The sequence below is a fragment of the Leopardus geoffroyi genome, chromosome A2, assembly GCF_018350155.1.
Source record: "Leopardus geoffroyi isolate Oge1 chromosome A2, O.geoffroyi_Oge1_pat1.0, whole genome shotgun sequence".
In the NCBI taxonomy this organism is placed as follows: domain Eukaryota; kingdom Metazoa; phylum Chordata; class Mammalia; order Carnivora; family Felidae; genus Leopardus; species Leopardus geoffroyi.
Window position 1 is genome coordinate 2,168,526 of NC_059331.1, and position 64,420 is coordinate 2,232,945.

Sequence of the window (64,420 nt, forward strand, 5' to 3'; positions counted from 1 at the left end):
CAATGCCTTTCTTACCCTCTTCCTTTCAGCTTCATTACTTTCCATAATTTTGTCTTCTATATCACTGATTCATTCCTCTGCTTCATCCATCCTCATTGTCATGGCTTCCATTCAGTTTGCATCTCAGATACAGCAACTTTAATTTCAGCCTGACTTGTTTTTAGTTCTTTCTTCTCTGGTGTAAGGGATTCTCTAGTGCCTTCCATGGTTTTTTAAAGCCCAGCTAATATCCTTACAATTTTTGTTTTAAATTCTAGTTCAGACATCTTACTTGTACCTGTACTGAATAAATCCCTGGCCATGACTTCTTCCTGTTCTTTCTTTTGAGTTGAATTCCTCTGTCTTGTCATTTTGGAGGTCAAAAAAAAAAAAAAAAAAAAAAGATAGATCCTTGCTATATTTTGGTCTAACTGGAACAACTGGCATTAACACACAGACAGACAAAAACCCTGATGGATAACAGGGAATGCATGCAGAGGCTCCCTGATTTTCAGAAGTGGATGTCCACCCAACAGGTGCCATGGGGCAGCAGCAGAGATGGGGACATGTGGACACACGGTCCAGAGAAGACTGGTTAACTAAGAGAAAAAAATGAATCATTTCCCTCATCAACTTCATGGACACTAACAAAGTAATGTGGATTTAACTGTCATGGAATCAAACAGAACACAGAGAGGAACTTAACACATGTGTGATTATGACCTGAGCGATGGAAGAGTTTTCTCACAGAACAACAACCAAAAAAAAGGTAATCTAGGGGTGCATGGGTAGCTCTGTCAATTAAGTGTCCAACATAGCCTCAGGTAATTGTCTCAGGGTTCATGAGTTTGAGCCCCGCATCAGACTCTCTACTGTCAGCACAGAGCCTTCTTTGGATTCTCTGTCTTCACCCCCTCTGTGTCCATCTCTGGTGTTGGCATGCACAAAGGCATGCACACATTCTCTCTCTCCCTCTAAAATAAATAAATATTTTTTAAAAGAAGGTAATCTACACAGGTCAAGTCTACTAACAGAGTGAAGGGCCATTCCACATGGACAATAGAGAGAAATCATACACCCTGACCTGGAGAAAATACTTACAACACATAGAAATGAAACAGCATGAATATCCATAGAATGTGAAGAAGACCGATGACACCAGAAGCACACATTTGAGTTACAGGTGACAATATGCTGGAAACGCTTCCACAGAAGAGGGAACCCCACATGTGAGAAATGCTCAGCCCTAGGGGAATAAGAAAAATCAATGTGTGCTCTCAAGGAGACCCCACGTCACACACCTGAGCTGGAAAAAATGAAGCCATTTAACATCCAGTGCCACAAGTGAAAGGAATCAGCACTGATGAGTGATTCTCACACTGCATCCACATTTCTTGCTTTATTTTAACTTAATCTTAATCTGCAATATGCCATTTTCCCCAATGTGTAAAAATTACCTGCATTTACATTTGGAGACATGAAACCACTGAGCAGGACTGCCGACAAAAGCAGAAGATGAACTTGAGGTCTGCTTTGAGCACCTTGTGTCATTTCAATGACACAAAGACCCCATCTCAGCATATGAAGAAAAATCACAGCTTCTACACTGTGCTCAAGATAAAAGAAAGAAGGGAAATTATCAGGCACTTTATGGTTTAAAAAAAAGGAAACCATGCTTTTCAGAAAACAGGTACCTCTTAAATTTACCCACGTGATAGCAATTTGAAAGTCAGAATTGACTACATCCCAGTTTGCAGAATTTGCATGTATCTCTGACCACCAGGAATTAACCAGAAGGATCACAGGTTTTTAACTGTACCCTGCATGGAACAGTCACTAGCCTTCGGTTGAATCCTTTTAATACATGACTACACCCACCTGGCATGAAGGTGTGAGAATCCATGCATTTTACCCCACCCTAATAGAAAAAGACATTTTCTGTTCTGAGACACTTTTCCCTAAGTGAACATTCTCTGCATATGTCAGAGAAACACAAGTCAGTAGGAACAGGAATGACCTAACACACTTACTACCCACTGACCTAATGGGGAAGAAAGGGGCAGAAATAATTCAGTAACTTTACACATGCTAAACGTGAGGCTGGCATAAAAGAAAACAATCAGTGCTGAGCTACCTAAGTACAGCACTGCTCACAGGTGACAGGTGACCTGCAGACATCAACCTGAGCTCTTTGCTCCTGGGAAAACCTCACTGGAAGGGGAAACGCACGCTCTCCCCATCCTGTTGGAGTCTGGAAAACAGCAAGCTGCAGAGAGGGCTCCTCTTCCCCATCAGACCAGGAGAAAACTCACAGAGAAGTCCCCCTTGTTCATGCATGACAGGGCTACGTGCAGACCCTCCCTCAAATCTATACTTTGTGCCTCACCCATGATTAGCTCAGCTGCTTGTCCCCCTGACCAAAGGGCACAAAATGCTTGCTGGTCCCACGTTTTTTGGCTTTCTCCTTCCTCCAGACCCCTGAACATGGGCTTTCTCTCAGCTTGAGCCACACACAGCTCCTCCTGGGGACAGGGGAACAGGTTGGCCTCAAGGAACCATCACGTCAGCATCACACCTGCTCATGCCTCCTTTCCTTCCTCCTCTCCTCCCTTCAGACACTTGCAGGTCTTATGCTCACCATGTTCTCCCCATTGATGCAGCCACTGCCCCTAATACAACAGCAACTCTGCTCCCACTCACACTACTGGGGGCCCCTGCCCCCAGTGCAACAGTTCCTATCCCCCCACCCAGGCTATGCAATCATTCCTCTCAATACAGGACTCTCCTTACTCAATTCAGATTCTTAATTTCACTCTGTCCAACAACACCCCTTTCCTACCAAAACTTTACCCAGGCCACTGTCCTCCCCACAGGCCCCTGAACTGTGGATGTCCCACACTCTGAGCCAACAAAGCCTTCCTACACCACAGGGGCCCGATCCTGACAATGGGCTTTCTTGATCATCTCTGCCACACAGAAAAGCAAAACCTGGTCCCATTTCACTGAAGATGCTGGAGGATCCCTGAGACTGCACTTGGTTCTTGTTAGCACTTTGCACTAGTGTCCTCAGCCTAGTTCGATCTGAGTTTCTCTCCCGGGACCACTGTGAGTCCCCTGATCCTCATTCCAAGCTTTACTACCCCTGGAGGTGGTGGTCCTGACTCCTTTCACCAGGTAGGACTCAGCTGATCACAGGGAAACCGTCAGATAGGGATTTGACGGGACTATGGACACCCGCCCCCCACCCACAGCAGAGTCTTGAGATGGGACCCTGGGACCCACAGGTGGAGAAGGGACAGGACACCAGGAACCCACACGCAATGTAGAGCAGAGACTCAGGATGGAAAATCCCGGGAACACATATGGGCATGTGATGAGACACTGAACACCCACACGATCCCTGGCCCAAGGCAAAGAGTTGGGACAGGACCCTGGGGATCTCCTCAAGGGGAGAGGCCAGGATGCCAGGACTGCACCCAGTGGCCCACTGCAGAACATCTGGACACATTCTGTCAGACATCAAGGAGGAGAGGGGACACGGGCTAGGACCACACCCTGCGGCATAACATCTGGATGCAACGCGGAGACTCAAGGAGGAGAGGGGACAGCAGGCCAGGATGGCATCCCGCGGCCCATGGCAGAGAATTGGATGGGGATCCGCAGGACATGCACCAGGAAAGGGACAGGACTAGGGAACCGCACCCCACGGCCTAGAGAGGAGACTCGGGTCAGGAATCCGGGACACTCAAGGAGACGAGACAGACGCTGGAACACCACTGCACGACCAAAAGTGGAGACTCGGAATGGGAGCCACAGGGTCTGGGAGACCCGGGCCCGCGGCCCCTTCCAGGGGTTCCAGCCGGTGGGAACGAGCCCCTCCGGGTCTCACTTGGGCTGGACTCATCATCTCGAGGCTCTGCTCCGGGGTCTCCAGGCGTCCTCCACTCGACACTGTGGCCCCGGGCTTGTGCGAGCTCCGCAAAGGGGAGCCTGAGCCCACGGGGAACGCGGATTCACGTCCATGAGGTGGGATTGCGCCCGCCCCCGGGCCTGATTGGACGGTTCCCGGGCCCTCCTGCCTGGATTGGGCAATACTTCAGGTCCTGCGACCTCATTGGATGGTGTTCCAAACGGGCCTTTGTGTTCTGATTGGACGGTAATTCCAGGCCCCTGGGGCCCCACATTGAGCAGATGCCCAATCCCCATCCCCAGTCCTGCCTCCTGCTCCCTGAGTGGCAGGCTGGCAATACACACGGTCGGATCCCTGTGCCCCTGGGTTGCAGAATGCGCTCCTGGCCCGCTCACCCACCTGCATCCTCCTGTCCCGGGAGTCTGACTCAGTTTCTCCGCGAAGACTCCCTTGTCCAGCGCCAGATGGGCACGTGCCTAAACAGAAGGGCTGGTTGATGCTTGTGTTCGAGGTGCAGGGGGGAGGGTGATGGTGCCCTTGTCCCCTGTGTTTAAGAACAATTCAGTGAATGGTGACGTCACCACCTGGAAGGCAAGGTCTCCCTGGGTTTTGACCTGACCCTTTGACATGCCCCCCTCCATGGGACGTGGAACCCTGTGGTCCCAGCCAGGAACAGCCACAGGTGTGACACCAGGTGTGTGTTATATTCTGCAAGGAAAGACCCGGCAGATGGGAGTTTGTAGTCAGTCCCTGTGAATGTGGAACCAACCAGGCTCTATTTCCTTCCTCAGATGGTGTATTCATGTAGGACAGCTCTGCGAACATACAAAATAAAAGAACACCTGAATTTTACTTTTAAAAGTGTGAGCACAGGAGCACCGGGGCAGCTCGGTTGGTTGAGCTTCCCACATCAGCTCAGGCCATGATCTCAGTTTGTGATTTTGAAACCCCCATCTGGCTTGCTGCTGTCAGCACAGAACCTGCTTCAGATCTTCTATTCACCTGCCTCTCTGTCCCTCCCCGACTTGGGCACTCTCCCTCAAAAGTAAATAAAACATTTTTAAAAATGTTTAATGTAAAACTTTCAAAAAAACATTTTAATTAAAAGTGTGCGTTCATTTTTCAAAACAAATTTAAAGGCCAAAATAACCATGAAACCATGCTCCCAGCCACCACTGAAATATTTTTTTTAAATTTTTTTTTAACGTTTATTTATTTTTGAGACAGAGAGAGACAGAGCATGAACGGGGGAGGAGCAGAGAGAGAGGGAGACACAGAATCGGAAGCAGGCTCCAGGCTCTGGGCCATCAGCCCAGAGCCCGACGCGGGGCTCGAACCCACGGACCGTGAGATCGTGACCTGAGCTGAAGTCGGACACTCAACCGACTGAGCCACCCAGGCGCCCCACCACTGAAATATTTTATGTCTCTACAGATTTGCCTATTCTGCATATTTTATATGAATAGACTCATACTATGGGGCCTGGTGTGTCTGGTGTCTTTCATGCAGCATAATTGTTTCAAGACTCACTCATATTGCAGAACGTGTCTGTCCTTCATTCCTTTCTGGGGGTGAATCACCATCCGTCCTGTGTCTATGCTGCACCCTGTTCATCCATCCACGCACTGGGGGACACTTGGGACGTTTCCCTCTTTTGTGGGGCCTGCACAGTTTTGCACCTGGCATTCCTGTACACACATCTGAGTGTCTGTTTCCGTTTACGTAGGCCTGGAGCACTTGGGTCACACTGCAATTCTGTGTTTCACTTTTTGAGAAACCACCAAACTTTTTCCATGTCAGCTGCCCTAATTGACACTCCCACCAGCCAAGCACAGGGTTCCGCTTTCTCCACATCCTGGCTGCCGCTTCTTTTCTGGATTCTGGCTCCTAGCCGTCCTCGTGAGTGGGAAGTGGCATCTCACCGTGGTTCTGACTCGCATCATCCTGATGGGACGATCGTTTCATGTGTCTATTAGACATTCGTGCGTCATCTTAAGAAATGTCTATTGAAGGTTTTCCTCCTTCTCTAATTGGGTCAAGTTTTTGTTATTCAGATATAGGGGTTCTTTGTGTATTCTGCAGGATAAAATCTTATACGTGCCACTTACAAGGATGTTCTCCCATTTTATGGGTGTCCTTTCAATCTCTCGATAATGACCTTTGATGCACAAAAGATTTTCCTCCTGCTGAAGTCTCATTTACCTACTCTTTCTTGTGATCCCTGTGGTTATCCTGTCACTGTTAAGAAACCTTACTGAATGCAAGTTGATGAAGTTTCTTCCTGTGTTTCTATCGCTCTTGGGTTACCCAGGGGAGGCCCCCAGGGCTGGGGATTCTCAGCAGAGATGTTTCCAAGGCCTGGAACTGAGATGCTCTGAGAACACATATGTCCCTAGACAGTTTAATGTGCAAGGGCATGGGGTTTAAGGTAATGGAGTTTCTGATTTAAGTGATGACCTTTGATTCCCATGTGAATGTACTTCTATATATCCATACCTTCATCATTATTTTCCAACATACAAGTTCTTGATGATTGATCATTCTAGGCTAAGTCCTTGCAGCGCATTGTATAGAAAAGGATGGCTATTATTGAACATTTGTTCCTATTTATAAAACTTAAAAGTATCATTTGTGAAGTGTGAAGAAAAGCTTGGTTATAGTACTGATGGAATTGTCATGACTCAGCTCCTCTTTCCGTATTGATATGGTGGCAACACTGCTTCTCATTCCTTAGAACATGCTCCACATTTGCATTTGTTTTGGTCTCTTGACCTCAAAGACTAATACGTGTACACTTTTTACAAAAGGTTCTCTCCTCTTCATGAGAGTTGTTTTGATTTGTGAGTAGTAACTTCATTTCTCACTTGTACTGGTTGTCATTTTTCAAACTTGCTTTTTCATAGTGAATAGAAGTAGAAATGTAAGGTCATCCTGAATACCTTCTAATTATTTTTTCTCTGGTTACCCTGATATGTTGGTGATGTTCTATATACACATTCCTTTGGCTAGGAAACAAGACACGTTCCTTCTTTTTGACTGTAATCCTTACACCCGCCTGTCCTGGCGCTGGCTGGGAGATCTACGATGCTGTTCAAGGGGACTGCAGTGCTGGGAATTCGTGAGGTGTATATAATTCTACTCAACAAGTGACTCGTAACACATACATATGTATTCCTTCATAAACCGTATTTGGAGATGTCCTTCAGAATGACTTGAAAGTTCTTATGTATTCCTAAATGACTAAGAATATTTGTCATGCATGAATATTGAATACTATAAAATGCTTTTTCTCTGCCTACTGAGATCATTTTACATAGTGTTTTTTTTTTTTTTAATGTGGCACTGGGGTGAGTAGCGGTCATTGATTTTGAGCATTCTACTGGAGATTATACATGAACAAAAATGCACAAAACATGCACTTAACATAAAATTTAAACAACGAGCATTAATGACATCACAACATGAACAAGAAAGGTGGCCACCGCATCCCACATCCTACTTGAGTTGGTGTTCTGACCAAAAATGCACCCTGCCTCCCTGTGGGCTCCAACAACTCAGCATTGAACACTTCATTTCCTTTTGCTTCCTTACTTTCATCACCTGTGTGCACAATTTCCCTGGCTTCATATTGCATGTAAGCAGAATCAAAAGGCTTGTACCATTTTAAATCAAATCTCCTTTGTTTCAATGTTTGGACTTCTTTCTTTTTAATGTTTATTTATTTTGAGAGACAGAGAGACAGCAGCAACAGGGGTGGGTCAAAATGAGAGGGAGGGAGAGAATCCCAAGCAGGCTCCATGCTGTCAATGCAGAGCCCAATGCGGAGCTCGATCTCGTGAGATCACCAGTGGAATCAAAATCAAGAGTTGGACTTGATAGGAACTGACTGGCCCAGGCACCCCAAAATTCTTGGACGTCTGTACTTTACACTTCACTCATTTGTATTAAACTGTGTCACCCTTGTAGGCTCAGCAATTTTCCTGACTTGATTCAACAACTTGCAGCTGTTTCAGTGGTCCCCAGTTTATCCACATGAAACCAAAGATCCCAATAACTTCCTATGCAAATTTGTTTTGAATTACAGAAAAATGATTTAACATTTTTTCAATGTTTTATTTTTTTAATCCATTAACATTTTGAAGAATTATCCTCTCCATTTAAAAAAAAATTTTTTTGGGGCGCCTGGGTGGCGCAGTCGGTTAAGCGTCCGACTTCAGCCAGGTCACGATCTCGCGGTCCGGGAGTTCGAGCCCCGCGTCAGGCTCTGGGCTGATGGCTCAGAGCCTGGAGCCTGTTTCCGATTCTGTGTCTCCCTCTCTCTCTGCCCCTCCCCCGTTCATGCTCTGTCTCTCTCTGTCCCAAAAATAAATAAACGTTGAAAAAAAAAATTAAAAAAAAAAAAATTTTTTTAATGTTTACTCATTTATGAGAGACAGAGACAAACAGAGCATGAGTCGGGGGGGGGGGGCGGGCAGAGAGAGAGGGAGACACAGCATCCAAACCAGGCTCCAGGCTCCGAGCTGTCAGCGCAGAGCCCGACGCGGGAGGCTCGAACCCACAAACCACGAGATCGTGACCTGAGCCGAAGTCGGACACCCAACCCACAGAGCCCCCACGCACCTGTCCTCTCCTTTCACTTGCACTATTTCAACTCCATCTCGACGGCCCCAGAGTGATCTCCCCCTGCTCCACCAAGACCTTGTCCACGTGAGGACCCGCATCTCAGTGGATGCATCGCCATCATACCAGTTGTTCCTGAACAAAACAATGGAGTCTCCTTTGACTCTCTCTCAGCCCACCTCTAAGCCCGACAACTCTGATGGCTCCAACTTCAAATTCTCTTTGCGCACCAACTTCCACATCATTGCCACTGCTACCAACCCAGTGTGACCCACCAGCTTTTGCGACGTCACCGTCCTGCTCTGTTGTCATGGTAAGGGTGGGGTCCTGTGAGGGTGGCCCAACAGCTCTTCATGAAGGTCCACACCACCCACCACCAAAGTCAGTATTCCTGGTCAGCCAGTGCATGCGACCCACCCTATCCTGCCCCCTCACTCTGCTGTGGGCACAGTGGCTTCCAGCTGTCCCTCGGATATCCAAGGTCCCCTCCCTGCTTCAGAATGCATTCCTCTCTGGGGCTGCTGTAACAGCGCCACACACTGGGTGGCTGAGAGGACAGACATTTGTGGTGTCACAACTGAGGTGGCTGGAAGTTTGAGATCAAGTTGTCTGCAAGACTGGTTCCTTCTGGAGGCTCTGAGGGACAATCTGACCCACTTCTGGTGGTTGCCAACAACCCTATGCATTCCTTGGCCGGTAGACACACCGTGCCAATCCCTGCTTCTGTCTCACATGGTCAAGCCCTGCCTTCAGCGCAGGCCTCTGTGTCCCAATTTCCCAGTTTTATAAGGACACCCATCACTGGGTCAAGACCTACCCTAATCCAGTGTGGCTCATCTTCCTTATGTGTGCAAACAGCTTATTTCTAGATAAGGCTGTATTCTGAGGTTCCACGTGGATATGAAACGTGGGGGGTACAATACTGAACCGACTATGTGTGTGTTTGTACTGCATATACCTTGTCATGAATTTAGGTATTGACTTCCAGTGTTACCTGAAATCATTATTTTACTGTTTTGTTTTCCTAGATCTTTTGGCCATATATACAGCTATCTCTCTAAAATATACCCATCTCAGACTATACGTATTTGTAAGAAATACATAATCTCCATATACCTTTTCCTTTTGTCCCTTCACTGTACTCCATTTTTCCATGCGACTGTGAGAGGTCAATAAAATTACGTAGATAATTATGGTTCTGCTGAATTATTTCATTGTGGGTAAGGCTAACAGCCACTTTTCCCAGAATCCCCATATTCGTGGTTCTAGGTGACAACTCACCGATGGCCTGAGTATTGAAAGTAGAGGTGAAGATGCCCTAGTCTAGTGTTGGGGTCACCATACAGATGGACAAATGCATAGGGGCTTATTTGCCAACAGCCTGCAGCCCAAATTTCTAACTAGCAGCCTATCAATCAAGCATGTACCAAACCAAACACTAACCTTTTCCCCTCCTATTTTCTTAGCGGTCTTGCCTTCCACTCATGTCTCTATGACCCCCCCGAATATGGATCAGATGCCATGGTCAGAAAGCCACAGCTTTGAGTTTTCCACCCAGCCCCACTGTGTCCCCCGAGCCACTGATTTAAACTGTCATGCTTCTTGAATTTCTCTGGTGCTTTGACTCCCCTTTTCTTAATGACAGTCTTGAGTATGTGTAACATATCATTTGTATAGCAAATGATTTGTGTAACATATCATTTGTAGAGCAAGCACCCATTCTCTCAGTGATTGTGGAAGACCAGACATCTTGATTCCAGGACAACAGATATAATGGCACAGCTAAAAACCCCATGGGACTCTGACCCTCTACTGCCCTGTTGAGTGTCTGCGCTGTTGTATCCTTCCGTGTGAGAAACGAGCACCTTCCTCATATCTCAGGCGGGATGTGAAGGATTTCTCTTACTTGAAGCCAAGAATTCAGTAAGTGTTCACTTTTTATATTGTGATTAAAAACGGTGTGCATTTGTTTAGTCAAACACAAGTTTGTATGCATGTTGCCCAGAAGAAAACTCGTTAATCAATTTTAAACCACCTGTATACTAATGAATGTAATTCTCTTTACTTTTCGTTGGCTGAGAGATTTTATCAAAATATGCGTTTCCACTTATGGGGTGTTAAATCTGTCTGGCTAGTTCCCATGAGACAATTCTTAGTTGAAAGTCTCAGGCATTCTTGGTCATAATACCAGGTACATTATGATTGTATGGTTGTTTCCCTTCAGGTCAATTTTTAAAATCCTTGCATACGCAAGACTGTCATTAACATGACTGTAGTACATTAATAACTCTAAGATAATGACTTTGTTAAAGACCTCCAAAGAACACCAGGACCATACCTATAGCCAGAGAGGATCATATTACCTTGGGCATACTTTTGCAAATCCTTTTTTTTTTTTTTTCCAATTAAGATTCCATTTTATTATTTTCTTTTTTTTTTTTTTTCATTTTTTCACATTTTATTTTTGAGAGACAGAGACAGAGTCCTAGTGGGACAGAAACAAAGAGAGAGGGAGACACAGAACCCAAAGCAGGCTCCAGGCTCTGAGCTGTTCAGCACAGAGCACAATGCGGGGCTCAAACTCACGAGCTGTGAGATCATGACCTAAGCTGAAATCAGACGCTTAAAACGACTGATCCACCCAGTTGCCCATTAAGATTCCATTTTATTATTTGCTTACGTCACCTCTACACACAATGTGGGGCTCAAACCCACAATCCAAGACCAAGAATACCGTGCTCTATTGACCTAGTCAATCACATACCCTGCAAATCCTTTTAAAGGCACCGAAGCAGCAATACTTTTCCCTTCGACGTCCCGCCCAACAGGATGTTATGCACCATTGCATGACCAAATACATAGCCAAGGGTACCACCAAAAACATTTCGTCCCATAGCTGGAATGTCTTTGGGGCACCTCAGAACTGCAGAATGTTATGGAAACAATGAAGTGTTTTTATAAGGATAAAAATGAAGAGGCTCCTATGTCCAGAATTTATCAGATGGCATACTTTGGCTGGCTGATGTGGCTGATATTAAGGGTACTGGTCATTCCACACTTTACCTCCTCAGGGCCAGAGGAAAGCACCCCAGTGGTATTTCCACCACAATCACTGCTCGTGGAAAAAAAAAAAAGGGATGTTTTTCTAAGTCATAATTTAGAAGAAAATCAACCAAAGACACTAATAATGACTCCCAGAAACACAAAACCAGCATCAACTTTAAAAATTGAAGAAGAATGGGCACCCGGTTGACTCAGTCGGTTAAGCATATGACTTCAGCTCAGGTCACAATCTCACAGCTCATGGCTTCGGGCCCCACACTGGGCTCTGCATTTACAGCTCAGAACCTGGCTCCTGCTTGTATATCTCCCTCTCTCTCTCTCTGCCCCTCCCCCATGCGTGTACTCTCTTGCTCTCAAAAATAAACATTTCTTAAATTTTTCAAAAGACTGAATAAAAAGACAGAATTGATATGAAAATATATCACCCAATAGTAAGGACAGAAAAGTAGAGTAGACACAAGATGAGAATATTCCAGTTTCACAACAGAGGACAGAAAAGAACTTTCGAAAATACAAGTCTCATATCACGATAATGTAACAAGAACATTTTGGAATGTATAACTCAATAAATTTTCTTTGTAAAAGTATATAAAGTTATATGTACACACCAGCAACGTACACATTTTTATCACCTATGGGTCCAAAAGACATTGTAATGGGAAAGAGACATGTACATAACCGTGTGATTACTTCAAGTCTGAGGTAACAACATCTAGGTCACACAGATGTAGAGGACAAAGAAGGCCACTTAAAACCATCCGTGTTAACATCAGTGACACGAACTAGGAATTCATACACTTGGGATCCCAATCAAGGAAGAGGCACCTGGAAACTCAAAACCATACTCACAACAATGAAAAGATTTCTCTCACGCCTGAATTTTCATGAACAAAACACGTGAAGTTCTATACCTGAAGTTTTCCCAAAATTGTGTCCATTCAGGATCATCTCCATTGTACTGGCTCGCAGTTTCAGTAAGAATTTAAGGGAGAATAAATGCTATGCCACGGTGTGTCTGTGCTCACAGACTCCTGGGATACCTGAAGGCTTTTCCATGGTGCTTGAGTTCACATGGGTCCTCGAAGGGAAGAGGGACGACTGAAGGCTTTCCCACACAGCAGCCATTCATAAGGTTCTGGCCAGGACTTTGGGACACTGGAAGGTCTTAGCAGAGTCCTTGCATACAGAGGCTTACTGTCCACTGTGCAGCCTCACGTGTTCTCGAAGGAAGCGGTGATCTGTCAAGGTCTCTCCCCAGGGTGTTTCTTCATATGCGCTCGAAGAGATGAGGAGAACTTGTACACCTTCCCACACTTCTTACATTCATAGGATTTAATGGTGCTGTGTGTTTTCAAATGACTTTGAAAAATTTGCAGCTGATTGAAAGCTTTCCCACACTCGATACACTCAAAAGGTCTCTCCCCAGCGTGTGTCCTCATATGGGCTCGCAGGCTAGCAGGAGAGGTAAAGGCATTCCCGCACCGCTGACATTCGTAAGATCTCCCTCCAGAGTGTGTCCTCATATGTACTCCCAGGTTTGAAGGAGATGGGAAGGCTTTCCCACAGTGCTGACATTTAAAGGGTTTTTCCTCAGTGTGGGTCCGCACGTGTATCCTTAGGTCTCTGTGATACCTGAAGGTTTTGCCACACTCGTCGCATTCATAGGGTTTCACTACATTGTGTGTGGTCATGTGACGTTCAAAAGGTCGATGCTTCCTGAAAGTTTCCCCACACTCCTTACATTCCAAGTGTCCATCCCCTGAGTGTCTTCTCATAATATGTAGTACGAGGGTGTAGTGACGAAGGAAGGCTTTCCCACAGTGCTGACATTTATTGGGTCTCTCCCCAGTGTGTCTCCTCATATGTTCTCGCAGGCACGACTTATACCTGAAGGCTTTCCCACACTCCTGGCATTCATAGGGTTTCTCCCCCGTGTGTGTTGTCACATGTTCTTGTAGGCATGACTTATACCTGAAGGCTTTCCCACACTCCGGACATTCATAGGGTCTCTCCCTGGTGTGTGTTGTCACATGTCCTCGCAGATTCCACTGATATCTGAAGGCTTTCCCACACTGCTTACATTCATACGGTCTTTCCCCAGTGTGTGTCCTCATATGTATTCTCAGGTGTGTTTGATCCCCAAAGCCCCTGTCACATTCCTTACATTCATAGGGTTTCACTATACTGTGAATAACCATGTGACGTTTGATATGATGATACTTCCGGAAGGATTTCCCACATCCCTTACATTCATAGGGTCTTTCCCCAGTGTGTGTCCTCATATGAACTCGCAGGTCTGAGTGATGCCTAAAGGCTCTGCCACACTCCAGACATTCATAGGGTTTCACTACATTGTGTGTGGTCATGTGACATTCAAAATGTAGACGTTTCTTGAAAGTTTTGCCACACTCCTTACATTCAAAGGGTGCATACCCTGTGTGTTTTCTCTCAGGTATTCGAAAGGAATGCTGACCAGGGAAGGCTTTCCCACCCGGCTGATATTTATAGGGTTTCTCCCGAGCGTGGGTCCTGACATGGTTTTGCAGGCTTGACTTATACCCGAAGGCTCTCCCACACTCCTGACATTCATAGGGTCTCACCCCAGTGTGAATTCTCACATGACGTGTAAGGTAGCAGTGATACACGAAGGTTTTCCCACACGTGTCACACACATGGACTCTCTGTCCACAGTGACCTTGCACATGACGTTTAAAGGAAGCTGTGCAAGTGAAAGTTTTTCCACATTTCTTGCACTCTACAGACTTTTTACTACGGAGACTCTTCGCATATGTCTCCGATGCTCTCCCGGTGACCTGACCTTCACAGGGTTTCTCTACAAGGTCTGCGTCCACGTGAGTGTTGAGGCTCATAACGGAGCTGCAAGCCTGCCCACACTCCTCACCAGGACTAGGTTTGAGTTGTGGGTGAGGTCTTCGCGGCTTCTCTAGGAAGGAACCATCTGTGAGGGCTTCCCTACACTTAGCGCATTCACAGGATTTGCCTCCAGTAGGACACCCCTCATGCACAGTAAGACTTGTAATTGGGTTCAGGGTTTCTCCACATTGATCTCCTTCAATACGTTCACAGACACTCTCCACCAAAGGACTTCTGTTCAAAATAGGAAGGTACATGGTTAGGAAATGATGATTAGAAACTATTTCTTTATTAATTAATGATCTATTGATGTTTGTTAATCATTATTGCACTATATAATGGCCACTGTCAATGAATAGTGATGTTTGTGGCACTGTCTGCATGGTTACAAAATGGTAAAAGCCTAAAACCCATCATGCTTATGCCATAATCTCTGGCTGACAACTCAAACAGACTCATAACATTTTGGGATTCGTACATACAGTTTTCTCTGACCATTTTTTCCAACGCAATGTTTTTTCACAGATCAATACCTAGAATAAATTTATAAAAATTTCTTGTGAAAATTTTGACTACACGATCGTTGCGCTAGGTTTACAGCTGTTCTCTAATTTCAGGTCAGTCTCACTATCGCCAACATCCTCCCTTCCTCCCTTACAAGTGTCACTCACCTCAAAAGCCCTTCTTGCATTCGGGTCAGATCTCCATTGCTGTGAAATTTCTGCTTCTCTACAAACAGAGAACAGGAATCATTTTTTGTAAACATTAGTATTTTCTCTTCACTCAGAGACTTATTCTGCAAAGAATTCTGCTAAGTCTTTGATGCACTCATTTTACCTTGACTGGGAGAAACTACAAGAATTGGGAGCCTAGGGGGCACCTGGGTGGCTCGGTCGGTTAGGCGTCTGACCAGCTCAGGTCATGGTCTCACAGTCTATAAGTTCAAGCCCACGTCGGGCTCTGTGCTGACAGCTCGGAGCCTGGAGCCTGCTTCAGATTCTGTGTCTTCCTCTCTCTCTGCCTCTCCCCTGCTCATGCTCTGTCTCTCTCTGTCTCAAAACTAAATAAAAACATTAAAAATTAAAAAAAAAAAAAAAAAAAAAAAGAATTGGGAGCCTAGTTGAATTCCGTGGAAATGACCTGATGCATAAGGTTAAAAAACAGACCATATGTCTGCTTCTATTCATACTAATCCCGAAATGTAAATGAACTTCATCACGAAGAACGGTCACGGGACTAAAAACTTCTGAGGACCTTTGGGACATGGGACTTTGGCAATAATAGAGAAAGTGTCTGAACTGGCAGCCCATTCATTCAGAAATACTTCAAACAAGATGCAGACTAATGTGGAGATAAGACTTATTAGAAGAGGCAGTTAGGAAGGAACTGGGCAAGATACATACATCCACACCCTACCTCTACAGGAAGACAGAAAGACTGGCCATGTGGGCTACGGTGGATGAAAAGTCCAACAGGGAGGACAGGTGAATGGCAGACATCACCCTGCTCAAACAAAGACTGAGTCACGTTTCTAATGGATGTGTCCAAACGCCAATCCCTTCTCCAGAACCTGGTCCACCTGACGGTTGGCCTGTTCTGAAGGCACATAGGCCCTCAGTGGAGGCTGCCTGCACTGCCCCAGCTGCCATTAGGAGATTAGATGGTGTGTGTGTGGCTGCTGCCCTGACCCTGAAAAGAGCTCAGCAGAAGGGAGGATCTGAAGGGCAACAAGCAATCTGGAAGATGGGCCTAACTTTCGTCTTCACAGTCATGATGACTGATAATTTTGGGACTGTTTATTATTCATTCATTCATTCATTCATTCACTCACTCATTTTTTGGTAGAAGCATACTGACCTATATATTCGTGTCAGGTGTGCAACATGGGGATTCAACAATTGCATACATTACAAAATGCTCACCATAAGAAGTGTAATTGCTGTCACTATACAAAACTACATAATTATTGACCATATTCCCTGTGCTCTACTTTTCCTTCCCATGACTTATTCAATTAAGTGCAAATCTGTACTTCTCAATCCCCTCCATGATTTCACCTGTCTCTCAACCCCATTCCAATCTCACAAACACCAATTTGTTGTCTACGGTTTTAAGTCTGTTCCTATTTTCTGTTGTCTGTTCATTTTGTCATTTAGATTCCACATATAAGAAACGTGTTTTGTTGGTCTCGCTGTCGGACTTATTTACTTGGTATAATACTCTCTAGGTCCATCCACGTTGTCACAAACATCACAAATTTGTCCCTTTTGTATTACTGAGGGATAGTCCCTTGTATGCAGATACCACATCTTCATTATCCATTCATCTGTTGAAGGACACCTGCATTGCTTCCCTATGTTGAGTACAGCAAGCAACAGTCCGGTGAACCAGGGGGTGCACATGTCTTACCGTGCTGGCTTTTTTTCTTTGGTGAACTACCCAGAAGCGGAATTATGGACTACATGGTACTGTCGTGTTTCATTTTACTGTGGAAATTCCAAACTGTTTGCCAAGCTGGTTGCACCCATTTAAACCCCACCGACCAGGAGTTTCCTTTTCTCCACATCCTCACCAACACTCGTATTTCCTGTCTTTTTGACACTAGCCGTTCCGGCTGCTGTGAGGGGGCAGCTCATTGTGGTTGTGATGTGCACTCCCCTGAGGATTAGTGATACTGAGCAGCTTTTCATGTGCCAAGAGGCCATCTCTATTATTTTCTGTGGGAAAATGTCTGTTATGTTCCCCTTTCAATTTTTTATTTTTCCTTTTGTTTCCCTTACCTGAAGGGATGAGTCCACAAACATACTGCTAAGGCTGATGTCCATGAGTTTAGCACCTCTGTTTTGTCTTAAGCTGTGTATGGGTTCAAGTCCTACACCGAGGTGTTTAATCCATATTGAGTTTCCTTTCAGGTAAGGGGTATGAAGCTGGCCCAGTTTCACCTCCTTACAAGTAGCTGCCTCATTTTCCCAACACCACTTATTGAAGAGACAGTCTTTTCCCCATTGTCTATTCTCTGCTCCTTCTTTAGAGACTCTTTAACCATATAAACACGGGTTCATTTCTGGACTCTCTATTCTGTTGCCTTGATGTTGGTGTCTGGATTTGTGCCAGTACTATACTGTTTTGTTGAGTATAGTTTGAAATCTGGGACTGTTTTATTCAGCTTTGGTATGCCTGCTCAAAACTGCTTTGGTTATTTGGAATCTTTTCTGTTCCACACAGAATTTAGAATTTCTTGCTATAGTTCTTTGAAAAATACTATCAATATATTGATAGGGATTGCACTGAATTGGTAGAGCACTTTTCAATGTATAGGCATTTGCAAAACAATTGGTCCATACTATCCATGACAAAGGTGTAGCATTCCCTTTATTGTGTCATCTTCAATGTCTTTCATTAAATGTTTTATACCTGCCAGAGTACAAATCTTTCAACTTCCTTGGTTACTTTTAAGACAGTATCCTGTAGTTTTTGAAGTAACTGAATATGGGTTTGTTTTCTTAATTTCTCTGCTGTTCTGGTAGTAAATATAGAAATGGAACAGATTTTGGAATATTAATTTGTGTTCTGCAACGGTATTAAATCTATGTATTAGTTCTAGTAGTATTTGGGAAAGTCCTAAGGATATTCTAGGTACAGTCTCATGTGACTTGCAAATATTGAGCTTTTCTTCCTCCTCCTGAAAAGACCAGTGAAGGTATGGAGCCATCCTTACCCACAGAGGACAGATTCCTGCAGGTCTCCAGCATCACATCTCTGTAAAGCTTCTTCTGACCAGGATCCAGCAAAGCCCACTCTTCTGGGGTGAACTTCACAGCCACATCCTCAAAGACCACAGAGGCCTGAAACATACCACACACTCTATTGCTGCAAAGCTCTATTCACCCATGTGTGTGGAGGATGAAGGGTGACAGGCGGGGAGCTGCACTCCATTCCTAGGACCCCTGAGTCACAACAGAGGCTGAGGACAACAGCTGACATGGACTTACACACACCCAATTTACTGGGATATTTACAGTGAGACAGATCTGAGCAGACCAGTACTGTACAGACCGAAAACTGAAATATTCACTCGGACAACACACAGACCGGAGGACACATGCTTGGCTTGCTCTAAGACGATTATGCCTCGTCAGCTCCAAGAACTGGAACCAGAATGTCAGCATGCTGTGGACACTCCGATTCCAGGGCTGCTTGATGGGAGCAGTTCTCGCCCTGGAAGGAACAAGGGCAAGAAGCCTGCTGGAGTCCCCTCTCTTCCGACAGAAGCAGACACGACCCTTTCCCCGGATTAGGTGGGCTCTGGGCACGGACACAGGCCAGGGCCCGGGCGCCTGGCACACCTGGTGTGTAAGACGAGTCCGGGGCCTTAAGAAACTTGGAAGTCAGCAGGGCCGCTCAAACTTTTAACCCAGGGCCCAGAATTCAAGGAAAAGGGCACCAGAAGGAAGAGTCCCTGAGGGACTGATGGGGACACAGCCACCGCTCACGTTAACACAGGGGGAAGAATCACAGTGTATGGACCGTTTTTAGGCAACAGGCCTGAGTGATGGAAAGATACGCAGCAAAGGGCGCAGTGAGCACACAGCTGAATGCACACGGGCTCCTGAGTGACCTGCCTCGAAATGGCCACAGGCCCTAACTAACCCCTGCGACTTACAACCGGGCACAGGTCCCACACAGGGAGCATTCCAAACGTTCTCATGCTCCCTCATGACTCCATAACTGTAGCCCCTCAACACTGCCTCCCGGCAGATGGTCTCTTCTTTGCCGTCCTGCCCGCTGCTCCCTCGCAGGGTATTCAGCAAACTCCCATCTCCTCTGTTCTGCCTTGGGGGAATTCTCTCACCACCTGACCTGCGGGCCTCCCCCTGATCGGGTCACCCCACATTTGTTGGCCTTCACAGGGACCCTCTGCTGTACTCGGCCTCTCCTGGGATTTCCTAGGAATTTCTTGGGAGTTTCCCTTGGTGGCCTGACTCTAGTGTTCTCTGGGCACCTGACAACCTCCACCTGAGAGGTTCCTCCTTGGTGAGGATCCCAAGTCCCAGGGGCGTCTATGGGGCACCCCTTGCCCAACAGGATGAGGGATTTCCCCTCTTGCCCTTCAGGGGGGATCCTTGACTCCTTCTCCTTTCTTTTTGCCCTTTGGCAGGTGTAACCGTACTCCTCACCAGGCAGCCAAAGTTCTCTATGCAAGGGGTCCCTGGTATGGTCTATGGGTCTGAGGGTGAACAAGGTCAGACCATTCGGGCCTGTATGGGTGAATGACCCCTTTCCTCTCCTCTCCACTCTGTTCCCAAGGTCTATTCCCAACGAGTGGCAAATATGGCAATGGCAGCTCGGCCGTGGTGAATCCGCACATGTGAAGGACTCTGCTGGGACCCTTTCCTGATGCTGGCTGAGTCTCGGCAGCCTTGCTTCTGTCAGATTCCCCCCTTAACTCCTTAGTTCCCATGTATGCAGCTGCCATCTTGATCTACAAGCAAACACATTCCTACACATCTGAGTGCTGAGTCCTCCCCTCCTTTTTGATTAAGTACAATGAGAGTCTGTTCTCCTTGTAACAAGACACCATTGGACACATTGGTTATTTCACCAAAGATTTGACAGGAATGTCGGATTTGGGACAGACCTGCATAGACCCAGAACTGCCCAGACAGCTTGAAGGAATTAAGGTGGACTTTGTGGAACCAATCAACCCCCCTGGGAATACTGGCCTGATGCCTTGCTGACAGAGTTCCCAGCAGCCTTACCAGGTGAGTCAAGTCAACTCTTGGCAAGTGCCGGAAACCTCAGGATGGTTTGGGGACCTTGAGAAGAAGAAATCACATAAATCTACAGGTCTTGCAGACAAGTCTGGTGACAAATATTTGGCTTGTCTTCTGGCCTCAAGGGGCTATAAAAGTTCAATCCAGAGATTCCTGATAACAATTGTGAGCAAAGCAAGCTTCTTGAAAAACCTACTTGGCCAATCACTGTTCTTCCTGAGCTTTTGTAAGTAACTAGGCGATGACTGTTAAAAGTGAACTTGTTTCACAAACCATCAGTCTTGATTTGGCTATCTTTGGAAACAGGAGTGAATTCAGAGAGAAAATAACTGTGTTTCAAAACCACCTCTTTGGAGATATTGGAATTTGATACTCTTTCTTATAAACCAGATTAGATCCTGAATTCTTCTGGTTCCTCAAATACCTGGCTATAGATCTCCAAACTAAGGTTTTGAATCTTCCTTTGTCATGACCTAAAGTCATTAAAAATTAAAACTGTTTTTCTTAAAATTCTGAATACCAACGCTAGACAACTTGAGGTGAAATTTAGAGAAATTTCCGCAACAGCTCATGATAGAGAATCGTCACGCTTGTTACTCTGTTTGGATAAGAACAGAACCCCAGGGACACAGGATTATTTGAACAGCTGGAAAATGGGAAGGACTCCCCAAATGCATGACTCAACTATCACCTTGACCAATTCTGCATGAATGTGTAAGGAAAATCACTCCTTAAAACCCAGAGTATACCCCACTCCATGGGATTATCTATGGACTTGTGGAAATAATAGATGGGATCACATTCCTGATCTTGGACTGGATGACACATGTGGGGATGCCCTTATCTCCCACAACAAGTATCTCCCATTTGCTATCGATTCCCACAATATATCGTTAAGGGGAGACATCATGCGCCCCTGGTTTCAGCAAGTGGATGTCTACCAGGCAGGTGCCCAAGGCCAGTGGCCGAGATGGAGACACTAGGACGCACGGGGCCAGGAAAGACTAGACATCTGTGGAGGAAAAGGAATCATCAGCTTCACAGACAATAACTGAGTGTTGTGGATTTATCTGTCGCGGAAACAAGAGGAACACACGGAGAGAGAGTTCCAGCACGTGTGATTATGACCTGCGTGATGTAGTTTTCTCACGGAACAAAAGACGGTCGTCTACACAGGAAGAGACGGGGAAGTTCAAGTCTACTAACAACGTGAAGGGTCCATCCACGCAGACAACCCAGAGAAAGGATACACCCTGACGTGGAGAAAACACAGCAGGCTGAAATGAAACAGCCTGAACGTCCCCAGGACGTGAAGGAAGCAGAAGATCAGGAAGAAGACATGTGAGTTACAGGTCACAACACGCTGGAAACGCTTCCACAGAAGAGGGAATCCCACACATGAGAAATGTTCAGCCCTGAGGGAATCAGATAAACCAACGTGTGACGTCCAGGAGACCCCGTGTGACACACTCGAGCTGGACACCATGAAGTCGCAAGTGACGGGACCCAGAACCGACATGTGGTTCACACTCCGCTCCTCGTTTCCTGCTGATGTGTAACTTATTCACGAGCTACAACATGCAATGTCCCCCCAGCACAGAAGGACTTATGAGGCATTTACCCTGGAGACAAGGCCACACTGCCGGCAGCAGCAGCCCCTGTCCCCTGCAAGGCCCCTGCCCCTAGTGCAACAATCCCCTCCCCCACCTTTGCAATCATTGTTGTCAATACATGTCTCTCCTTACTCAATTCGTATTTTTCCTTTGAACCTGGTTTGACCAACTGTCCACAACCACCCCTTTCCTACCCAAACTTTACCCAGGCTGCTGTCCTCCCCACAGATCCCTGAACTGCAGGTGGCCCACACTCTGAACATCCACTGAGCTGAGGAACAAGGCCCTGGGGACCTGAGCCAATAAGGCCTTCCTCCACCACAAGGGTGGGATCCTGACACTGGGCCTTCCTGCCCATCCCCCTCCTGCAGAACAGCCAAGCCTCGTTCTCTTTCACTGGAGGGTCCCTGAGATGGGAGCTGGTCCCTGTTGGAACCGATTGTAGTAAACTGTCCTCAGCCAGGTGCAGATTTGAGGTCATCTCCCAAGTCTGTCACCAGCTAGACCCCAAGCCCATGTGGTTGTACTCACAGAACTTTGCCCCACGTTTCCCTAAGCTGTCCTTTCCAGCTGTCCTTTTAACTCAGGCAAATGACAGGAACCCGCCCCTGGAGCAGACCCACTGCCCTCACCAGACCTCCAGGGCCCCAACCTCCCTGACCAGTTTGAGGAGCCCCGGGATTCCTGTCTGTGCAGAGGGACCTGGAGGGACCTCTGGAATGACCACCAATTACCTTTACCTCATTATCACACTGAAGTCTCCACTGGGGGAGGAGCACAGCCTCCTGTACATGACTTACTTCCTGGGGACAGGCCTGCTGCCCCAAGGCCCACCCGCAGCACCCCTCCTTCCACCCCACACAGGACGAGGAGGCTTCCCCATGGAAATATCCATCCAGCCCTAAACCAGAAGAGCCCATCCACCCTCCCTCCGGGGAGTCAGGGCTTTGGAAGTTATTTCCTGTGATCTACTGATCTCTGTATCTGCTGCTAATAAAGTTTTCTTCCTGCAACTGCTCAGTGTGGAGCAGTTTCTGACTCACCAAGCAGAGAACTCAGGTTGGTTGGGTGACAGGTCCCACCGTGGGTCCCCCTATAAGCTCAGCGGGTTAAGGGGGTGCCCAGAAAAGCAATCGTTTTAGGACCCCAGCTCCATTCCGTGATCTACGCCTCTCCGGCTCTAATTGCCCAGTATACCCCTTGCAGAACTTCCTGGTCCGGGTCAGAATCACAAAGAAATGGAAAAACAGAAAAGCAATCTCAGCCATTTACGACTTGAAGGGAACAGCGTGGAAGCAAAGACTGACAGTCTGCACCAGGCCAGCAAACAGCCAAACCCGTGAAACTCTCCGCGCGGTTTCCAAAGTGAGAAAACCCTGCGTTTCTTACCCGAGGTCGCAGCCCAGGACCCCATGCGCGTGCACCTGCTCCCTCCGCGCGCGCTCAGCCCCGGCCCCACGTCCCACACTTACCTCCGCTCGATTCTAACGTCCAAGTCTCAGCCCCCGGGAGCAGCTCTGGCTCCGTGACCGTCACACTGCACGCGTGCTTTCTGGGCACGTCTTCCAGCTCGGTCCGAGCAACCTCACGCCCGCCTACACTGCCCCCGACAGAGCTCCCCTTTCTGAATATTCATCGTCACCCTCCATAAAAGACCACCCCCCTCCCCTCTGGGGAGTCGCGGATTCGGAAGCTATTCCCTGCGGCCTCTTTACGGCTGCAAACAGTTTCCTTTACGAGACAACTCACCCGGACAGTCTCTACCTGTCCCCCACCGAGGAGCAAACTCCTGCTTAGTCAGGTCGTCGCACACGCTCCCCGAATCCCAGGCCTCCCCCCTCCCCCAGCCTTCCTTCGCAGTTTCATCCGCCCAGGACCCAGGTGCCAACCCTAGGGACGGGACACCCCGCCGCGGCCGCTTCCACCTAGGTCCGGCTGGTCCCATCCGCCCCTCCGGTCCGCGCACTCACCATCTCGGGGCCCGCGGCTCGCGCCCTCGAGGCGTCCTCCTACGCCGCGCACACCCGCAACCTCGGCAGCGCAGGATCCCACTGCGCCAGCCGCCCCGGCTGAGAGCCACACCCACCGGGCTCTTGCTCGGGCCTGATTGGGTGGTGTACAGGTCCCGGACCCTGATTGGGCGATCCTTCAGTCCCTGCGATATGATTGGATGGTGTTCCGAAGCTAACTCCCCCGATCCTGATTGGATATTACCGAGCCACTTCGCTTCCGCGCCGTGATAGGACAGCCTTCGGCCCTTCACGTTGTGATTGGAGGGTAATCCTGGCACCGCCCATTGTGGCCGCAAATTGGGCAGATTCCCCACCCTCCCCCGCAGTCCCGCCTCCGGCCCCCTGAGTGACAGGCTGGCTGTAGACACGTGTCCAATCCGCCTGCCAGGATCGGCTCTCAGCAGAATGCGCTCCGGGCCGGCTGAGCCGCCTGCCTCCTTCTTCTGTGTCAGGAATCTGGTTCAGTTTCCGACTAGCGTCCCTTGTCCAGCGTCGCATCGGGACGCGACAGAACAGAAGGACCCGATGAGCCTTCAGTCCATGGCCCCTACAGGGTGACGGTGCACTTGTCCCCTGTGTTTAAGAACAGCTCACCGACGGGGTGCCTGGGTGGCTCAGAGCCTGCAGCCTGCTTCAGATTCGGTGTCTCCCTCTCTCTCTTTCCCTCCCCCGCTTGTGCTCTCTGTCTTCCAAAATTAATTGAACATTAAAAATTAAAAAAAAAAAAAAAAAAGAGAGAGAGAGACAGAACAGCTCACTGTGTGAGCTCACCTAAGGGGAAATAGACCTCCTTGGGTGTTGACCTGGCTCTTTGAAAGCGTGAGGCCCCGCCCTCTGAACCGACCTCCACTTCTCCGGCCTCAGGTCAATAAAAAGTGCCCTGGGGCCTCAGCCATCAAGGGACGTGGGACCCCGCGGCCCCTGCGGCCCACAGCCACAGGTGTGACACGTTACAACCCTCAGGTTTGCGTTATATTCTGCAAGGAAAGTCACAGCACATCCAGTTTGTAATCAGACCCTGTAAATGAGAAATGTAAATGTTCCATTTCCTTCTTCAGGTGGTGCATTGATGTGGGACAGCTCTGAGAACATACAAAAAAAAAAAAAAAAAGAACACGGAGTTTTGCTCTTAAAAGCGTGAGCCCAATGGGATGTGAATATCTCCATTTTCCTAAACAAATTTAAAGGCCACAATAGCCAGGAAATCATGCCTCCTGGGCACTGTTGAAATACTTCGTGTCTCTACGGATTTGCCCCCTCTGCCTATTTAATGCAAGTGACTCCCACCATGTGGCCTGTGTGGCTGCTGTCTTCCACGGGGTATAACATTGTCACCCTACGTTCACGTGCATGATGTGTCTGTCCTTCATTCCTCTCTGGGCTGAATCACTGTCCGTCCTGTGGATACGCTGCACCCGGTTCATCCATCCACACACTGGGGGACACTTGGGACGTTTCCCTCTTTTGCGGGGAACGCAGTTTTGCACATGGCACTCGTGTGCACACATCTGAGTGTCTGTTTCCGTTTACGTAGGACTGGAACACTTGGGTCACACTGCCATTCTGTGTTTCCCTTTTTGAGGAACCACCAAACTTTTTCCCACATCAGCTGCCCTGACACTCCCACCAGCCAAGCACAGGGTTCCGCTTTCTCCACATCCTGGCCGCCGCTTCTTTTCTGGATTCTGGCTCCTAGCCGTCCTCGTGAGTGGGAAGTGGCATCTCATCGTGGTTCTGACTCGCATCGTCCCGATGGGAGGATCGTTTCATGTGTCTATTAGACATTTGTGCGTCATCTTAAGAGAAACGTCTCTTCAAGGTTTTGCTCCCTTTCTGACGGGGATGAGTTTTTGTTATTCAGATAGGAGTTTTTTGTGTATCCTGCAGGATAAAGTCTTATCATACATGCGATTTACAGGGACGTTCTCCCATTTTATGGGTGTCCTTATAATCTCTTGCTAGTGACCTTTGATGTGCAAAAGATTTTCATCTTGCAGAAGCTTCATTTACCTACTTTTTCTTGTCTTCCCTGTGATTATCAGGTCACAGTTAAGAAATCTTACCGAATACAAGTTCATGAGGATTTCTCCCTGGATTTCTTTCACTCTCAGGTTACCCAGGACAGGCCCCTCAGGGCTGGGGATTCTACCAGAGATGTTTCCAAGGCCTGGAACTGAGATGCTCTGGTATCACACACGTCCCTAGACAGTTGTTTACTGTGATAGGCCATGAAGGAGTTTCTGGTTTAAGTGATGCGCTTTGATTCTTATGCGAATACATTTCTATACATCCATACCTCCACCATTATGCTTCCAACATACGTGTTCTTGATGACAGCTCACTTTGGGGTAATTCCCTCTGCCTCACTTTATAGAAAAGCATGTCCATGATTGAACACTTGTTCTTATGTATAAAATTCTGAAGTGGGATTTGTGAAGTTCCAAGAAAAACTTGGTTATAGTATCGAGGGAGTTCTACTGACGCGATCCAACTATTTGTTAAGTATTGACACATTGGAACATTTCCTCGAATCTCTCAGCCCACCTGCAAGCCGGGAAATGCTCATGGCTCCAACTCAAATTCTATCTGCATTCCAACCTCCACGTCATTGCCACTGCTACAAGCCCAGCATGATCCACCATCTTGGCGGACATCACCAGCCTAGTGCCCGTTGTCATGGTAACAGAGGGATCCTGTGAGGCTGCCCGATCGGCTCATGTTGGGCATCCACACCACCCACCATCAAAGCGAGACTTCTTGGTCAACCAGTGCATGGAAACCACCCCATCCACTCCTCTCATATCTGTTGTTCCTCCTCCCTCCGCCCCCCTCACTCCTCTGCAGCGACACTGGCTTCTGGTATCCTTTGAATCCAAGGTCCCCTCCCTCCTCCAGAATGCATTCATTATATGGGGCTGCCGTAACACAGTGCCAGACGAACGTTTGTGGTGTCACAAATGAGTCACCAGGAAGCCTGAGATCAAGTTGTCTGCAAGGTTGGTTCCTACTGGAGGCTCTGAAGGACAATCTGTCCCAGGCCTCCCTCCCAGCTTCTGGGGGTTGCCCACAACCCTTTGCATTCCTTGGCAGGTAGGCACATCATGCCAATCCCTGCTGCTGTCTCACGTGGTCAAGCCCTGTCTTCAGCGCAGGCCTCTGTGTCCCAATTTCCCAGTTTTATAAGGACACCCATCATTGGGTCAAGACCTACCCTGACCCAGTATGGCTTCATCTTCATTACATGTGCGAACACCTTATGTCTAGAGAAGGCTGTATTTTGAGGTTCCACGTAGACAGGAAATGTGGGGGTAGAATACTGAACCCAGAGTGTGTGTGTGTTTGTACTGCATATACCTTGTCATGAATTTAGGTATCAACTTCCAGTGTTACGTGAAATCACTATTTTACTCTTTCACTTTCCTATTCCCACCAACCGCCTGTACCTGTATCTCTGATACAAGTTTACCCAGATAGAAGATGCTATGCATGTTTCCCAGAATAGTCTTCTGAACTGTGTTTAAATATGACCTGTATATTAACAAATGACACTCTCTTCACCTTTAACTGGCAGAGAGTTATATCAAAATACCTCTTTGGGGCGCCTGGGTGGCTCAGTCGGTTGAGCATCCGACTTCGGCTGTCATGATCTCACAGCTCGTGAGTTCAAGCCCCGTGTTGGACTCTGTGCTGACAGCTCGGAGCCTGGAGCCTGCTTCGGATTCTGTGTCTCCCTCTCTCTCTGCCCCTAACCCACTCACATTCTGTCTCTGTCTCTCTCAAAAATAAATAAACATTTTTTAAAAATTAAAAAAAAAAAAAGGAACTGATCTATGTCAACTGGGGGCGTATCAACAGAACGATGAGTGATCTGAATAAAAGAGAAAGGCCTGGCCCGTTTTTCCTCCACTGGCATCACACAAGGAGACACCACTGGGTGGAGCATTACCAATCAATTACCCACCCATCACGGGAAGAAACGTCCTGTTCAGCATAATCAGCACTATTCCTAGCGAGAATAAGTAAGGGGGGAAGGACAGGTTTCCAAATCTGGTATCAATTTTCATGTAAACATTTAAGAGCTATTTGGAAAACACACAGTGGGAAGCAGCATTTCCAGAAATTAGCAGTTTCCTCAAGGCAGTTATGCCTGGAGCTCCGTGTAAGAACTCATTCCCACCACCTCTAAGACTCACCTCACCAACAGCACTGTTCTGGTTGTTCACAGGCAAGCAGGGAAGATGCGTGTCTGTCTCCCCATTCCCCAATGTTAAAAAAAATTTTTTTTTAACAATTATTTATTATTGAGAGGCAGCGAGAGACAGCATGGGGAGGGGGGTGCAGGGCGCAGAGAGAGAGGGAGACAGAGAATCCGAAGCAGGCTCCAGGCTCTGAGCTGTCAGCACAGAGCCCCACGCGGGGCTCGAACTCACAAACCATGAGATCATGACCTGAGCTGAAGTCAGATGCTTAAAGGAGGGAGCCACCCCGGCGCCCCTCCCCCTTCCCCAATCTTAACCTACAAGAGGGCGACTCCCTGTGTTCTTTGTCAAAGGCCATTACATAAGCATCATTAGGAATGACCAAGGCGTTTCTAGAACTAAAAGGTGGTAGCCGCAAAAGAATTAAGGAAAATCACACCAGAAAGAAAATGAATACAAAAGCGAACCCTCCACAATGAAGGCAGGAGGCCAGCAGGGGGCGCTCCCCATCCAATCCCCGGGCAGCTGTAGACGCCACACGAAAGAGGCGCGGGCGCACACAACTTTACTGCCCCCGCCCGCGTGAGAAAGCTTTCCTCTGCCCAGCAACAGTCCAGCCAATGAGAGACGGACACAGCGCAGCCAATGAGAAGCCACCATCGTCTAACCACCGATGTGCCCCCAAGGATTTTTTTCTTTATAACAGCCGCTCCCAACTCCGCCCCCACCGTCCTCCCCCTCCCCCCGCCTCCCCCTTACCTGTAAAAGAGCATCCTCCCCTTTCCTCTCTGAACTTGCGCTTGGATTTGCCAATTCTTGCGTGTCCTGATTTGCAATTCTTGCTAGTGCCAATAAACCCACTTTTTTTGCGGGTGGAATACGTGATGCTAAAGGTCAACCTTATTTGGTGTCAGAAACTGAGCCCGTTAGCAGTGTGCTGGCCTTCTGTCCAAGTCCTTAGCAAGATGTGATGGGAAGTGGGGCTCAGGAGTGAAAGAGAGGTCAAGAGCCCAGAGCTTCGGATTCTGTGTCGCCCTCTCTCTCTGTTCCTTCACCCCTCGCACTCTGTCTCGCTGTCTCTCAAAAAAAAGAAACAAAGAAAAAAAGAATTCTGGAGATGTTTTTAGTGCAAAAAAAGTGGTTTATAAAGCGTGGGGACAGGACCTGTGGGCAGACAGAGCTGCAGTGCAATTGTGAGGGGCAAGTGATTATCCTTTGCAGTTCGGGGAGGGAAAGACAGAGGAAGTTTCCAAACCCATTTTATTTTATTTATTTTGTTATTTATTTTTTAAAATTTACATCCAAATTAGCGTATAGCGCAACAATGATTTCAGGAGTAGATTCCTTAGTGCCCCTTCCCCATTTGGCCCATCCCCCCTCCCACAACCCCTCCAGTAACCCTCTGTTTGTTCTCCATATTGAAGAGTCTCTATATGGTTTGTCCCCCTCCCTGCTTTTACATTATTTTTGTTTCCCTTCCCTTATGTTCATCTCTTTTGTATCTTAAGGTCCTCATATGAGTGAAGTCATATGATTTTTGTCTTTCTCTGACTAATTTCACTTAGCATAACACCCCCCAGTTCCATCCATGTAATTGCAAATGGCAAGGCTTCATACTCTTTGATTGCTGAGTAATACTCCACTGTGTGTGTGTGTGTGTGTGTGTGTGTGTGTGTATACACCACATCTTCTTTAGCCATTCACCCATCGATGGACACTTGGGCTCTTTCCATACTTTGGCAATTGTTGATAGCGCTGCTATAAACATTGGGGTGCATGTACCCCTTCAAAACAGCATACCCGTATCCCTTGGATAAATACCGAGTAGTGCAATTGTTGGGTCGTAGGGTAGTTCTGTTTTTAGTTTTTTGAGGAACCTCCAGACTGTTTTCCAGAGTGGCTGCACCAGCTTGCCTTCCCATCCAAACCCATTTTAATACGTTAAAGAAGCCTTACAGGATCCTGGAGGCCTAGCTATTGGCAAACTAAGGTTGTTGTTGGGGTTTTGTTTTTGTGTTTTTGTTTGTTTGTGTTTTTGTTTGGGTATTTATTTATTTATTTATCTATCTATCTCTAGCTAGGGATTAAGACAGTTGGGCATTCCTGGAGGAAAGTCCTACTCCGCCAGCCTGAAGTATTTGTCAATGGGCTACAAGCCATAAGGAAATTTAATTGTATCTACAGTTCTTTCGCCTTTCCTCTCTGCATCATGTGGGCGCAGACTGTTCCTGGGTAGAGGTCTTTGGCCAAGTCCTTCTGGAACCAACCTGTTCCTGTTGAAACAGCGGTATTTAGGAATTTCTCTTTCTGTTCTAAAGAAAAAGCTAAGGAATGGGATCCCAGTCATCAAAATACTTGAAGAGCATCTCTCAAGACCCATTGTGTCATACCTTCTGGGTTTTTTTTAATTTTTTTTTTAACGTTTATTCATTTTTGAGAGACAGAGACAAAGCGTGAGCAGGGGAGGGGCAGAGAGACAGGGAGACACAGAATCTGAAGCAGACTCCAGGCTCTGAGCTGTCAGCACAACAGAGCCCCACGCGGGGCTTGAACCCACAAACCGTGAGATCATGACCTGAGCTGAAGTCACATGCTTAACTGACTGAGCCACCCAGGCACCCCACCCTCTGGTTTTATATTTAAAAAATTATGGTCTCTCCTCACACACATTTCTTTTTTTTTTTTTTTAACTTATTTTTTAAACTTTAAATCCAAGTTAACACGTAGTGCAACAATGATTTCAGGAAGAGAATTTAGTGATACATCCTCTATGTATAATACCCAGTGTTCATCTCAGCAAGGGTCCTCCTTAGTGCCCCTCCCCCATTTAGCCCATCCCCCCTCCCACAACCCCTCCAGCAACCCTCAGTTTGTTCTCCATACTTATGAGTCTCTTCTGTTTTGTCCCCCTCCCTGTTTTTAGATTATTTTTGTTTCCCTTCCCTTATGTTCATCTGTTTCTCTCTTAAAGTCCTCATATGAGTGAAGTCATATGATTTTTGTCTTTCTCTAATTTCACTTAGCATAATCCCCTCCAGTTCCACCCACGTAGTTGCAAATGGCAAGATTTCATTCTTTTTGATTGCCAAGTAATACCCCATTGTATATATGTACCACATCTTCTTTATCCATTCATCCATTGATGGACATTCGGGCTTTTTCCATCCTTTGGCTATTGTCGATAGTGCTGCTCTAAACACGGGGGTGCATGTGTCCCTTCGAAACAGCACACCTGTATCCCTTGGGTAAATGCCTCGTAGTGCAATGGCTGGGTCGTAGGGTAGTTCCATTTTTAATTATTTGAGGAACCTCCATACTGTTTTCCAGAGTGGCTGCACCAGCTTGCATTCCCACCAGCAGTGAAAAAGAGATCCTCTCTCTCCGCATCCTCGCCAACATCTGTTGTTGCCTGAGTTGTTACTGTTAGCCATTCTGACAGGTGTGAGGGGGTATCTCATGGTGGTTTTGATTTGTATTTTCCTGATGATGAGCGAAGTTGAGCATTTTTTCATCCTCACACACATTTCTAACTAACTTCATTAGAAGTAACTTAGAACATCAATGGCCATTATTAGAGACTTCTGATCTCCCCAGATGGATTCTTAACAAAGTTGAATTGGACAGCTTTGGCTCTAAAATTGCCAAAACCAGATTGATGAGGGAGCGCAAAGCAAGCTGAGACCCGGCAAACTCCCTCCCCCACGCCCCAGAGTGGGATCTGTGTGACATTCCTCAGGCAATCCTGGCTGCCCAAGAACAAAAGAAAGGGGGAAAAAAAACCCCAATGGTCAACTGATGGAGAGCACAGTCGTGCAGGACGTGAGTCTCCATCAGCTCACAAATGTCCTAGTAAATTACAAGGAACAAGGCAATCTTATCAATAGCGTCTAACCACCAGAAACCCATAGACTCAATTTCCTGAAGCCCTAACATCACCCTCCCACTCCACGGTGATGTGGGGAACAAATGCCAGATAAAAATTTAAATAAAATTAAACCTCTTGGGGCGCCTGGGTGGCTCAGTCGGTTAAGTGTCCGACTTCGGCTCAGGTCACGATCTCATGGTTTGTGGGTTCAAGCCCTGCGTGGGGCTCTGTTGTGCTGACAGCTCAGAGCCTGGAGTCTGCTTCAGATTCTGTGTCTCCCTCTCTCTTTATCCCTCCCCTGCTCGCACTCTCTCTCTCTCTCAAAAATAAATAAACATTAAAAAAAAATTTTTTTCGGGGCGCCTGGGTGGCTCAGTCGGTTAAGCGTCCGACTTCAGCCAGGTCACGATCTCGCGGTCCGTGAGTTCGAGCCCCGCGTCGGGCTCTGGGCTGATGGCTCGGAGCCTGGAGCCTGTTTCCAATTCTGATTCTGTGTCTCCCTCTCTCACTGCCCCTCCCCCATTCATGCTCTGTCTCTCTCTGTCCCAGAAATAAATAAACGTGGGAAAAAAAAATTTAAAAAAAAAATTTTTTTTTTCTAATTAAATTTCTTTGTAACCTGTGGCCCATTGGCAAATATTTGAGACAGGCAGAGTAAAACATTCCTCCAATTAACTCTCAACTGTCTTGTCTTCATGTTAATGCCTTACGAGAGGGAAAACCACCTTAGCTTGACCACAGCAAGGCCCCTGCTATCTTAGGAGTCCTCTTTAGCATATGAAAGTCCTTTTGGAAACTTTCCTTCTCTACCTCCCCCAAGTCCCAGGTCACCCCCCACACTAAAGACACAGTGCCTCTGCCCACAGGGCCTGTCCCCGTGCTTTACTAATAGCACCTTTTTGCACCAAAGATGTCTCAAGAATTCTTTCTTGGCCATCGGCTCTGGACCCCCACCATCGCCCCAAAACCCCATCAAGATGGGATGTCTACTTCGACGGGTATTTGGAAGCTGCCAAACACTATCGAGATGTAAATTCCCTTCTCTGCAAAACACTATTTCTAAATTATCAGAGACAAACCACCGAAAGGTGTCAAAATGGCTTCCGAGTCTCCGTCTCCTTCCCCATCTTCTTTGTCTCCAGACACGTGGGCGCCCCTCCCAGCGCAGACCAGGCCATCAGTGCCCCCTTCCTCTCTCCCCTCTGCTCCCTCCCTACCACCTGTGTCCCCCCACCCTCCTCCTAATCCTTTTTAGGGTCCTTTTCCTCCGATTCTCTCCCCAATCCTTGCTCTCCTGAACCTTTTAAGACACACCCCCGTGGGGATCCAAATAAAGCCCAAGGTGAAGCCTGGTGGTCAGAGGCTGAACAGGGAGCCAGAGTTAGACTTTCCCAAAGTGACTGAGGATCCCCAGTGGTTTGCTGAAGAATGTAACAGTTATTCAAACTCACCACCCTGGTTTCTCAGATTTATACCAGTTGGATCACATGCTTGCTGGAGACGGCCAGGCCAAACACTGGATGAAGCTAGCCCAGTGGGAACACCCTAAATCAGACACCTACGTGTTGGCCAGGATGCTAGAACATTCCCTGGAAATACTACTGACCCAATTACAACATCTTCCCTTAAGCCTGGGGAGGGGAACAAAACTCAGAGTTGCACATCACAACCTGATGAACCTTTTCATGATGATTACAATGGACTCCAAATTGCCTTTCAAGAAAATTCTGGTTGAACTTTAGTTACTCAATGTACCTGGGTAGCTCATAACTCTGCTTATGCAGGAGCACAACTGAATTCTTTCTCATTTAGGCAAAAGAAACCAGCGTGGAATGAAAACCTGTGACCATTCCAGACTCAGGTAATTTCACGGACACGCTCCTCACTTGAAGGAAGACGAACACGAATGCATTCTCAATTTCCACTTGCGGCAAATGGAAGCCCCTACACAAAATGATGAAAACAAAAAACTCTGCTTTCTGCAATTATTGCAAAGAGCCAGGGTGTTGGGGAAAAAGTTTGTTACAAATGTAAGCACTCCGCCCCACTGTGTCCCTCCAGCCAGCCCTTCCCACATCCTCCTCATTCCCAGCAATGGGGCTCCAGGGAACCACAGGGGCTGTTCTCAGTCCTCCCTCTCAGTCAGCTTGTGGAACTGAAGTTTTGGGGTGATGGTGGGGTGGTCCGGAGCCGACAGCGAAGAAAGAATTCCTGAACACATCTCTGGGGTCAAAAGATGATTTTATTAAAGCACGGGAACAGGACCCATGGGCAGGAAGAGCCGCACTGGGGCTGGGACGGGTGACTCATTATACGCCCTCAGGTTGGCAGGGGGTCAGGGATAGAGTAAATCTCTAAGGTATTTTGGAAGCAAGGTTTCCAGGACCTTGAGGGGCTGGCTGCTGCTAGGGAAAACACCATTTATTACCATATAATAAAACCTCAGTCATGAGACCCTTCAGATGTGTATCAGGGGTCCACAGGCTTGGCGGATGATTGCCAGCATGTATCTTGGGGGAGGTGAGATAAAGGGAGTAGACTGACAGGGTCCACGAGGTCAGGATAATGTTAAGCCCAGATTGCCTTTTGCTCCCAGCAAAGTGTGCTCATGGAGGCAGCTGAGCTCCTAGAAGGAGGTCGCTCTGCCAGTTTCAAGGATTTGTCAATGAGCTGTAGGCAGTAAGGGAATTTAATTTTTCGTTTGCCTTAGTTTCCCACATTGCCATGGCAAGCACTTAAACCCCTTTCCTTTGTTCGTGGGTAGCCAGGAGTGTCCGAGGAATGTCTCACATATCTCACCTGGGGTGTGTGTGTGTGTGTGTGTGTGTGTACCTTGCCCTCAGCTTGCCCCATCCTCCCCCATCAGAACCACCTCCACACTGGGAAGGGATCTCTATCCTTGTCGACACCAGTACATTCTTGGTGCCCAGCCCCCTGCTGTAACGCAGCCCCTGCCTGGAAGGGCTAAAACACAGCTCCACTATGGGGGGGGGGGGGGGCGTCTCTAAAATATCTCAGCAGGTTCCTGCCTGTCAGCCTATTCCTTGTCTAGGCGCTTTGAGAAATACCCTCTTCTCCTTCCTTTCTCCTCCCCTATTCACGTCTTAGGCCGAGTCTTCCAAGAAAGGTAAAATCCCAGAATTTCATTTCCTCAAAATGGGCAAGTAATTCTGGAATTGGGCGGTAGTAATCAAAATAGCCAATCAGAGGAAATAAGTGAGCCCAGGTCCTCTCTTCTATGCTCTGTCTCTGAGACACTAGAGTCTAAGAACACGGGTCATTTGTTCCCATTGGATCAGCTACTATGCTCTTTTTTTTTTTTTCAACGTTTTTATTTTATTTTTGGGACAGAGAGAGACAGAGCATTAACGGGGGAGGGGCAGAGAGAGAGGGAGACACAGAATCAGAAACAGGCTCCAGGCTCTGAGCCATCAGCCCAGAGCCCGACGCGGGGCTCGAACTCACGGACCGCGAGATCGTGACCTGGCTGAAGTCGGACGCTTAACCGACTGCACCACCTAGGCGCCCCAATCTTTATTTATTTTTGAGAGAGAGAGAGACAGCGTGTGAACAGGGGAGGAGCAGAGAGGGAGACAAGGAATCTGAAGCAGGATCCAGGCTCTGAGCTGTCAGCACAGCGCCTGACGCGGGGCTCGAACTCACGGACCGCGAGATCGTGACCTGGCCAAAGTCGGACGCTACTATGCTCTTTCTGGGCAGAATCCAGTGACCTCCCATCAAGACTCAACCAGATCCTTCAAAACCTCTTCCCAGGGGCGCCTGGGGGGGGGGGGGGCGGGGTCCAGCCGTTTAAGCATCTGACTCTGGATTTTTGATTTCAGCTCAGGTCATGATCTCAGTTCTTGGGATGAAGCCCCACACCCAGCTCCGTGCTGACAGCGGGGAGCCTGCTTGGGATTCTCTCCCTGCCCCCCCTGCTCATGCTCTCTCCCTCTCAAAATGAATTTTATTTTATTTTTCATTCTTTAAGTTCACTTATTTTTGCAGAGAGAAAGAGAGCGTGCGTCAGCATGAGTGGGGGAGAGGCAGAGAGAGAGAGGGAGACACAGAATCTGAAACAGGCTCCGGGCTCTATGCCCACAGAGCCTGACGCAGGGCTTCAACTCACAGACAGCGAGATCATGACCTGAGCCGAAGTTGGACACTCGACCGACTGAGCCACCAAGGCACCCCTCAAAATAAATGTTAAAAGTAAATAAATTTTAAAAGAAAGTCTTATTAAACAAATTTTTATTTTTTTTAAAATTTTTGTTTTTCAACGTTTATTTATTTTTGGGACAGAGAGAGACAGAGCATGAACGGGGGAGGGGCAGAGAGAGAGGGAGACACAGAATCGGAAATGGGCTCCAGGCTCTGAGCCATCAGCCCAGAGCCCGACGCGGGGCTCGAACTCACGGACCGCGAGATCGTGACCTGGCTGAGGTCGGACGCTTAACCGACTGCGCCACCCAGGCGACCCCCAAACAAATTTTTTTTAAAGGGTGCCTGGGTGGCTCGGTCGTTGCGCAGAATCTGACTTTGACTCAGGTCATGATCTCACTGTTCGTGAGTTCGAGTCCCACATCAGGAGAGCTCAAGCCTCGCTCTCTCTGTTTCCCTCTCTCTGCCCCTCGCCCACTTGCAGTCTCTCTCTAAAAAAAAAAAAAAAAAAAAAATCAAACAAAAAAAAAAACTAATAAAACAACAAAAAAAAACACCTCTTCCCAGAATTAGTCCCTACCCTATAAATAAGGAAGCCCTTTAGGGCATCAAGCCGATGACAGACTGAAAGCCTCAGTGTCTCATGACCCCCTGCACTACTCCCTGTAACACCCACCTTACTTAGCAGAAAATCCAGTGGCCGACCTTGGACATCTGTCCAAGACGTCTCGGCAATAAATAACATCTTCCCTCCACACCGTTGTTCCCAACCCCCATTGGCTACAGACACCCACTGCCACTGAGAGCAAACTTTTCACTGGGACTTATCTATGCAGTGGATTTTCGTATTCCAGTTGGTAAGCGTAGCAAGTTTCTGCTCTCACTTGGAGGCACAGAAATACACCGGACAGTCGTGCCCCAGGGACCCACAGAGCGTCTGACTTCATAAGCCCCTAAAGCTGATCGGGAGGATAGAGAGTTTTCTGCCTCTCTCCTTTGTTACACTATGGAGATAATTCCATTCACTGCTTCCCTTCAATGGAAGACATTATCTACCTGTTAAACTTTGGGGTTTAAAGGGACATAAAGCCTCAAAAATCTGCAGTCTGCTCAAACTCAGGATCAATACTCAGGGCACTCGACCTTGGAACTGGACCACATTTGGATCCAGACAAAACCCCTCACGGCTGGTTAATGCTGACACATCCTTTGGACGCCCTATGGCACTGAACATGCCACCCCTCCACACAATAAAGATTTTTCATAGCTTATTGATTGGTGTTTTAAAAAGGATCAAAGTGGGGGCGCCCGGGTGGCTGTCGGTTAAGCGTCTGACTTCGGCTCAGGTCACGATCTCACAGTCTGTGAGTTCGAGCCCCACGTCGGGCTCTGTGCTGACAGCTCGGAGCCTGGAGCCTGCTTCGGATTCTGTGTCTCCCTCTCTCTCTGCCCCTCCCCCACTCACACTGTTTCTCTCTCTCCTCAGCCAAGGGTAAAACCACACATTTAGACCAATAGCTGGTACAGATTTCCCCGAAAGGCAGCAGGCAACATCTGGGTCGCAGCCCTCCTGAGACGTTCAGCCTCGCCTGGGTTCCTTTTTCTCATCGTTGCTTCTTCTCCGTCCTTCGTGGAAAGAACGTGCCCTTGTCCACCTTTCCCAAACTGTTACAAAAGAGGGGAATCTCTTCTTCGAGTTGTGGCCTTTCAGAAACCCCCTCATCACGGCCCTGTGATAAAGTCATTTTCACTGGCTTTCTCCTAAGAGGTAAGACGTTCAGAATTTAAAGAAGTCTTTCTTTCATCTGAACTCTTCACTGACACGGGATTCTTATGCAGTAGTTTCTAAAAATGCAGCTCTATAGGCTGCATTTGATAACACATTTGGTTCCAAACAGTTCTTTTGGAATAACAATACCACTTTTTTTTTTTTTAAGTTTATTTATTTTCAGAGAGAGAGAGAGAGACAGAGAGAGCAGGGGATGGGGGGTGGAGGGGAGACAGAGACAGAGACAGAGACGATGCCAAGCAGGCTTCGTGCAGTCGGTGTGCAGAGCCTGATGTAGGGCCTGAACTCACGAAATCGTGAGACCATGACCTGAGCCGAAATCAAGAGTTGGACACTCAACTGACTGAGCCTCCCAGGCGCCGCTAACAATACATTTTAAAATGTCTTTTGGGGCGCCCGGCTGGCAGGGTTGGAGCAGCCACAGGACGCTTTTTTTTTTTCTTTTCTAAAAGAATTTTATTTTAATGCTTATTTACTTTTGAGAGAGAGAGAATGCAGGCAGGGGAGAGGCAGCGAGAGAGGGAGACACAGAATCCGAAGCAGGCTCCAGGGTCCGAGCTGTCAGCACAGAGCCCGACGCGGGGCTCGAACCACGAACCCTGAGATCATGACCCGAGTCGAAGTCGGATGCTTAACTGACTGAGCCACCCAGGCGCCCCCATGGGACTCTTGATCTTGGAGTCATTAGTTTGAGAGCCACGTTGGAGATAGAGAGCACTTAAATAAATAATAAACTTTCAAGTTTTGCCATTATTGCAAAAAATTTCATCAGCTACTGCTTTGCATTATTTGCACTACATCTGCCCCAGTCCCCTGAGTTGATTCTTCTGCTCCTACAAGACCCACTCTTGTTTTCTTTTTAATAATAATTTAAGCAATTCCTATGCTCAGTATGGGGCCCACACTCACAACCCTGGGATCAAGAGTCACATGCCAGGCACCCCTCCATTGTTCTACCTTCTACGCTGCTTCTCCAAGAGACTTCTGGATGCATCCGGGACTCTGGGTTTGCTTTTATAAATAAGACCTTTCTCCCCGAAGTCTGAGTAAGTGACAATAACTATTTCAGTTGAGTACTTTCAGACCTAGGGTCCGGTTTAGAATATTCACCTGTTGGGGCGCCTGGTTCATTCAGTCAGTTAAGCATCCGACTCTTGGTTTCGGCTCAGGTCATGATCTCATGGTTTGTGGGATCAATCCCAGCATCGGGCTCTGTGATGACAGGACAGAGCCTGCCTGGGATTCTCGCTCTCCCTCTGTCTCTGCCCCTCCCCTGCTCACACTTTCTCTCTCTCTCAAAAACAAATAATCATTTTGAGGCACCTGGGTAGCTCAGTCGGTTGGGAGCCTGTCTTTGGTTAAGGTCATGATCTCACAGTCCATGGGTTCGAGCCACATGTCGGGTTCTGTGCTGACAGCTCAGAGCCTGGAGCCTGCTTCGGATTCTGTGTCTCCCTCTCTCTGCCCCTCCCCCGCTGGCACTCTGTCTCTCTCTCAAAAATAAAAATAAAAATTCAAACAAAATTAGAGAAACAAATAATTAAAAAAAGAATATTATTCACATAATGTAGAATTGCCAAGCTAAGCTACTTAGTTTTGTATATTTATTCTAAGGTTTCTATATTGTTGCCTGTCAAACTTTTGTGAAAATGATGTACCTAATAATTAGATGATTCCCCATACTTACCATCTCTCTGTCTGTCTCTTCAGACTTTATTTTTAAGTAATCGCTACACCCAACGTGGGGCTTGAACTCACAACCCTGAGATCAAGAGCTGTGTGCTCTCCTCACCGAGCCAGCCTGCCGCCCCTCCGATGCTTATCAGTTTGATAAATACAGACGAGGGGAAAGTGCTGGAGAGTTTCTCCGCCCAGCTTTCCTTCCTGGGGCCCTAACTGGTTGCCACCGCTGTGCACCTTCCCTCGCTCACGTGAGACACAGAACCAAGACACATCCTCCCCAGCACTGAGGGACAGAACCACGAACAACGTAAAGCCGGTCTCTTGGTCAGAAATGCCTTTGAAGAACGATCTTGGGGAGGTCTCGTGACCCAGCGCTGATTGTCAACTACACACTCCGAAGGAAAGACACCCTCGGATTCGATACGCCTTCAGCTACTGCTTTACTGTCCCACCAGGAGGAAGAAAGGTTTCCTCCTCTGCCATGAATGGCCTCGCCAGTGGCAGACCGTCACAGCTCAGCCCATGAAAATACACTCCACTTGAACTCCTGCTTCACGACAATGCGCTGTTATACCAGCCCCTCCTAGAAACCCCCCTCTCCTCTATAAAAGAGCATTCCTCTCCTTTGTTCTCCAGACACGTCTATACCCTTGCTGAAGCGTTCCTCTGCTGAACTGCTAAGGACAGATAAACATTTTTCCTGGCGAAGGAACGGTTCAGTTTTACTTTTAAGATAAACAGTATTTAGTACTATTGCTTCTGAATATGTATGGAAAAAATGACACACTCCAAAAATGAGTCACTTCCCCAGCAGGTCATATTTGAACATAAAATCTCGGGTAATGAATCAGAAAACACTTATAAAGATGTAAAAGATTGGAAAACCCAGGTAAGATGCTTTCTAAGAAATAATGGGGGGGGGGGGCGGGGATTGTTTCACAAAAACTACAGTGTTTTGAACCACGCATTAAAAACAACAGAATTAAACACTGGGAAATCACGTGTAACAAGAGTCAGTAAGCATACTGGGTTTCTCTCTTAAGACAGCGGCCAACTATAGAGGAAAACTCCCACAAACTGCCAAATACACTCACAGGTGCTAATTCCAATCATGGAAACATCCAGAAAGAAGAAAGGCAGGGTCAGCACAGCCTCTCTACCATGCAACCAAGGACAGAGGTTTCCTGCATCTGTGGCTACAGCCTTTGGTCTGAGGGAGGCAGGACACAGACCTACCCTGAGATGCTCACCACAGAAATCACGTATGAGGAAAAGCATGGAGGGGCGTCTGGGTGGCTCAGTTGGTGAAGCGTCCAACTCTCAATTTCGATTCAGGTCATGACTTCACGGTTCATGAGATCGAGCCCTGAAGTCGGGCTCTGTGCTGACAGTGAGGAGCCCCCTTGGGGTTCTGTCTCCCTCTCTCTGCCCCTCCACCGCTCACTCTCTCTCTCAAAAAAAAAAAAAAAAAGTAAAATTAACATTTTTAAGAAAAGTATAGAGATGAAGGGGTCACAGGATAAGAGAGCTCGCTAAGCACGACAGCCTGAAGAGACGGCCTCACGGACACAAAGAGTCACAGGGCAACGTAAGGATCCGTGGGGACCGGGAAGCCAAGACGGTCTGTCACGGGACAGCTCGTGGAAGTCTCTGGAACACGCTAACAAGAACTAATGTCAAACTTTTCTTACGTGGGGGCTGTTCCAGACGGCAGACCAGAAGCCAGGACAACACGCCGTGACGCGGGCCCACCTGGGTCCCCACGCGTCTGTCCCCTGGCGGCACGGAAGGATGGAGAATCACGCTTCCTCACTGCTGCTCTCCAAGCCCCACACGGCTTCTCTTCTCAGGGCCTTCCTCTCAGAGCCGCACAGAGGAGGACTCTGGGACACACGGCCTCCCGCCTCACAAGGCTCACAACGGAACCCAGCAGAACCAGCCGGACACTAGCTTTCCACTTCAAGCCACAAGGTTTCTCTTCTTTTTTTTTTTTTTTAAGTGTATGTATTTACTTTGAGAGAGAGAGAGAGAGAGAGAGCTGTCAGCGCAGAGCCTGACACGGGGCTCAATCCCACGAACCGCAAGCTCATGACCTGAGCCAAAATCAAGAGTGGGGAGCTTAACCCACCGAGCCACCCAGGCACCCCCAACAGAGTTTCTCTTCGGACTTCAATGGGTCATGACTGATGAACAACCGAGATCAAGGGCGATGAGCGGAGGTCAAACCATGAACACGATCAGAGGAGACTGTCCTCCTCCAGTATCCTTGCGCGTTTACTAACGTCCATGGGGAACACAGGCGGGCACACGGCAGCAACAGCACACGTGGAGACACAACTTTCGATAATAAAGACCGCAAGGAGGGGCAGGGCGGAGCCGGGGAATTCTAGTCTCTGCACCAGAGGACGAGATACACGTACGGACCACTGATCAGCCCTGGGTCCGGAAGACATCGCCGTGGAGACACGTATGCGGTTTTCGGATCTGAGATAACAAAATAATGCCCTACGGGTGAGAAGGACGCAGTGGGATGCTTCTTAGGCATGCGCTGGAATTAACGCACTTGGGATCCCTGTAAGGAAGAGGCATTTGCAAAGACAAATCCATATTTACAACAATTAGAAGATGCGGGGGCTGCCCGACCTGCCGTGGACAAAATACGTGACCTACGATCCTTCCAAGCTTTTCCGACACTTTTCCCGTTGAGAAGATTTCTCTCCGTGGTGTTTGCTCATGTTTTAAATATGGCTATTAGGGGAGAAGGCAGGCTTTGCCACAGGTGCTGTGCTCAGGGCTAGTCCCCAGTGTGTGTGTGCTCACAGGTTCCTGGGATGCCCGAAGGCTTTTCCACGGTCCCTACGTTCTCAGGCTACACTTCGCCGTGTTTTCCTTCACACGTGTCCTCGGTGGGAGGAGGGACGACTGGGGGCTCTCCCACGGTGCCCGGTGTGAGTCATCACACGCTCCCGCAGGTCTACGGGGCACTGGAAGGCCCCACCAGAGTCCTTAGATTCACCGGCTCACCGTCCACTGTGCAGCCTCACGTGTTCTTGGCGGGAGCCGTGACGCCTGAACGTCTTCCCACAGTGCTGACCTCCAAAGGGTCTCTCCCCACTGTGCGTCCTCCAAGGAAGGAGGAAACCCGCTACGCTTTCCCACACTCTTTACTCTCCTAGGGTTTCACGCGACTGTATCTCAAATGACTTTGCAAATGCTGGAGCTGCCTGAAAGCTTTCCCACACTACTCGCAAGCGTCTCTCCCCAGCGTGCGTTGTTCCGTATCGAAGGAAAGAAGAACAATAGAACGGATTAGGAACGACATTCCGTACTTTCAGATGTTTGACTCAACTGTGGGTTTTCCCGTGCCTTCGAAAGGAGGAGACACGACTGAAGGTTTTTCCACACTCCTTACATTCGTAGGGCCTCTCCCCGGTGTGTGTCCTCACGTGAGCTCGCAGGTTTGCGGGGTATCTGAACGTTTTCCCACAATGCTGACACACGCAGGGCCTCTCCCCGGTATGTATCCGTGCATGTATTTGGAGGTACGAGGACGAATAGAAGGCTTTTCCACACTGCTGGCACTTGAAAGATTTCACTCCAGTGTGCTTTCTCAGATGACTTTGAAGGTAGGCCCGACGAGTGAAGGCTTTTCCACACTCCTGACATTTATAGGGTTTTCCCCCAGTATGCGTTCTCACGTGACTTTGAAGGTAGGTCCGACGAGTGAAGGCTTTCCCACAGAGCCCACACTGAAAAACTCTTTCCCCAGGTTGATTACTTGAGTGACCTTGAGTGTAAGAGAGGCAGCTGTAAACCTTCCCATAGTCTATGCAATCACTGGGCCTCTCCCCGGCGTGAGTTCTCATGTGACACGTAAGACGGGAGTGAAACATAAAGGCATTCCCACACACGCCACACGCATGGACACTCTGCCCGCAGGAACCTCGCACATGACCCTGAAAGGAAGACGTGCAAATGAAAGCTTTTCCACACTTCTTGCACTCTAGAGATATTTTACTACTGAGACTCTTCGCGTACGTCTCCGATGCTCTCACGGCGTCCTGACCTTCATAGGGTTTCTCTACAAGGCCTGCGTCCACCTGAGTGCTGAGGCTCGCGACACAGCTACAGGCCAGCCCACATTCCTCACAGGGACTAGGTTTGAGTCCTGGGTGAAATCTTCGCAGATTCCCTAGGAAAAAACCACCTGCGAGGGCTTCTCTACACTTAGCGCATTGACAGGATTTGCCTCCGGTGGGATACCCCTGGTGCGCGGTAAGACTTGTAATCGGGTTCAGGGTGCCTCCACGTTGATCTCCTTCGATACGTTCACAGACACTCTCCACGAAAGGACTTCTGTTCAAAACGGGAAGGCACACGGTTAGGGACTAGTGATTAGAAGCGATCTCTTTATTCATTAATGATCTATTATTGATGTTCGCTCATCAGGGTTGGGACTGCACGATGGCCACTGTCAATGAATGGGTACGTTTGTGGCACTGTCTCCATGCTTACAAAGTGGTACGAGCTTACTGGTCTGGCTGAGGACTCAAATAGAGTCATAACATTCAGGGCTTCTTACGTAGAGTTTTCCCTGACCGTGGTTTCCAACTGAATGGGGTTTCAGATGATCAATACGTAGAATGCATTTTTCCCATCAATTACACAATTGTTGCGCTAGGTTTTCAGCTGTTCTTTAATTTCAAGTTAGTCTCACAATCTGCCAACGTCCCCCCCCCCCCCCCCCCCGCAAGTGTCACTCACCTCAAACGCCTTTCCTGGGTTTGCAGGTAATCTCCTCTGCTACGAAATGTCTGGTTTTCTCCAAAAACAGACCAGGAATCATTTCTTGCAAATCTTACTATTTTTTCTTCATGAGACGGTTCATCCTCCAAAACATCCCACTGAGGACTTGATCCACTGGTATTAACTCGAATGCAATAATCTGCAACATTTGGTAGCAAAATTTAGTTTGCTGGAAAAGAATTAGTGGATAAAAGAAAGAAAACAGACCGAATGTAGACTTCCATTCATATACTGATCTCAAATGTAAATGAAGTTCAACAGGAAGAAAGGTCAGGTGACCAAGGAATAATTCTGAGGACCCTGGTAATCTGGGACTTTGGGAATGATAGGAAAACTATCAAATGGCAACTTGTTCACTCAGAAATACTTCAATATAGATGGAGACTAATGCAGAGATCAGTATTTTTAGAAAAACAAAATAGGAAGGAACTGGGCAAGATACACACATCGACACACTACCTCTGTAAGAAAACTACAGAAAGGCTCACCACGTGCATAAGGATGGATGAAAAGTCCAACAGGGAAGCCAGGTAAGTGACAAACACCACCCTTCTCAAACAGACTGCGTCATGTTTCTTTCTTTTTATGAAGTTTAGTTATTTTTAGAGAGAGGGAGAGCACGAGCAGGTGAGCGGCAGAGAGAGAGGGACAGAGAGAATCCCGAGCAGGCTCTGCACTGTCAGCCTGGAGCCCGACACAGCATTCAATCCCACAATCCATGAGATCACGGCCTGGGTCAAAACCGAGAGTCAGATGCTTAACCGACTGAGCCACCCAGGCGCCCCCGAGTCACGTTTCTAACGGATGTGTCCAAACGCCAATCCCTTCTCCAGAACCTGGTCCAACCGAGGGTTGGCTTGTTCTGAAGGCACATAGGCCCTCGGAGAAGGCTGCCTGCACTGCCCCAGCTGCCACTAGGAGATTAGATGGTGTGTGTGTGGCTGCTGTCCTGCCCCTGAGAAGAGCTCAGCAGGAGGGAGGATTTGAAGGACAACAAGCAATCTGGAAGATGGGCCTGACTTTCGTCTTCAGGGTCATTGATGATGGGTAAGTGTGGGCTTTTTTTTTTTTTCTTTCTTTTTTTTTTTTTTTTTTTGTTTACTAACCTGTACACCCCACGTGGGGCTCAAACTCATGACCCTGACATCAAGAATCACATGCTCTTCTGACTGAGCCAGCCAGGAGCCCCTGGGCTTTTTTGGGGGGTGGAGAGGGAACCATATTGACCTATAATATTAGTGTCAGGGGTACAACATAGTGATAGGACAGTTCTATACATTACAAAATGCTCACCACGATAAGTGAAATTACCACTGGGCACTATACAAACTACAATATTACTGCCCATATTCCCTGTGTGGCACTCTTCACTCCCAAGACTTCTTTATTTAATAAGCTCACCTCTGTACTTCTCAATCCCCTTCATCCATTCACCCGTCCCTCCAGCCCCTTCCAACCTCGCAAACACCATGATGATCTCCTGGTTTTACACCTGTTTCTACTTTTTGTTGTCTGTGCCTCCATTTTGTTGTTTAGATCCCACGTGTTAAGTTACAACACGGTGTTTGTCTTTCCGTCTTATTTACTTGGAATGACACCCTGTAGTCCATCCATGTGGTCACAAATGGCAAGACTTCATCCATTTTATACGGCTGAGCGATGCCCCTTGTATGTAGATACCACATCTTCCCTATCCATTCATCTGTCGATGGACTCCTGGGTTGCTTCCACATCTTAAATACCATAACTAGTGCCACAGTGAACGTGGGGGCGCACATATCTTTGCGTGTTAGTTTTTTTCCCCTGTGGTCAACTACCCAGAAGTGGAATTATGGACCATATGGTACTTGTGGTTTAGTTTTTTGTGGAGGCTCCATACGGTTTTCCAACATGGCTGCACCAGTTTACCTTCACACCAACGATGGGTTTCCTGGTCTCCACATCCTCACCAATACTTGCTATTTCTTGTCTTTTTGATACTAACCAATCTATCTTCTCTGAGATGATATCTCATTGTGGTTTTGATTTGCATTTCCCTGATGATTAGTGATACTGAAAGCTTTTTGAATGTCTATTGGCCATCTCAATATCTTATTCAGGAAAACGTCTGTTGTGGAGTTCCTCTGCCCATTTATTAATCAAATTTTTTTTGGTGTTGAGTTGTAGGAATTATTTATGTTTTAGATACAGACCTTTTATTGGAAATATCATTTGCAAATATCTTCTCCCCTTCCCATAAACAAAGGGTTGCCTTTTCATCATGTTGATAGTTGCCTCACTGCAAAAGCTTTTCAGTTTGATATAGTCCCAATTGTTTAGTGTGGGTTTTTTTTTTTGTTTTTTGTTGTTGTTTTTTTTTTTTTACCCTTCCCTGAGGGACAAGTCCACAAAAATATCACTAAGGCTAATGTCCTTACAGTTTACTGTCTCTGTTTTCTTTCAAGAGGTATATACTTTCAAGTCTTATGTTTAGGTATTTAATCCATATCGTTTGCTTTTGTGTAAGCTGTAAGAAAGTGGCCCCGTTTTGTTGTTTTAGTTTATTTATTTTGAGAGTGAGCGAGTATGAGTGGGGGCGGGCCAGAAAGAGAGGGACAGAGAATACCAGCTCGGGGCTTGAACTCACGAACTGTGAAATCACGAACTGAAACCGAGAGTCGGATGCTGAACTGACTGAGCCACCCAGGCGCCCCTTCAAGTCTTCACTTAAATTTGTTAGTAAATATGCATTATATTGGTTTCAGGAGTGGAAGCCATCATTTATCACTTATATACAACACCTGGTGCTATCCCATCACCCATCTAGCCCATTCCCCGCCCACCTCCCTCCATCAACCCTCGGCTTGTTCTCTATCGTTAAGAGTCTCTTATTGTTTGTTTCCCCCTTCCCATATGCTCGTCTGTTTTGTTTCTTAAATTCCACATGACTCATATCATATGGTATTTGTCTTCCTTTGTCCGCCTTATCTCGCTTAGCTTAATACACTCCAGTTCCATCCGTGTAGTTGCAAATGACAAGATTTCATCATCTTTGGTGGCTGAGTGATATTCCGTTGTGTATATAAACCACATCTTATTTATCCATTCATCACTCGATGGACATCTGGGCTGCTTCCATAGCTTGGTTATGATAAATAATGCTGCTATAAACATCAGGGTGTGTGTACCCCTTCAAATCTGTATTTTTGAATCCTTTGCGTAAATACCTAGTAGTGCAGTCGCGGAGTTGTAGGGTAGTTCCATCTTTAGTGTTTTGAGCAACCTCCAGACTTTCTTCCAGAGTGGCCGCACCACTTTGCATTCCCACCAACAGTGCAGGAGGGTTCCCCTTTCTCTGCACCGTTTCATTCTTTTGGAGGTCGCCGTCCAGTTTTCCCCAACACCATTTACTGAACACAGTCTTTTCCACGTCGTATATTCTGACCTGCTTGGTTGTAGATATTTGGACAATATAAGCATGGCTTTCTTTTGGGGATCTCTATCCTGTTCCCTTCATCTACGTCTGTTTTTGTGCCATGCCATACCATACTGTTTTGATTACTACAGTTTTGCAGTATATTTTCAAATCTGGGATTATCAAATCATCAGCTTTGTTACACTTCACTAAAACTGTTCTGGCCATTTGGGGGCTTTTCAGGTTCCATACGAATTTTAGGATATTTTGCTCTGGTTCTTTGAAAAAATACTATTTATTGGTAGGTTGGTAGGTACACTAAATTTGTAGGGTGCTTTTTGTAGTACGGACTTTAACAATATTAATCCTTCCAATCCATGAGAAGACTGTATCTTTCAACTTCTTGTATCATCTTCAATTTCTTTTTTTTCCATCATAAGGGTACTCTTTAATCCCTGTCCCCTACATCCCCCATGCCCCCCACCTCCCCTCTTGTAACCACCAGTTTGTTCTCTATAGTTAAGAATCTGTTTCTTGTTTTGTCTCACCCTCATTTTTTTCCCCTTTGCTCGTTTGCTTTTGTTTCATGGACTCCACGTATACGTGAGATCACTTGGTATTTGTCTTTCTCTGACTTATTTCATTTAGTGTAATCTGTCTAGCGCCATCCATGTTGTTGCAAATGGCAGGATTTCATTCTTTTTTATGGCTGGGCAATACTCCATTTGTATATGCACCATTGCTTCTTTATCCATTCATCTAGTGATGGACACTTGGGCTGCTTCCATAGTCTGGCAATTGTAGCTGCAATAAACACAGGGGTGCGTGTATCCCTCTGAATTAGCGTTGTGTGTGTGTGTGTGTGTTCTGGGGGTAAATATCCAGAAGCGTGATTCCTGGATCATAGGGCAGTTCTATTTTTAATTCTTTGAGGAATCTCCACGCAGTTTTCCACAATGGCCGCACCAGTTTGCATTCCCACCAACACTGCACGAGGGTTCCTTTCCCCCCACATCCTCACCAACACTTGTTTTCGTGTTTTCTCTTTCAGACATGCTGACAGGTGTTAGGGGATATGTCTTTATAGTTTTGATTTGCACTTCCCCGATGAGGAGTGATGCCGAGTCCCTTTCACGTGCCTGTTGGTCATCTGGATGTCTTCTTTGAAGAAGTGTCTCTTCGTGTCTTCTACCCATTTTTAAAAATTGTTTATTTATTGGGGCACCTGGGTGGCTCAGTTGGTTGAGCTCCCACTTTGGCTCAGGTCATGATCTCATGGTCTGTGGGTTCGAGCCCTGTATTGGGCTCTGTGTTGACAGCTTGGAGGCTGGAGACTCTTGCAGATTCCCTCTCTCTCTCTGCCCATCTGCCACTCATGCACTGTCTCTCTCTCTCTCAAAAATAAATAAACATAAAAAAATATAGGGGCACCTGAGTTGCTCAGTCAGTTAAGCTTCCGACTTCAGCTCAGGTTATGAGCCCACAGTTGGTGAGTTAGAGCCCCACGTTGGGCTCTGTACTGACAGCGCGGAGCCTGGAGCCTGCTTCAGATTCTGTCTCCCTTTCTCTCTGCCCCTCCCCGCTCACGCTCTCTCTCTCTCACAAAAATAAACATTTTTATTTAAAAATAAAAAGTTAATGGGGTGCCTGGGTGGCGCAGTCGGTTAAGCGTCCGACTTCAGCCAGGTCATGATCTCACGGTCCGGGAGTTCGAGCCCCGCGTCAGGCTCTGGGTTGATGGCTCAGAGCCTGGAACCTGTTTCCGATTCTGTGTCTCCCTCTCTCTGCCCCTCCCCCGTTCATGCTCTGTCTCTCTCTGTCCCCAAAAAAATAAATAAACGTTGAAAAAAATAAATAAAAAATAAATAAAATAAAAAGTTAAAAAATAAATTTAAGTAAGTTTAAAAAAATTAAAATATTAAAAATTAAAAATTTTATTAAAAAAAATTTTTTTAATCAAAAAACTTATTTTTAAAAATATGCATATATGTATTTAAAAATATGTATTTATTTTGAGAGACAGAGAATGAGACAGCATGAATGGGGGAGGAGCAGAGAGAGGAGAATCCCAAACAGGTTCCTTGCTATCAGCACAGGGCCCAAGGTGGGAATCGATCCCACGAACCGTGAGACCATGACCTGAGCCAAAATCAAGAGTCAGACGCCCAACAACCTGAGCCATCCTGACCATTTTTTATTAGATTGCTTCTTGTGGGGTATTGCATTGTTTCAGTTCTTTATATATTTTGGATACTAACCCATTATAGGATGTATTTTCTCCCATTCCAGAGACTGCCTTTTACTTCTGTTGCTTGTTGCCTTCACTGTGCAGAAGCTTTCTATTTGGATGCAGTTGCAATAGTTTATTTTTGCTTTCATTTTCTTGGCCTCAGGAGGCAGATCTAGAAAAATGCTGCCGTAGCCAATGTCTGAGAGAACTGCCTACACTCCCTTCAGGAAGTTTTATGGTTTCAGGTTTCAAATTTAGGTCGTTAATCCACTTTGGGTTTATTTTTGTGTGTGGTGAAGAATGTGGTCTGGTTTCATTCTGCATGTGGCTGTCCGGTTTTCCCAGTGCCATTTGTTGAAGAGACTATACTTTTCCCACTGTATATTCTTTCCTCCTTTGTCAAAGATTAATTGACGAGGTGCCAGAGTGGCTTAGTCAGTTAAGCATCTGATTCTTGATTTTGGCTCAGGTCATGACCTCATAGTTGGTGAGTTCAACCCCTGCATCAGGCTCCTTGCTGACAGTGCAGACCCTGCTTGGGATCTAGCTCTCCCTCTCTCTCTGCCCCTCCCCTGCACTCACTCTCGTGCTCTCTCAAGATAAATAAACTTAAAAAAAAAAAAAGGTTAATCGACCATATAATTGTGAGCTTATTTCTAGGTTTTCCGTTCCACTCAACTGATCTCTGTTTCTATTTTTGTACCAGTATCATCCTGTTTTAATTACTACCATTTTGTAATGGAACTCAAAATTTGGAATTGGAATATCCCCAGTTGTGTGTTCCTTTCTCAAGATTGCTTTGGCTTTTGAAGTCTTTTGTAGTTCCATACAAATTTTAGCATTTCGGTGCTACCTGTGTGAAAAGTGCTGTTGGAATTTTGACAGGGATTGCATTAAATCTCTACATTGCTTGGGGTACTACAGTCTTTCCATTTCTTTGTGTTGTCTTGAAATTCCTTCATTGGTGTTTTACCGTCTTTGGAATAGAGTTCTTTCACCTCTTTGGTTGAGCTTATTCCTAGATATTGTATTGGTTTTGGTGCAATTGTAAGAGGGGATTCTTCATTAATTTAACTTTCTGCCGCTTCATTATTAGTCTATAGGAACGCGACAGATTTCTGTACATCGATTTTGTATCCTGGGGGCGGTGGGGGTCCCCTGGGGGGATGCTGTCGTGCGGCAACTGGTGTTGGCAGCATAGATGCAGAGCATCAGAACTGGCTCCCACAAGCACCTGACCATCTAGGGTGAAGGGGGGCAAGGGAAATGACACCTGCCTACACGTCTGTTCCTGGAGGAAGTTCCCTGAGCCTCCAGTGCGTGTCCTAAAATTAATCAATAAATCTCTATCACATACAACTAAGGCGATTTTCAAAAGGCTGCCCCTATGCTGGACCTTCTGCCAAACGATACAGCCTAGAGTGAAGCCCTTGTGAGGTTTCACCCCCAAAACTTAAGGCTCATTGATTTTCAAAGGCAGGTGCTATGGGTCCTGGTCTTTCCACTGTAGTCCCCCAGGCCAGGGGTGCACGGTGTGGGGACTGATTCCCCAGCTTCTCGGTAACTGGGATGTCCCGCCCACTTGTGGACAGCCACACTGGGGATTTGGTTTCCAACCACATCTCCCCCCTGCCTACCCTTTTCCATGTAGCCTTCATGTTAGCTTCGAAAGACCTGTTCCGCCAGTTTTCGAGGCATCGCAGAGTTAGTGGGAGTACACGTTCCTATTGCCTCAGAGTGTCTGGGGAACGCGGTGAGTTCAGCATCCCCTACTCTGCCGCCATCCCTCCTCGTTGAGGATTTAAGTGCAACAATATTAAGGTGTCCAATGTGTATTCGCCACCGTGTAACTTCCACAGGAGTAAAAACCACAAAACAGCACTCACCAGAGACCGCATTCACATTTATTAAATAGGGAGTCTCAGACCTTAATCAAGATGAATAGAGCAAGTTAACACATAAAACTTTTCTCGTGGAAAAGCTATGTGACTCTACACAGGTTCCATGAAGGCTTGGACCATGTCTACCCCTCCTCCAACGTACTCCCATTCCTCGGCCCCGGTAACATAGGACAGTTGTAAGAAACATTTGTTGCGTCAAGACTAGGGAAGGGATGGAGACGTCCTTACCCACTGAGGCCAGGTTCTTGCAGGTCTCCAGCATCACATCTCTGTAGAGGTTCCTCTGACTGCTATCCAGCAAAGCCCACTCTTCAGGGGTGAAGTTCACAGCCACATCCACAAAGACCACAGAGTCCTGAAACATACCACACGCTCTATTGCAGCAAAGCTCCATCATCACCTACGTGTGGGGGAGGATGAAGGGTGACAGGCAGGGAGCTGCACTCCATTCCTAGGACCATGAGTCACACGTGAGTAGGAAGTGACAGCACCCAGGCAGACCCACTGCACTGCAGTGCACAGTGACGGGAAGGGCTGGGACTTGAAGCAGAGGGTGATGACAAGAGCTGCCATAGACTTGCACACACCCAATTTACTGGGCTATTTCTACTGAGACAGCCCTGAGCAGACCAGTTCTGTACAGACTGAAAAGTGAGATATTCACTCGGACAGCACACAAATCGGAGGACACACGTTTGGCTTGCTCAAAGACGATTATGCCTCGTCATCAGCTCCAAGAACTGGAACCAGAATGTCAGGATGCTGTGGACACTCCGATTCCAGGGCTGCTTGATGGGAGCAGCTCTCACCCTGGAAGGAACAAGGGCAAGAAGCCTGGTGGCGTCCCCTCTCTTCCGACAGAGGCAGACACGACCCTTTCCCCGGATTATTTGGGCTCTGGGCACGGACACAGGCCAGGGCCCAGGCGCCTGGCACACCTGGTGTGTAAGACAAGTTCTGGTTCCTGAAGAAACTCAGAAGTCAGCAGGGCCTCTGAAATATATAACCCAGTACCCAGAATTCAAGCAAAAGGGCACCAGAAAGAAAAGTTCCCTGAGAGATTGCTACTAAAAGAGCAAGAGATGACTTTAACAGAGAGGGGAAAAAAAACACATAATATCTTCTCAGCAAAATCAGAGGACACTGCATCATTGAAATAGAGAGCAAACAACTATGATAAAAATAATCAGAAGTTGCAAAACAAAAGACACGTCCCCAAAATCTAAGGACACAGAACCCAGCTACATCAGTTACAACAAAGGCAACACACCTTCATCTGGGGCTACAATGTGGGTTTGCTAGTCACACAGCTGATACAAGGTTTGTGATCTAAACAGGTTTTTATTTTTTTATTTTTTATTTTTTTAAATTTTTTTTTTCAACGTTTATTTATTTTTGGGACAGAGAGAGACAGAGCATGAACGGGGGAGGGGCAGAGAGAGAGGGAGACACAGAATCGGAAACAGGCTCCAGGCTCTGAGCCATCAGCCCAGAGCCCGACGCGGGGCTCGAACTCACTGACCGCGAGATCGTGACCTGGCTGAAGTCGGACGCTTAACCGACTGCGCCACCCAGGCGCCCCTAAACAGGTTTTTAAAAACTCATGTAACAACAATAGAAAAGACAATATAAAGACAAATAATACAACTAAATAACGGACAAAGAACGCGAGTACACATTTCCCCAGGAAGATACACAATGGCCAAAAAGCACATGAAATGATGCTCAATGTCACCAATCATCTGGGGTCCATCCACAAAATTTAATTGTGCACAAACACATCTAACCTACTCTATGAGGCCAGTTTATGGTGATACCAAAACCAGTCATAAATAAAATGAATTCTACAACGTGACCAAGCGGGATTTATCTGGGAATAAAATGGTTGGCTCAGCAAGCAAAGTAACAGTCATAAACTTCATGAACAGAAGAGAAACAAAAACCCCATGATCACTTACACACAGAAAAGGTATCTCCTTGAACCCACCACCCTCTCTTGACAAAAATACTCAGCCAACTAGGAACAGAAAGGAACTTCCTCATCCCGAAAAGGGGCAGCGGGGAGAAGTCCACACCTAACATTTGCGCACCCAGACACTTCTCCAAAGAACGTATGCAAATGGCCAGTGGGTCGATGAAAAGATGCTAGACATTCGTCACGAGGGACACGCACCTCGAACTACCAGCAGAGGCCCCTTCGCACCCACCACACTGGCTGTAAAGACGCCCCAGGAAGCGCCGGCGAGGACGTGAGCAGGGCGCATTCTCCTTCATTTATCCTGCTGCGGATGTAAGCGGGGGAGGCCGCTGTGGAAGAGTCTGGTGGACCCCCAACATGAGCAACGTGGAGTTCCCACCCAACACGGCAGGTCCGCTCCTCGTAGCCACCTGCCCCAGACCCGGGAGGACGAGCGCCATCACGCACACGCGTGCGCACGCGCTCTGCTCTCCGCCGCACGACTCCCGATCGCCCGCGATGAAAACCACCCAGAAGCCCGGCACCTCTTCCAGGCTGAGTAAAGGCGACACGACTGAAGTGGAGTCAGGAGTCCACAGGGGAAGCTCCCCAACCTGCCGCTCAGGGCCAAGGGCAGACACAACACGGAGAGACGCACCTGCACACCCATAATGCATCACTGCTCATGCAGGAGGAAGGAAGACTATTTCCTCGGGTGGCATCAGCCCAGCCAATGAGAGACAAGACAGTCACAACCCAGCCAATGTGAGACAACCATGGCTCAGCCAATGAGAGCGAGCCAGGGCTCAGCCAGTGAGAGAGTCACATGTCAGCCAATGAGAGACGACGACAGTCCAGCCAATGAGAAGCCGCTACACCTGGATTCTCCCAGTTTGCTCCAATGGACTTCTAGCTTGGCACAGCCCCTCCCAACGCCCCCTTCTCTTCTAGAAAAGAGTGTTCCTCCCTTTCTTCTTCAGACTTGCCTGTGGTTTTCCTGGGGGCTTCCCTGTCCCAAATTGTAATTCTCTGCTATACCCAGATACACCCACTTGTTCCTGGAAAAATAACTGACTTCTGTTTTGCTTTTGTTTTGTTTGTTTGTTTGTTTTTGAGAGAGAGAGAAAGAGAGCGACCAGGAGCAGGGCAGGGGCAGAGAGAGGGAGAGAGAGAGAATCCCAAGCAGGCTCTGCACTGTCAGCACAGAGCCCAACCCGGGGCTTGAACCCACGAACCATGAGAACATGACCTGCCCTGAAATCAAGAGTACCATCGTCAACCAACTGAGCCACCCAGACACCCCAAGAACAATACTTCTGGAGGCAAACAGGACTCCGGGCGTGCCTCCACAGGGAGAACCTTCTCCCCGGGGTTGGAATAAGTGTCAATAAACATTTCAGTGGGCTGCCTTCAGACCCGGGGTCCCGGATTAGAACAATCCATAGAGTTATGCTACTTTTCTTTCGTATTTTATTGCCGGTGAGTCGTGTGATTCATACAAGTACACGCTCTGCAAGGCTGACACTGCTGATGGACACGGCCTAGATGACAAGTGTCTGACGGCATCTCCCTCCGAACCGTCCCTGTCACTCAGGTGGGGCCTCGACTGGTTTCCATTGCTCTGCTCGTTCCCTCCCACACGAGACACGCCAAGCGGGAGACGTCCTTCCTGGCGCCGAGGGACAAATCCACTAAATACAGCAAACCCGCCTCTCACTCCCAGATGCTTCTGAGGACACACGGAGGTCAAACAGAGGAAATGGAGAGATTCGCACACGGAAAGCTCCTTAGGGACGGAGTGGGGGGCCGGCAGGGGGCGCCCTCGCGTCCTGCCCCGTCCTCACCGGGGGCCCCAGCCGCAAGCCCAGCGCCCTGCAAGCCCAGCCTGCCTCAGCTGGGACGCCGCCTCCCCACCCCCACCCTGCCAGCGGGGAGCCACCGTGTTTCCGGCTCTAGGTTCTTCCACATCCCGTGTTTCCATCCCGGCCCCCCCTGGCCTCTCTAGGAGAGCGTCCCTCTCCTCTGTTCTAGTAACTGCCTGTGGTCCTGTGTATCTTACACGTTCAGAATTAATTCTCTGCTGTTCCGGAACAACCTCAGTTTTGGGGGTAAAATAACTGACACTTTCAATTTACAACTTACCAGTAACTAGAACACGAGGCAGCAACAGACAGACGGATAAACAGCCTGATTGACAAAGAAATGCACAGACAGGCGCCCCTGAGTTTAGCAAGTGGGTATACGCTCAGCGGGTGCCACGGGGCATCAGCAGAGATGGGGACACTTGGGCACATGGGGCCAGGGAAGGCTGGTTATCTAAGGGGTAAAAATAATCCTAGGGAGCCTGGGTGGCTCAGTCAGCTAAGCCTCCGATTTCGGCTCAGGTCATGATCTCACAGTTCGTGGGTTCGAGCCCCAAGTCGGGCTCTGTGCTGACAGCTCAGAGCCTGGAGCCTGCTTCGGATTCTGTGTCTCCCTCTCTCTCTGCCCCTCCCTTGCTCACACACTCTCTGTCTCTCTCTCAAAAAATTAAACAAACATTAAAAAAAAAAAAAAAAAAAAAAGGAATCCTTTCCCTCGTCCACTTCATGGACAGTAACCAAGACCTGTGGATTTAACCGTCATGGAAACAAGTGGAACACACAGAAAGTTCCAGCACGTGTGATTATGACCTGAGTGAAGGAGGAGTTTTCTCACAGAACAAAAGAAGGTTGTCTGCACAGGAAGAGATGAGGAAGTTCAAGTCTACTGAAAATGTGCAGGGGGTGCCTCGGTGGCTCAGCCTGTTAAGCGTCCAACTCAAGATTTCAGCTCAGATCATGATCTCAGCGTTGAGGAGATCGGGCCCGGCGTCGGGCTCTGTGCTAGGCCCGCTTGGGATTCCCTCTCTCCCTGCCCCTCCTTCCCTCATGCTCTTTCATTCTCAAAATAAATAAATAACCTTAAAAAAAAGGGAAATGTGACAGGTCCATCCACGCAGGCAGCACAGAGAAATGACACACCCTGAGCTGGACAAAACACAACACGGTAGAAATGAAACAGACAAACGTCCACAGGACGTGAAGGAAACAGATCATCAGGAAGCAGACACGTGAGTTACAGGTGACAACACGCTGGAAACGTTTCCACAGAAGAGGGAACTCCACATGTGAGAAATGCTCAGCCCCGGGGGAATCAGATAAACCAATGTGTGACCTCCAGGAGATCCTGACCTCCAGGAGATCCGTGTCACGCCCTCGAGCGGGACAACATAAAGCGGGTAACTCCCACTGCCGCAAGTGACAGGACCCAGCACTGATGGCTGATTCACACGCTGCATCCCCATCACTTAGTAAATTTTAACTTACCCTCAATCTACAATATGCAATTTTCCCCATCATGTAAAAATGGCGATGCATTTACACTTAGAGACGTGAAGCCACAAGACAAGCAGGAACTTGAGACCTGGGTCTTTGCTTTGAGCTTCGAGCACCCTGGATCATCCGAATGACACAAAGACCCCCTCCCAGCATGTGAAGGAAAACGTGCAGAATCACTGCTTCTACGTGTGCTTGAGATGAAAGAAAGGAAGTTCTAGGGCACTCTCTGGTTTTAAATAAATGGAAACTGTTTATCCATTTCAGGGAACAGGTGCTTGTTAACTTTAGCCTCATGATAGCAAAGCATAAGTCACAACTGAACACAACCCAGTTCAAGGAATTTCTGTGTATCTCAGACCACCATCAATTAACCAGAAGTGGGTCAGGAAGACAGTTTTCCAGCTCTGGACCCTGCGTGGACCTGTCACCAGCATTTGGATCAATCCTCTGATGCATGACTCCACCCACCTGGCATGAAGGTGTGGAGCCCCCTGCAGACCCCCCCCCCCCCCAACCCTGATGGAGAAGGACAGTTCTGTCCTGAGACACTTTTCCCCAGGGGACACTCTCTGGATAAAGGCCAGAGTAACCCGAGTCAGCAGGGACAGGAACGACCTGACACACTTACCACCCTCTGCCCTGAAGGGGAAGAAAGGAGGCATTTTACACCTGCTCAACGCGAGGCTGGCGGAGGACAGAGCCGTCAGTGCTGAGCTGGACAGGGTGACAGGTCCTGCTCACAGGTGACAGGTGACATGGAGACGCCTACCTGAGCCCTGTGCTCCCAGGAAAACCTCAGTGGAAGGGAAAGGCACTCCCTCCCCCACCCTGTTGGGGTCTGGAAAACAGCAGGCTGCACGAGGGCCCCTCCCCCGTCAGATCAGGAGAAGGCTCACAGGAAGTCCCCCTGGCTCACCCACGACAGGGCCACGCGCAGACCCCCCACACCCACCCTTTGTGCCTCATCTGTGATCAGCTCAGCTGCTTGTCCCCGTGACCAAGGGGCACAAAATGCTGGCTGGTCCCGCTTTGCTTTGGCTTCTCTCCTTCCTCCAGACCCCTGAACGTGGGCTTGCTCTCAGCCTGAGCCACACACAGCCCCTCCTGGGGACAGGGGGACAGGCTGGCCTCAGGGAACCTCCACATCAGCACCACACCTGCTCACGCCTGGTCTCTTTCCTCCTCTCCTTTTACACGACTCTTGAGACACTCGCAGGTCTTATACTCAGTGTCCTCCCTGTCGACGTAGCCCCTGTCCATAATGCAACAGCCCCCCCAGCTCCCCCCACCCCCCGCCCAGCCCTTGCCCCTAATGCAACAGCCCCCCCCCCCCCACCGACCTGACCTTAGTGCCACAGCCTCCCTAGCCCCCTGCACAGCCTCTGCCCCTAGTGCAACAGTCCTTCCCCCCTGCAGGGCCCCTGCCCCTAGTGCAACAGTCCCCTCCCCCACCTTTGCAATCATTTTTGTCAATACACGTCTCTCCTTACTCAGTTTGGATTTTTCCTTTGAACCTTGTCCACCACTGCCCCTTTCCTACCCAAACTTTACCCAGGCCACTGTCCTCCCCACAGGCCCCTGGCTGTGGGTGGCCCACACGCTGAACATCCACTGAGCTGAGGAACGAGGCCCGGGGGACCTGAGCCAATGAGGCCTTCCTCTACCGCAGGGGTGGGATCCTGACACTGGGCCTTCTTGCCCATCCCCCTCTTGCAGAACAGCCAAGCGCCGGTTCTGTTTCACTGGAGAGGCTGAATCTCTGAGGATCCGAGGATCTCTGAGACGGGACCTGGTCCCTGTTGGAACTCCTTTGGAACAAAGTGTCCTCGACAAGCTCGAATTTGGATTTATCTCTCAGGTCCACCGTGAGTTCCCGGACTCCGATTCCCAGGTTTTACTGCCCCCGCACGTGGTGGTCCCCGCCTCCTTCCACCAGCCAGGACTCGGGTGGTCACATGGAAACCCGTGATTGTGACGGGACACGGGGACCCCACCCCATGGCCAGAGACAGAGACTTGGGTCAGGACCTGCGGAACCCACACGAGGAGAGGGGATAGGACGCCGGAACCCCACCCCGCGGCCCACAGATCTCTGGACGGGACCCCCGGGACCCCACGAGGAGAGGGGACAGGACAAAGGAACCTCACCCCGAGGCCCATGGCCGATCTAGGGTTAGGACCGCGGCCCACGGCGCAGATTCGGGTAGAGATTATGAGACCCACACGCGAGGATGGGAGAGAACGCCGGGATCCCATCCGAAGGCCCACAGGGGAAACTCGGGAGAGAACTCGCGGGGAACAGGGAAATAGGGGTCCGCGTCGCTACAAACCGGTTCAGGCCGGTTGGAACCAGCCCCTCCGCGTCCCGGGCCAGGGACCGGCCACTCACCATCTCGCGGCCGCACACGGAGCTCTCCGGGCGTCCTCCTCTTGATCCCGCGACCCGGCGACTCCGCGGCCCTCACGTGCCCCTCCTCCAACCGAGGAGCTAGCGGACCGGAAAACTGGGTGAGCGCGGGACAAGCGCACACCAGCAGCCACGACTCAGAGCTCACACTCACCGAGCGGGATGGCATCACCCCATCCCCCACCCACCAGGGCCTGATTGGAGTGTTTCCGGACCCGGTAATATAAATGCACCGCGCTATGCGCCCCCAAGCACGGATTGGGCGTTGCTTCAGGCAATGCGATCTGATTGGATGCTGTTCCGAAGATAACTCCCCACCACCTCCATTGGACAATTCTCCGAGACACCGCACTGCCGCACTGTGATAGGGCAGCCTGAGGCCCTTCACGTTCTGATTGGAGGGTGGTCCCGGCACCGCCCCTGTGGCGCCAGATTGGGCAGATCCCCCAGGCCCCGCCTCCTACGCCCTGAGTGACGGGCCGGCGGTACACACGTGTCTGATCCGCCCGCCCTGAGGTCGGCTCCGGCCGAACGCCCTCCTGGCCGGCTGACCCGCCTGCCTCTTCCTTTGTCCCGGGAATCTGACTCGGTTTCTCCGCGGAGCCTCCCTTGTCCCGCGCCGGATCGGAACGAGACAGAGCAGAAGGGCCTGGTGACGGTTGTGTCTGTGGTCGACACGGGGGCGAGGTGACGGTGCCCCTGTCCCATGTTTAAGAACAGTTCAATGACCAGTGATGTCACGGAACAGAAGATAAGGTCTCCTAGCGTTTTGACCTGACTCTTGACACCGCAAGGCCCCGCTCCCGCTTCTCTGTCCCCAGGTCAACCAAACATGCCCGTGCTCTCAGCCTCCGTGGGACATGGGACCCCTGGGCCCCAGCAGGACACAGCCACAGGTGTGACATGTTATAGTACTCAGGTGTGCGTTAGATTCTGCAAGGAAAATCACCGCAGTTTGTAGTCAGTTCCTGTGAATGTGGAATGTAAAAGGCTCTATTTCCCTTCTGCACATAGTACACTGATGTGGCACAGCTCTGTGACCATACAAAAAACAGAGCTGAGTTTTACTCTTAAAAGTGTGAGCACCGGGAGCATGGGTGGCTCAGTCCATTAAGCATCTAACTCTTGGTTTGGGCTCAGGTCATGATCTCACCGTTTGTGGGTTCATGGGTTTGCACCCCTAATCCCGCTGGTACTCCCAGTTGGGCTCCCTGCCAATGGCATGGTGCCTGCTTGGGATTCTCCCTCCCTCTCTCTGCCTCTTCCTAGCACACTCTCTCAAATAAAAACACTTAAATAAATTTTAATAAATAAAATAAAACTAAATAAAAATAAATCTTAAAAAAAGTGTGAGCTATGGTATGTGAATTACAGCTCCATTTTTTCAAACAGATTTAAAGTTCAAAATAGCCATGAAACCATGTCTCTATGGATTTGTCTACTCTGCATTTTATATATGAGTATGTGTCCACGTGAGTCTGGTCTCTTTCACATAGGCTATTTTCTCTTCTTTAAATTTAAATCCAAATTAGTTAACATATAGTGTAATGATAATTACAGGAATAGAATTTAGTGATTAATCACTTACGTATAACACCTAGTGTTCATCCCAACAAGTGTCCTCATTACTGCCCCTCACCCCTTAGCCTTCCCCCAACCCAACAACCCTGTTTCTCCTCTGTAATTCAGAGTCTCTTAAGGTTTGCCTCCTTCTGTTTTTATCTTATTTTTGCTTCCCTTCCTTTATGTTAATCTGGTTTGTATCTTAAATTCCATATATGAGTGAAATCACGTATTTGTCTTTCTCTGACTTATTTCGCTTAGCCTAATACACTCTAGTTCCATCCACATTGTTGCAAATGGCAAGATTTCAGTATTTTTGATCTCCAAGTAATATTCCATTGTGTGTGTGTGTATCTTCTTTATCCATTCATCAGTTGATGGACATTTGGGATCTTTCCATACTTTGGCTATTGTTGATAGTGCTGCTATAATAAATCGGGGTGCATGTGCTCCTTTGAATCAGCACTCCTGTATCCTTTAGATAAATACGTAGTAGGTGGAATCGCTGGGTCATAGGGTAGTTCTATTTTTAATCTTTTGAGGAACCTCCATATGTTTTCCAGAGTCGCCGCACCAGTTTGCATTCCCACCAGCAGCGCAAAAGAGTTCCTCTTTCTCCGCATCCTTGCCAACATCTGTTGTTGCCTGAGATGTTAATTTTCACCATTCTGACAGGTGTGAGGTGGTATCTCACCGTGGTTTTGATTTGTATTTCCCTGTTGATGAGTGATGTTGAGCATTTTTTTCATGTGTTGGTTGGCCATCTAAATGTCTTCCTTGGAAGTGTCTACTCATGTCTTTTGCCCATTTCTTCCCTGGATTATTTCTTTATTGGGTGTTTAGTTTGATAATTTCTTTATAGATTTTGGATACTAACCAGATACATACCATATCTGATATGTCATTTGCAAATAACTTCTCCCATTCTGTCAGTTGCCTTTTAGTTTTGCTTATTGTTTCCTTCGCTGTGCAGAAGCTTTTTATTTTGATGAGGTCCCAGTAGTTCAATTTTGCTTTTGTTTCCCTTGCCTCCAGAGACGTGTTGAGTAAGAAGTTGCTGTGTCCAAGGTCAAAGAGGATTTGCCTGCTTTCTCCTTGATTTGATGGCTTCCTGGCTTATGTTTAGGTCTTTGATCCATTTTAAGTTTATTTTTGTGAATGGTGTAAGAAAGTGGCCCAGGTTCATTCTACATGCTGGTATCCAGTTTTCTCAACACCATTTGCTGAAGAGACTGTCTTTTTCCATTGGATATTCTTTCCTGCTTTGTCAAAGATTAGTTGGCCATATGTTTCTGGGTCCATTTCTGGGTTCTCCATTCTGTTCTATTGATCTGCGTGTCTGTTCTTGTGCCAGTACCATACTGTCTTGATGATGACAGCTTTGTGATACAGATTGAAGAGGGGGATTGTGATGCCCCCAGCATTGGTTTTCTTTTTCAGGATTGCTTTGGCATTTGGGGTCTTTCCAGTTTCCGTACAAATTTTAGGATTTAGCTCTGTGAAGAATGCTGGTGCTATTTTGATAGGGATTGCACTCAATATGTACATTGCTTTGGGTAGGTACTGCCATTTTAACAATAGTTTTCCAATCCATCAGCATGGAATGTTTTTCAGTTGTTTTGTGTCTTCTTCCAATTTCTTTCATAAACGTTCTTTTTTTTTTTTTTTTTTTTTTATTTCTAACGTTCACTTATTTTTGAGAGAGGGTGAGCATGGGAGGGGCAGAGAAAGAGGGAAACAGAGGATCCAAAGCAGGCTCTGTGCTGAGAGCAGAGAGCCTGATGTGGCAACTGAACTCACAAACCATGAGATCATGACCTGAGCCAAACTCAGACCCTTAACCTACTAAGCCACCCAGGTACCCCTATTTCATAAGCTTTCTAGAGTTTTCAGTGTATAGATTTTTCACCTCTTTGGTTAGGTTTACTCCTAGGTATTTTATGGGTTTTGGTGCAATTGTAAATGGGATCAATTCCTTGATTTCTCTTTCTGTTGCTTCATTATTAGTGTATAGAAATGCAAACAATTTCTGCACATTGATTTTATATCCTGCAACTTTGCTGAGTTCATATATCACTTCTAGCAGTGTTTTGCTGGAGTCTTTTGGGTTTTCCACATAGAGTATCATGTCTTCTGCAAACAGTGAAAGTTTGACTTCCTCCTTGCTGATTTGGATGCCTTCCATTTCTTTGTGTTGTCTGATTGCTGAGGCTAGGACTTCCAACACTATGTTGAATAATAGTGGTGAGAGTGGACATCCTTGTCATGTTCCTGACATTAAGGGGAAAACTCTCAGTTTTTCCCCATTGAGGATGATATTAGCTGTGGGTCTTTCGTATATGGCCTCTATGATCTTGAGGTATAATCCTTCTATCCCTACTTTCTTGAGGGATTTTATCAAGAAAGGATGCTGTATTTTGTCAAATGCTTTTTCAGCATCTATTGAGAGTATCAAGTGGTTCTTATGCTTTCTTTTATTAATGTGATGTATCACATCGATTGTTTTGTGGATATTGAACCAGCCCTGCAACCCAGGTATAAATCCCACAGGGTCATGGTGAATAATTTTCTTAGTGTATTGTTGGATCCGGTTGGCTAGTATCTTGTTGAGGATTTTTGCATCCATGTTCATCAGAGAAATTGGTCTGTGGTTCTCGTTTTTAGTGGAGTCTTTGTCTGGTTCTGGAATCAAGGTAATGCTGGCCTTGTAGAATGAGTTTGGAACTTTTCCTTCCATTTCTTTTTTTTTTTTTTTTTTGAAACATCTTCAAAAGAACAGGTGTTAACTCTCCTTAAGAGTGGTAGAATTGCCCTGGAAAGCCATCTGGCCCTCCACTCTTGTTTGTTGAAGGGTTTTTTGTGTTTTTTTTTAATTTTTTTTTAATTTTTTTTTTTTTTTTTTTTTTTTTTTGAAGGACAGACAGAGCATGAGCGGGGGAGGAGCAGGGAGAGAGGGAGACACAGAATTTGAAGCAGGCTCCAGGTTCTGAGCTGTCAGCACAGAGCCCGATGCGGGGCTTGAACTCACGAACCGTGAGATCATGACCTGAGCCGAAGTCGGACATTTAACCGACTGAGCCACCCAGGCGCCCCAAAGGGGTTTTGATTACTGATTTAATTTCTTTACTGGTTATGGGTCTGTTCAAATTTTCTATTTCTTCCTGTTTCAGTTTTGGTAGGTTATATGTTTCTAGGAATCTGTCCATTTCTTCCAGATTGCCCAATTTGTTGGCATATAATTGTTCATCATATTCTCTTACTA

The 64,420-nt window shown here is 47.7% G+C and overlaps 2 protein-coding genes across 4 annotated transcripts; both read right to left on the reverse strand.

Annotated features, from left to right (window-relative positions):
• Positions 1–10,428: 10,428 nt before the first annotated feature.
• On the reverse strand, positions 10,429–23,918 carry LOC123605076 (zinc finger protein 77-like). 3 transcript variants are annotated; one of them, XM_045491402.1, is made up of 4 exons: positions 23,804–23,918; positions 18,165–18,291; positions 15,118–15,175; positions 10,429–14,680 (listed from the first exon to the last, which is right to left on the reverse strand). In XM_045491402.1, exons 1-4 carry the CDS (start codon positions 23,804–23,806, stop codon positions 12,814–12,816), a joined length of 2,055 nt encoding a protein of 684 aa, XP_045347358.1. In that variant the 5' UTR covers positions 23,807–23,918; the 3' UTR covers positions 10,429–12,813. The 3 variants fall into 3 exon arrangements, with proteins under 3 accessions (XP_045347358.1, XP_045347357.1, XP_045347360.1); XM_045491401.1 differs by lacking the exon at positions 23,804–23,918 and adding an exon at positions 18,539–19,132; XM_045491404.1 differs by lacking the exon at positions 23,804–23,918 and adding an exon at positions 14,925–14,979 and having other exon boundaries at positions 18,165–18,191.
• A 15,465-nt stretch (positions 23,919–39,383) lies between these two features.
• On the reverse strand, positions 39,384–60,065 carry LOC123605078 (zinc finger protein 77-like). The gene is made up of 4 exons (XM_045491406.1): positions 59,578–60,065; positions 52,102–52,228; positions 44,307–44,487; positions 39,384–43,898 (listed from the first exon to the last, which is right to left on the reverse strand). The coding sequence occupies exons 1-4, from the start codon at positions 59,578–59,580 to the stop codon at positions 42,887–42,889; spliced, it is 1,323 nt and encodes a 440-aa protein (XP_045347362.1). The 5' UTR covers positions 59,581–60,065; the 3' UTR covers positions 39,384–42,886.
• Between the last annotated feature and the right edge of the window lie 4,355 nt (positions 60,066–64,420).

What these genes read in the sequence shown, in the direction of transcription:
- LOC123605076 (XM_045491401.1), bottom strand. An exon ending in CAGGAATCTGTCCTCTGTGG is followed by an intron (nt 15,176 to 18,164) that starts GTAAGGATGGCT and finishes CTCTGTTTGTAG; the next exon opens with AGAAGCAGAAATTTCACAGC. An exon ending in ATGCAAGAAGGGCTTTTGAG is followed by an intron (nt 14,681 to 15,117) that starts GTGAGTGACACT and finishes TATTTTGAACAG; the next exon opens with AAGTCCTTTGGTGGAGAGTG.
- LOC123605078 (XM_045491406.1), bottom strand. An exon ending in CAAGAACCTGGCCTCAGTGG is followed by an intron (nt 44,488 to 52,101) that starts GTAAGGACGTCT and finishes CAAATGTTGCAG; the next exon opens with ATTATTGCATTCGAGTTAAT. An exon ending in ACCCAGGAAAGGCGTTTGAG is followed by an intron (nt 43,899 to 44,306) that starts GTGAGTGACACT and finishes CGTTTTGAACAG; the next exon opens with AAGTCCTTTCGTGGAGAGTG.